Source organism: Pleurodeles waltl, chromosome 3_1 (genome assembly GCF_031143425.1).
Source record: "Pleurodeles waltl isolate 20211129_DDA chromosome 3_1, aPleWal1.hap1.20221129, whole genome shotgun sequence".
Taxonomy (NCBI): domain Eukaryota; kingdom Metazoa; phylum Chordata; class Amphibia; order Caudata; family Salamandridae; genus Pleurodeles; species Pleurodeles waltl.
The window spans coordinates 920,313,278-920,385,366 of NC_090440.1; positions in this window are offsets into that span (position 1 = coordinate 920,313,278).

The window sequence follows — 72,089 nt, forward strand, 5'->3', positions numbered from 1 at the left end:
AATCAACATCCCAACCCCCACCCCGACCCTCACCCACTACAACACACACACCAATGCATATCCATACATTACAGTAACACCCCCCAACCCCCCGGAAGAATGCAAAGACAAAAGGAAATGAGTGGAACCATTGTAATATATCAAAATACAGTAAGCAAATATATATATATATATATATATATATATATATATATATATATATATATATATATACAATAAACAAAATATACACCACGATTAGTAGTGGAGGTATTGCACCAATCATAGTCCGTGGACCACTGGGCCCAAAACGCATGAGCGAGACCCACACAAGATACCCGATCCAAACAGAGAGAACACTGCAGGGGCATCAGATAGAAATACAACAGGTACATCAGGTGGAAGGGAAGGGGGTGCACCTCCGCCGGATGAGTGCAGCACGCCAGATCCACGAGGGGGCTCCATGCCCATTGATGTATCCTGGGGAGTGCAAAGCCACAGTCTCTCAAGTCTCTACAGTGGGTGGGTTGCCCACTGTTCAATCCTGGGGAGTGCAAAGCCACAGTCTCTCAAGTCTCTACAGTGGGTGGGTTGCCCACTGTTCAATCATGGGGAGTGCAAAGCCACAGTCTCTCAAGTCTATACAGTGGGTGGGTTGCCCACAGTAACATCCTGGGGAGTGCAAAGCCACAGTCTCTCAAGTCTCTACAGTGGGTGGGTTGCCCACTGTTCAATCCTGGGGAGTGCAAAGCCACAGTCTCTCAAGTCTCTACAGTGGGTGGCTTCCCCACTGCCATATCCTGGGGAGTGCAAAGCCACAGTCTCTCAAGTCTATACAGTGGGTGGGTTGCCCACAGTAACTTCCTGGGGAGTGCAAAGCCACAGTCTCTCAAGTCTCTACAGTGGGTGGGTTGCCCACTGTAACATCCTGGGGAGTGCAAGGCCACAGTCTCTCAAGTGGATGCAGTTCTCCACTGCTTCTGGAGGGGGACTGGTGCCCACAGTGCTTCATCCTGCCAAGGACAGACGGAGTGGATGCTAGCGGTGCTTTCCATGGCGGTCTTTGCCCTGTTCAGCGGTCCTTGGCCTGTTCAGCGGTGCTTGAGTTGCCAGTGTCAGACCTGTTCAGCGGTGCTTTCCATGGCGGTCTTTGCCCTGTTCAGCGGTCCTTGGCCTGTTCAGCGGTGCTTGAGTTGCCAGTGTCAGACCTGTTCAGCGGTGCTTTCCATGGCGGTCTTCGCCCTGTTCAGCGGTTCTTGGCCTGTTCAGCGGAGCTTGAGTTGCCAGTGTCAGACCTGTTCAGCAGTGCTTTCCATGGCCGTCTTTGCCCTGTTCAGCGGTCCTTGGCCTGTTCAGCGTTCCTTGCCAAGACGGTCCTTCATTGCCCAGCAGGGCTGCGGCTGGCGGTCCTTCATGGGTCAGCTGGGCTGTGGCTGGCGGTGGCCTCCTGGGCAGTGACTCTGGCGGTGGCCTCCTGGGCAGCGACTCTGGCAGTGGCCTCCTGGCCAGTGACTCTGGGACTGGCTGTGGCCTCCTGGCCAGTGACGATGGGGCTGGCTGTGGCCTCCTGGCCAGTGACGATGGGGCTGGAGGAGCCCTCCTGGGCAGTGATGATGGGGCTGGTGGTGGCCTCCTGGCTAGTGACTCCGGGGCTGGCGTAGCCTCCTGGGCAGTAACGATGAGGCTGGCGGTGGCCTCCAGGCCAGTGACTCTGGGGCTGGGGGTGGCCTCCTGGCCAGTGACGATGAGGCTGACGGTGGCCTCCTGGGCAGTGACGATGGCGGTGGCCCCCTGGCCAGTGACTCTGGGGCTGGCGGTGGCCTCCTGGGCAGTGACGACGGGACTGGCGGTGGCCTCCTGGGCAGTAACAATGAGGCTGGTGGTGGCCTCCTGGGCAGTGACAATGGGGCTGGCGGTGGCCTCCTGGGCAGCGAGGATGATGGCGGTCTTCTCCGCCGTGCTGCTCCTCCCAGACTTTGGAGATTTCTTCTGCCCCTTCCCCACCTTGGGAGGAGTCACAGCTGAGTCGACACTCCCCCCGGAACCCTGTGAGTGGCTTTGCTGGCTGGAGTATTCCCCCTCTCCCGCCGGGCACTGTCCAACTTCTGGTGCTTCACAGGGGGGGGGACTGGCTGTGCTGTGGCTCCGTGCCACGCTGGCTGGCCTGGTGGCCGGTGCACTCCACATACCTGTAACAACAGGCACCACAGGTCCTGGAGATTTTTTGGCTGAGGTGCTAGTACGGGACCTATGAGTTGGACGGGGAGGGTGGGGGGAAATAGGTTAAGGGTGGACAGAAAAGGTTTTTGGGATACACTGGGACGGGTAGCTGGAGGGGGCTTGGGAGTGGAGGAAGATGTTGTGGTTGTAGGAGGTGTAACTTTTGTGGATTTGGGTGCAGGTGCATGGGCTGGAGGCTGTCGGGAGGTGGATGGCTGTTGGGTGGGTGTGTGCCTGCGTTTGTGTATCTTCAGAGGGGGCATCACAGACACACTGGGAGAGGACACAGGGGATGTGGAAATGGTAGTGGGGGTGGTGACTGCACGTGAGCGGGGTGTGGTGGTGGGTGTACTGGTGCGGGACGTAGTGGCTGTAGTGGTGGTGCATGCAGGTGTCAGTATAGACGAGACTGGGAGGGAGGAGTGAGACAACGAGGAGGGGGACACAGTAGAGGCAGTGGATGTTGCTGTGTCTGTATGTGTGTGATGCTTGCGTGAGTGCCTGTGGGATGTGTGGTGCTTATGTTTGCCTGAGCTTCCCTTGTGTGGTGAGGAGTGTGCAGGCTGGTCTGATGGTGTGCTTGGGATAGGCTGGGGTACAGGGGATTGGGTCTGGGTGGAGGAAGTTGGAGGGGGGAGGCAGGGCACAGGGACAATGGCTGCCATCAGTGCTGAGGCCAGAGTTTGCAGGGTTCGATGAAGGGCAGCCTGACCAGAATGAATGCCCTCCAGGAATGCATTTGTGTGTTGCAACTCCCTTTCTACACCCTGGATGGCATTCAAAATTGTAGACTGCTCAACAGTGAGTGACCTGAGGAGGTCAATGGCCTCCTCACTGATGGCAGCAGAGGTGACAGGGGCAGGGGCTAAGGTGCCTGGGGCGAAGGTGATGCCCACCATCCTGGGTGAGCGGGCACTGGGCGATGGCTGAGGGGCTGCTGGGTGCTGGGAGGGCAGTGCTGGTAGGGGGTGGTGGCGGCTATACCTGTAGAAGTGGGGGGCACAGATGTTGCCGCCACCACAAGGGAGCTCCCATCGGAGGACAAGTCTGTGTCGCTGGTTGCAGATCCTGTGACCGCCGTGGTGCTCCCCTCGCCCTCCGACCCACTGGTGTATTCTGAGTCCGTGGTGTGGCCCTCCATGGCCATGTGGGATGCAGCTCCCTCGTGCTCCGGTGCCACTGTACCTCTGCTTGATGATGCTAATGCACACAAGAACAGGGAGACCACAAAAAGGGGGTGGACAACAAAAGAAAGACAGGTTGAGTGCATGGCTTACCGCTACCGTTGGCGGACAATACAGACACATCAGCCCCCTGCACTACGCCCCGCTGTTGGGCTCTACAGATGCAATTCCTGGGAAATGGCCTACATGGCTATGGCCGACATCTGCACACATTGATGACACAGGGGCATGAATACCTGTATTTGGCACTCTACAGAGGTGGGGTGGGGTGCCACATGGCCTGCCTTACGGAGGGGCCTAGCCTACGGAACTCACCCTGGCCTAGTGAAACCCACAGCCCTCCTCCCCCACCCAGACCCCTCCACTGCACGTAAAGTCCGCTGAATGATAGTGTACTCACCCCCTTGTGTCTGCTGTGATGCCCTCAAGCGCCCATCCAACTCAGGGTAGGCCACCGCCAGGATCCGGAACATCAGGGGGGTCATGGTTCGACAGGCACCCCTCCCACGTTGAGAGGCCATCTCCAGCTGAGCCTCCGCCGTCTTCTTGCTCCAGCGGCGAATGTCCTCCCATCTTTTCCGGCAGTGGGTGCTCCGTCTGTGGTGGACCCCCAGGGTCCAGACGTCCTTGGCGATGGCACGCCAAATATCCTTCTTCTGGTGGGCGCTGACCTACATGACATGTACAGGGGAAGAAGAGAAGTCATTACCAACTGCACCGTCAAAGTGAGTGACCCCCATCCCTACCCTTGCCATGTGGCACATGCATTCACAGTCCTTCATGCACGCAGAACTCTGCCCCCTTCCTTCTTACAACCAGCCCTCTCAACACAGGCATAGCCCATACAACATTCTCCCTGTGTACTTACCTGTTGGTCTGGAGGACCGTAGAGTAGTGTATACTGGGGGAGGACCCCGTTCACGAGCTTCTCCAAGTCCTCTGCAGTGAAGGCAGGGGCCCTTTCTCCAGACGCACAAGCCATTGTCTCTTCCAGACCGAGGTCACCCAGCACTTGCAGTGTAGGTCCTCCCCTGTCGAAGATCAGGTATCGAGTGATTCAACAGATAGAAAATGGCGGTGACGTCCGCAGCGGTGACGTCCGCGGCGGTGCGTACCATCACCGCCGGCGTACATCGTCATTGCCTCCTGGGTGCCTTTGCCGTGCCATGGGGTGGTGTAGGTGATGTGTGGGGTGGTGTGTGGGGTGATAAGTCTGCTGATATGTAGTGGTGTGTAGTGATATGTAGTGGTGTGTAGTGTGAGGTGCGTGGAAGTTATGTGGGTGATGGTGTTGTGTGCCTGTGGATGCTAGTATTATTGATGGTAGTGTCTCTCTCTGGCCTTCTCTCAGTAATTGTGGTCGTAGGGGTTTGTGGGTGATGTGGGTGCGTGTTATATATTGTATTGGGTGTGTGGGAGTGGTATGTGTATCAGATGTGTATTTCAAATTGTCCAATGTGGCTGTGTTTTGTAAATTTGTGTGTATTTTGAGCGCGGCGGTGTGTACCACCGAAGGAATACCACGGTTGAAAGACCGCCACGTGGATTCGTGGGTCATGATAGTGTGGGCGTATTTCTGTTGGCGTGACGGTGGAGGTTTTGGTATTGCCAGTTTATCACTGACCTTTGGTGTGGTGGACTTGTGTGGGTGTCCGAATTTTGGCGGATTCCGTGCTGTGGGTCATAATAGCTGTGGCGGTTTTCCACGGCCGCATGTTGGCGGTCTTCTGCACGGCGGTAAGTGGCTTTTACTGCCAATGTTGTAATGACCGCCTTAGTCTTTAAAAATTAACAATTGTCTCTTGTGTGCACAAAGTACCTTGTATGCATCAAGATTACACGCACAGAGACTGCAGAGGAGGAGATGTGAGGAAAAAGGAAAGTGTGCATTGGATTTACGGACATGCACAGCTGATGCGTTCTTTCCATGCGGCAAGGGCTTTTCATCGATTTCCGGCTCGCATTGTTGCATCCTCCCTCCGATGAGGGGTCTTTTGACACCCAGGGACCATGTGTGGAAATCCTGGACATGTAGGACAAAGTTACAGGTGCTACGTCAATCTGGTGGGTGATGCACCAGATTTTCTGTTGCACAGCAGGTGCTGCGTTGATTCCTCGTACAAGAAGTTGAACTGCATTGTTGCGGCTCGGCGATGCGTCAATCCGGTGGGCTTTGCGTCGAAGTTCCGGTTGCAACACTGGTGCTGTGTTTGTCTCCACTGGGGGAGCAGGGCTGCGTCATTTCGGGTTGGCGATGCAATGATTCTTTCACCGCTAGACAGGCTTCAAGTCGATTCCAGCAGGCTGTATGTCAATTTTCACCGCACAAGGAGTTGAAGAGATGAAGTCTTTTTGGCCCTGAGACTTTAGGAACAGGAGGCAAGCTCAATCCACGCCCTTGGAGAGCACTTCTCAGCAGCACCAGAGGTGAGCAAGGCATCAGGACAACAGCAAGGCAGCAGTCCTTTACAGCAAAGCAGTCCAGGTGAGTCCTTTGGGCAGCCAGGCAGGTCCTCTTGGCAGGTTGCAGGATGTGGTTCAGAGTGTCTGTCACAGGAAGTGTCTGACTTTGTAGGGTCAGGAACTCAGTTTATATACCCAAACGTGCCTTTGAAGTTGGGAAGACTTCAAAGAGTGGGTTTGAAGTGCACAAGGTTCCCTTTCAGTACAGGTCCGTCTGCCAGGGTCCTACTATGGGGTGTGGCAGTCCTTTGTGTGAGGGCAGGCCACTAGCCTTTGAAATGTAAGTGTCAAGCACCTTCACCCTTCCAGCCCAGGAAGACCCATTAAGTATGCGAATGTGTGCAAGTGTGACTGACCATCCTGTATTTGTGGTTGTCTGTGTGAAATGCACAAGGAAGCTGTCAACCAGCCCAGCCCAGACGTGGTTTGGAGACAGGCTGTAAGGCAACAATGGATTTTAAGTGCAGCGAAATGCTCACTTTCTAAAAGAGGTATTTCTAAAATAGTAATATAAAATCCAACCTCACCAATCAGCAGGATTTTGTATTCCCATTCTGACCATACTAAATATGGCCTGCCTACCCCTTTCTGATCAGAATCTACCACTCAAACAGTATATGAGGGTAGCTCTAATGCTAGCCTATGAAAGGAGCAGGACTCACAGCAGTGGAAAATGAATTTAAGATTTGTCCACTACCAGGACATATAAAACACATAGGTGTATGTCCTGCCTTTTATCTACATGGCACCATGCCCTATGGGTTCCTAGGGCCTACCTTGGGGGGTGACTTATATGTAGCAAAAGGGGAGTTTAAGGCTTGGCAAGGACTTTTAAATGCCAAGTCACAGTGGCAGTGAAACTGCACACGCAGGCCTTGCAACGGCAGGCCTGGGACATGGTTAAGGGGCTACTTATGTGGGTGGCACAACCAGTGCTGCAGGCCCACTAGAAGCATTCAATCTAAAGGCCCTGGGCACATGTACTACATTTTACTTGGGACTTACCAGTAGATCAAATATGACAGTTGGGTATGAACCAATGTTACCATGTTTTAAGAGAGAGAGCATATGAATTGGTTAGCAGTGGTAAAGTGTGCAGAGTCCTAAAAGCAGCAAAAACAGTGTCACACAATGGGGAGGGAGGCAGGCAAAAATTGAGGGTGACCACCCTAGGCTGTCAGGTCTAACATATATATATATATATATATATATATATATATATATATATATATATATATATATATCCATCCAATGTTAGCCTGAACACCACAAGATATTTACCCCGCGATGAAAAGCAACAAGCCAGGACTCAGTGCAGCATAACGTGCTTTACTAAACAAAAGAAAAGAGAAATCTAACGTGTTTCAGAGAACTAGCTCCTTGTTCACAGATCAAAATCACCTCTGTTTTTACATGTATTTAAATAACCAAACGCAGGTAACAAAGAATTAACATAAAAAAGGTACTTAAACCCAAATATTCTAAAAGGTGTCGGCCATTTTAAAACAGGCAAATATCTACTTATAATCAAACAAACAGATTAAACTTATGCATGATGATACACAATCAAACTTAATATCAAGTATAGTATATATATATATATATATATATATATATATATATATATATATATATATATATGTACTATTCTTCAAACTCATTAGTTTTCTAATAAGCACAATGCACTGTTATAGCACACCCCACTAATATTTTTCTGATATACCTATTTAGAGAAGAGGGAAAAAGAAGAACAAACACATATAAGTGTTCACACATAGGATACAAAAAAGCAGGGGAAATACAATACATGGTTAGTTTTTCTACCACATTAATTCCAAACAGAAATCCTTCCAACAATGATTGTTTCCAATTTTCTATCTACGGATTTTTCACAGTTTTTCACAGATTTTTCTACAATTTTCTCACACTAATTTGATCAAATTTGTATTTGTTATCAGATTTTTTATCAGATCTATTATCAGATTTCTAACACCAATTCTTAAACAGTATTAAGATGGACTAAAAGTTCTTCATCCCGGTTAAAACCATATGGGGAGATAGTCGAATACTTAAAAATAAACCTCAACTCCAACTGCCTTAGTTCCAACTCTCTATTTCCACCCCTTATCTTTGCTGGAATATTGTCTAATACACAGAATTTCAATATAATACAGGTTGTCTTCTCTTCTTGGCCCCCTTCCTCATCCTTCGCCCTATGTTGCACATATTCATTTGAGCGCCCTGATATATTTCCAATAACGTCTCAATACCACACCTTTTCAGAATCCAAAATCCAGGTCTGGTTTTAGAAGAACAGGCAGCACAACCAAACTCCATACCAATTGCATCTTTTTATATTATCTAATTCTGCAGTGCAGGAAAACACAAGTGGTGACACCTTACTATCAATACAGAGTTTTTTTAAAGGAGAAAAATCCCCTCCTCCCAACACCAATGCGTGACTTGCACAAAACACAAGGAATCACTCATACAATACATTTGCTTAACAGTTCCTCCATATTGGAGAGAACCCAACAACATATAAACAAATAGATGTAATTTAACAGTATTCTTCAGAGTGTTTCCTCTATGTTGTTTTACTAATGCACTTCTCTTTCAACAACCCTCCTCTTGTTATTTAACATTTATTTCCCTTGTTTCCTTATATAATATTTTCATTTATGGTACATGCTCACATCTCTATTGTAAACCCTCTTTGTCTGTTCTACAGTGAATATGTGATCATGTTTTCAATCATGTCTCCTCCTGTTCCTCTCTAGTGATCTGCAATGATCACCCTTTTACAATGTCCCATTCAATATATTCTTCTTTAAGGGGAAGAAGGGGGAGGAAAAGGTGCAGAAATGAGAAGATTCCTCTTGAAAACCCTCAAAGTGTTATATGCAATAAAGTGCAAAACACAGAATAGTGCTACCTGCAACATTAAAATGCAATATGCAGTTACGTGCAAATTGCAATAAAGTACAATGTGCAAATAAGTGCAACTACAATATTAAAGTGCAGTAGTGCAAGGCCTACTCAAGCCCTGGGCTATTTAAATGTGTCTACCTACTTAGTCTTCACTGATCTGATACACGTACCTAATCCACGATTTAATTATAAAACAGCACCACTTGAACAATCTCATAAAATGTCAATTACAACGTGTAACACAAGAAGTCTTATTTGATCATATTGTACTAAAAGCTTCCCTATTAATTGAGTACGTCTCAAGATTACATTTCATAAGATTTCCCAAAGGTGGAATGCCTACTGTTGAAGTCTATACTCTGTTCCTGTCCTGATATCTTCAAGTGAAGGGCACATGGAGTTCAGCATCTACATTCAGACCCCAAGGGAGCTCTGTGCCTATCTTGATGGTCCATCTTGACTCTGCTTTCCTTAAAGCTAACTCCTGATCGCCTCCTCTGAGTGATTTCCAAATCTTCTGTATTCCATCATAAGGAAACTCAGAGATGTTGCCATCATGACATTCCCAGATATGTTTGGCCAAGGCATAAGTGAGGTCCCTGTTGGTAACCGCTCCCAAATGTTGTAAAATACATAATTTTAGTTTATTGACAGCACTCCCTATATATTGTTTTCACGACTCCGCCATGCACAGCTTTTCTTTAAAAATGTGACTGCTAATCTTTCATTTATAGTTTTAAAGACGCTATAGAAGTTTTCATGATCGCAGAAGTATTTGTGGTAATTAGCTGTGCATAGCGAAGGCGCGAGTTATAGTTACCTTAGGGCATGAGTTATAGTTCTTGAAAGAACTCTAACTATAACTTCTGAATTTCTGTGGATTTATACAAATAAATTTGGAACCTTTGTTTTTTTCAGTGAATTTCTAAGGTTTTTTAATTCTATTTCCTAACTACAATGCTTCTGTAACCTTTGTTTTTTTCAGTGAATTTCTATGTTTGTTAACGTAAAGTCATTTTAATTAAAATACATTATTCCCACAACTGCGGCACATGGCCTTTGGCCTTGTGCAGCTGCGGTTGGCCACAGAGCTTGGCCTGCAGCTTGCAGCCAGGCCCTGCAACCAACCACTATAAGAACACAACCCTGGGCTGCAGGGCCTGCTGCCAACCCCTATCACAACCCCAACCTACATTGGACACGGCCTTTGGCCGTGCGCAGTGCGTGTTGGCCACAGGCCCTTTGTCCAACCCCCATAACCATCCAAACCTGTGTTGGGCTATGTTAATTCTATTTCCTAACTATAATGCTCCTGTAACCTTTGGCTTTTTTCAGTGAATTTCTATGTTTTTTTGACGTAAAGTCATTTTATTTAAAATACATTAATCCCACAACCGCTGCACATGGCCTTTGGCCTTGTGCAGCTGCGGTTGGCCGCAGAGCTTGACCTGCAGCCAGGCCCTGCAACCAACCATTTTAACAAATTAACCCTGTGCTGCGGGGCCTGCTGCCAACCCCCTTCACACCCCCAACCTGCATTGGGCATGGCCTTTTGCCGTGTGCAGTGCGTGTTGGTCCTTTGTCCAACCCCCATAACCACCCAAACCTTTGTTGGGCATGGCATTCGGCCCTGTGGAGCAGGGGTTGGCTCTAGGTCCTAGCATGTGGTCAGTCCCTGTGGCTCACCCCCAAACAACCCAAACCATCATGACCACCCTCCCCAGCCAGATCTTGGCTCTGGGGAGCCCATCCCCTGGTGCCCAGCCTAAACACAAAATATTTCTTTGGGGAGGGGGGCCGCGTGTCCCTCCCCCACACCAATCTCAGCCCTATGGATCATATCCCCTGAGGCCCAGCATAAACATTTAATATTTTTTTAGGAGGGGGTTCTTGCCGCACTATGTGGCTCCCCTCTTCAAGCTAATCTCGGCCCCAGGGACTACCTTGCCAAGGCCTGGCCTAAATATTTTTTTAGGGAATGGGCCTTGTGATCCCTCCCCAGGCTGATCTTGGCCCTGAGGACCCGACCCCATCCTGCAGGGTGCGGTATAACTTGTTTTTTTGTGGGGAGGGGAGCCGCACAACCCCCTTCTCCAGGCCAATCTCAGCCCTGGTGTTCTCAGAATCCAGGGCACAGCCTAATTATTTATTATTGTTATATATTATCCCTCTGCACTCAATTTTGATAGTGCCCCGGGGAGGTGGTGGTCCCCGGGGCTGCGGGTGGGGGCAGGCAGCCCCACGCATATATAAATCAATATCCCCGGGAACTGGCCCACCCTGGGCTCTGTAGAAAACAACCTCGGAAGCCTGAGCTTGTTTTTTATTTTTTTTTATTTTCTCTGCATCCACAGATCTACTGCAAATTGATGCCAACACCTCCTGGGTTGAAGTGTTAGCAGCCAATCAGAGCTGTGCATTTGCCGTGCACAACCTCTTAACGATACCGAAGTTGTCGCGGACAGACATATATACATTTGTTTTCTCTTTTTTATCTGAAAAAACTATTGAATGGATTTACACCAAATAACTGAAAGCGCAATCTGCCAGATTTGGTGTAATCCTGTCCAGTGGTTTGGGCTGTAGCCTTGTTCAAAGGTCCTATAGCAATTCATATGGGAAATGCAAGTTTTTTTACCCCTTTTTCTTGGCCCCAGCTTGACGCACCCCAAAACTTCCTGTGCACAACAAGAATCACCTGGGCACGTTTTTGGGAACATTTTGTGAAGATTCATCAAACGGTGCAAGTCAAAAATGCTTTTCCTATGTAAACATGGTCCTAACTATAACTACCTAGTGGGGACCACCACTATATTATATATTTATATATATATATACATATATATATATATATACATACATACATATATCTATTTGTCATTCAAGTCAACACTCATTATGATCCTGCACCAAGAGGGGTAGAGTGCGAGACCAGACGAGTAAACTGGTCATACTATATAAAGTCCAAAAAAGTTCATTGAAGGCACTAACTCAGGTAAGAACTTTTAATCACCCTTCATGACGTGTTTCGGCTGAACCAATGGCCTTGCTCACATATCCACTGTGCTGTGCAAAATCGCATATAAAACATTACATACACAAGCAGTGAAGACAGACTTATGTACTTACGTACAAAACAGTGAAAACAGACTTGTATATAAACATCTACACCAAGTATAAACTACAACTAGTGCCATTTTATCATGTATTAATGTACCGTAAGTTATGTGTTATTTCCTTCATTTCTACAATATTTCTTTTAAGGTTATTCCTGATCACAATTTCATAATCACAATTGATCGTCATCATTGACATACATTCATACAGAAACACATATGGACTTCAGTCGGGAAATGCAATCAAACGTCTTGCACTAAGAGAATCTGGTACAATTCCCTATAAATAGTACACCTAATCAATAAGTTACCATTATTCTAATTCACAATGCCCTGTTTTATCTCAATCTGCATCCGCCATACAGAGTTTGAAAAAATGTGGGCTCGAACTTGGAGCCCATAACCTCTAGATTCCAGTTGAAGTTACAAGATGATTTTCAAAGATGCTTATATGAGTGCGAAAGTAAAAATATTTGAAGTCAAAATTACCAAACGACATCAGACGGCTATCCACTTTCATACAAGTGACACCAATTACACACATAACCAACACCTGTGAATTGCAGGATATCGTATAAAGAAAGCCAGAAGGGCTCCTCAACCGACGTGAAGAGACAAATCAACAGCATTTTTCTCCTTTCTGTAAAATAAAATAAAACCCAACAGACATACAATTAGCAGGATAAAAACCTCTACATACATAGACACACTACTGCACTAGCAATCATTAGCATTAATCAATTACGCTTGTAAATGCACATTAAGTTCCTCATCAAGGTTCAGCCCATCAGGCGTCAGATTCTGGAGATCAATAATTCATTCAGATTCTTTTTTTCTCAATTAGGATACCCGATTACCACTTCTGTGATTATTCCTGATTTGTTGAATTCCATAAAACACCAATTTGATACGATCTTTTTAATGGTATTTCTCAAAATGCCTTGCTACTGGGTATCTCTGATCCCCATGGTCAATGGCTCGCATGTGCTCTAAAACATGCTTTTTAGTGCACATACTGTACTCCCCACATAGCGTAAGGAGCAGGGGCATTCTAGCACATAAATTATAAATTTTGTACTACAAGTCAAAAATTGGTTTATAGAGCAAGTATATATGCTAATAGTTGTATAATTCTCCTTCATATAACTAAATTTACAGGGTTTACAGCACCCACAGGGATAAAATCCCTGTAGTTCAAATTATGCATCAACCGATTTAGTGGTAAGATCACTAAATACCCATGCATCACATAATGATTGCGCTTTTCGGTACATGATGCTGGGTTTAACTGCAACTCTATTACCAAGAACTTTATCGTTCTTCAGAATACCACAATGTTTGGACATGCCACAGTGCATTAAGATCATTCTCAGGGTGGAATTATTTTTAGATGTCATAGAGTTGGAAAACAAGATCTCATCTCTGGTGATGCCATCTACATTCCTACAGGCCTCCTGAAAAACCCAGTTGGGATACCTTCTGTCTCTAAATCTCTGTTTCATAGTCTCTTTTCCAGCGCTGAATGCATTTTCAGTGCTACAATTTCTGTTCACTCTAAGAAGTTCACCATAAGGTATACTCCATTTAAACTTTCTGGGATCTCCACTCACAGCATGTAATAAACATGGAGTACGTTATCTGAATAGCCAAGTTTCCACTTTGACTTGATGAATTTCAACTACACCATCAAGAAATTCTATATCTCTCTTGCAGGTGGTAAGAGTGAGATTAAGATTGTTATCATTATCATTCAAAATTCCAACAAACTTTTTCAACTCATCTTCAGAACTCCTCCAAATGACAAACAAATCATCAAAAAATCATAGCCATAAGTCAAGTTTGTCACAGTATTTCTGCATCTCATTGTCACTGAACACCTGCTCCTCACACTAGCCCAGGAAAAGATTTGCAAAGCTGGGAGCGAAGCAAGTGCCCATCGCACTCCCAAGAATCTGTCAATATAGTTTGCGATCATAAAGAAAGATATTATTCTCAAGGCATAGTCTCAACAACCATGTTAGTATGCTCTAATAACTTAACCGGTCTAGCTCGTAGGAAATGAGAACATGTCTGTATCCTCTGCTGATAATCTATGACAGTAATGTTAGCTAGAAGAAAATCTTCTTCCCAGTTTATCCCTGTGAACTTGCCCAGGAAGTTCTTTGTATCTTTCACAAAAGGTGGAAGAGTTTCAACAAAATCTCGTAGAATTTGATCCACATATCTGTATACATTTTCAAACGCGCTGTCCCTAGATGACACTATAGGTCTCCCTGGAGGGTTGGTGCTATTTTTATGTTTTTTCAGCAAGAGCTATAGAACCAGCAAATTAGGTTATTCCTTCTTTAAGTAACTGTACTCCTCCCACTCAAGGATACCTTTGTTGCACCATTCCAAAAGGTTATCTCATTGGGATGTAATGCTCCTTGTATATGTTTCTCTATTTCTTATTACATATGATATCATTGGTGGTTAGCTTCATCTATATATTGTTCCTTGCTCAGAATCACAATGTTTCCCTCCTTATCAGCAGGGCGGATAACAATATTGGTATCCTTAGCTAGTGATTCTAGTGCCTGTTGTTGTTCTATAGAGATGTTGTAGTTAGCCCTAATCCTTTTGATCATCCTGAGCTGCTTCAAATCCTTTCCTTGATGACCTATCGGGGAATGTATCTATATTATTATGAGGTATGCATGGTAAAAAGGCAGAGAAGGTTTACACCCACTAGCGAAAGGATCTATATATATATATATATATATATATATATATATATATGTGTGTATATCACTCATACCACAAGTAGCTCATAAGAACAATAAACCCATGTTGGATACTACTCATGATAGGGAAAATCACCCTGTGTAACATTGTGATAGCAGTCACCAATAGCTATATCATACCTTTACTAACACCCATGTGCCTCAAAGTGACCATATATAAACCATATATATAGACCCACCACCTATGATAACGATAAAACCGGGTCTCGCATTTGTTCGAGTTAGAGCTATTAGCGTTGTAAAAAAAAAAAAAGCAGCGCGATCGCGCTATGTAAAATGCAGTGCGATCGCTCTGCTTGGAAAATAAACAGATAAAGTAGTCCGGACTCCAGGCTGAAAACATCAAGCCTCCTATGTTTTTGGTACTTTATAGGTGCTGTGTAGGTGGGCTAAACACCGGAAAAGGCATGACGTATCCATGCCTTTCACAAATGAAAGCAAGCAGATTTTTAAAGGCAAGCCCACGAACTAATGTAATTGACTGACGTGGCATGGGCGTGGTTTCAAGCCCAAAGCGAGATTACAGAAAGGACGGAGCACTTAGTGCTCGCCCATAAAATGTGACATACCCATTCACATACTTCTGAAGGATAAGACTGAACAAAAATTCATGCAAAAGGAAGTTGCTCCTTAGAATAAGGTGTCAGGCCTCAATCACCGTTGACATTTATCCCTAGTCTGCAGAGGGACTTGAGGTCATAATCTATTTAGAAACTGTGTTATCTAAAATACAAAGAGTGATGAAATATGTGTCAAGGCCCACATACAATCTTACATTGAGGAGAATCAAGCTTTGAAAAACCTTCAAGACAATGAAAATATAATTGTTAAACGATGTGGCAAGGGAGAAAGATTTGCTCTCCTAAACACCGAAGAATGCAAACATAAGATGAAAAGTATGCTGGACATTACTGAGCATTACCAAAAGGTAAGAGGTGATCCTGAAATACGAGTCATTAACAAAATCAGGACCATTAGTGAGGAAGCAGTTCAAAGAGGTATTGTCTGTAAGAAGGAATTTGACTTCCTTAACCAAATCCTTACTTGATTACCAGTCACTTATGGAATTTCTAAAATCCACAAAAATGCTCTTGATCCCCCGATTCGCCCCATGGTTATGACTATTGGAGCAGTCACGGAACCACTGTCCAAGTATGTGGAAACATTTTTTAAACCGTTAATTATCAGATTTCTATCCTATGCAAAAGACACACGAAAGGCACACGATCTCCAAACTCTAAAAGGCCCAATTTGATTGTGAAAGGCAAGTGCTAGTTACAATGGACATTGAGGCCCTTTACACCAATGTGCCCCAGAAGAAGGCCCTTCAAGCAGTCAGTATCATATTAACACAGTCAGGCAATAAATAAATGTTGTTTATCTTATCCTTTGCCTTCTGACCTAGAGTACATAGGTGAGATGGGGCTTGAATTTTGAGTTTAGTGATCACAAATCAGCTGGGCGTAATATCAGAAACTCCGCTCTCTTAGTACAACACTGGATTGAATTGGAGCATACTGAAAAAATCTCTCATGGACTATTCTTGAAAGAATACAATCATCCAAAGGCAGAGATGACAATAGGTACCGCAAGAAAAGAGAAGTATTCTGGATATCTATCTTGGGTTCCCTCAGGAAAAGCCTCAATTAAGTGATTCTGTGTGAGAATGCCTTTCATTAACCTGCTCACATTGGTCGGTATTCTCTTAGATTGCATGTTCTCTCCATATGTAGATATTTTTCTGTTACATTTTATGGTGTTCTCCATTGTTGAGCTTCCCATCCACAGTATTGAACCTTTCTGCAACAGACTGGACAGTGGATGGATTTTTTCTTTTTCTATTTTATGGTTGGTTTGTTTCAATCAGGTCCTTCCATGAATCCTGTTCAGGGAGGACCTGGCTTGGCAGTTTGGGCTTTACTGTTCCTATTGGGAAAAGACTGATTTGAGTATAGCTGGGTACGAACTGGGGTGACGTGGAAAGCAAAATAACGATGGATTAAACCCAGATCTGTGACTGGGGTGAGTGTTTGAAAACACTCCGTCTATCATCTTATTTTGTGATATTGCATTCCACTAAGGCAGCCATAAACACAAAATACTTAGTCACATCTGCTTTCATCTGCATACTGAATGGGTCTCCCTGGGCAGGAAGGGTGGAGGGGATCCCTTTTACATTTTAAAGGCCAATGTCCTGCCCACACACAAAGGACTGATAACCCCACACAGGGATCCTGGCAGATAGGACTGGGCTGAAAGGGGAACTTGTGCACTTTAAAGTCACTCTTTGAAGTTTCCCCCACTTCAAAGGCATTTTTGGGTATATAAACTGGGTCTCTGACCCCACCAAATCAGACACTGGATCTACACTTGAAGTCTGTCAGAGGAACTGCCTGGCTGCCCAAAGGACTCATCTAGACTGCTTTGCTTAGAAGGACTGCTCCCCTGCTTGTTGCCTGGCTGCCTGCTGGCTTCCGACTGTGTTGGAAGGACTCTGCCTTCCCCCAAAAGTGCTCTCCAAGGACTTGGATTGAGCTTGCCTCCTGTACCGAAGCTTCAGGGCCAGCAAAGAATTACTGTACTACCTTTTAGCTAGGTTTCTGACTTCAGCGATGCCAGGAATTACTTCAATGACGCCAGCACTGAAGCCGCAGCCTGCTCCCGCCCCATGGACCTCGCTGCCCGCAACAACCGCGGCCTGCAACGCAAGTCCAATGTTGCAGAAACTCCACTGACATCCCGCAAGGTTTTCGTGACTCTGGCAGTCAACGCCTCACTTGTTGACAGACTGGATCCATCGACCCTGACAGGTCACAAGGAACTAATGCCTCGCCACCGACGCTGCACCAGCTCCCACCACAACCGGACAGAACAGACACCTCGCCTCCCCTGCCTCACAGTAGGGAACCAATGCTTCACCTTCCCAGGCGCCCTAAGGGACTGCTGCTGCATCGGCCCCAGCGACACCTCACCTCCATGACTCTGTGCAAAATCTTTGTTTCCTTGCTATCAAAAATACTCGACCTGGGGGTCTGTGCAACCCCAGGACCAGCACGTGTGACGTCGGACTATTGGGAACAATGCTGTGGTAGCCCAAGTTGGAGCTATTGTGTTTCTAAGTACCTTAGTGGGTTTTAATCTTTAAAAAATCATAACTTTGCTAGTGTAAATTGGATTTTCATTGCTCCAACCTTATTTGATTCAGATACATACTCTCTAGTTTTTTAAACCTGTGTGGTGTATTTTTGTATTGTTTTCACTGTGCTATTGTTCTAGTAATTGCACAGATACTTTACACATTGCCTTCTAAGCTAAGTCTGACTGCTCAGTGCTAAGCTACCAGAGGATGGGCATAGGATAATTTGGAATTGTGTTGTGACTTACCCTGACTAGGATTGTGGTCCCTAGTTGGACAAGGGTGTATAACTCTGCCAAATAGAAACCCAGTTGCTAACAAGCAGCCTGTCTCCATTTCATGGCTGGAGTGCCTGGTGTTTGTAGGAAAGGAGGGGCTGCACAATGTTGCTACTAGATGCCATGCCAGAGTATAAGTGAAGTGCAAAAATACAAAATTCAGTATTCTGAAATAGTGTAACAATATTTTTCCCAAAGCTATTTAAAGGTATCATTGGTGTCAGAAACACCAAAGTGTCACACTAGATGCCAAATACCTTAGGCAAATGACGGAGCCATCAAACTGCTGGGCCCAAGTTACTTCAGAAATTACCCTAAAAAATAAACAATAAATCAATATATTTCAAAGAACAAGTACATCACAGGCACAAGTGTGTTTCTTGAATTAAATGAACATCTGTTTCTTCCCAAAGCAGTATGGCTGCTGACAACAACAATGACCATAGTTTAACAAAGCACAGTTCTTTTTTCGGGCATGAAATCCAAAATGGCCACCGGGCAGCATCACACGTCACACATCCATTACCTCAGCATATGTCTCCATCCTTGTGATACAGACATGCATTGACGCACTGACTCACCAGTGGGCATTCCAGAGTTACCATTAATGGGTATGACGTTGGCTAGCTAACCGGCACCTGGACTCAAAAGCACTCAAGGAGTTGAAGTTTAAAAGAAACCCAAAAGTAACAGCTTTACCTTTATGCAGTGGAGCTGTGTAAGAACACAGCAAAATTCATCTCGTACACTTTTAACAGACTGTGGGGGTCATTATGACCCCAGTGGTCAGCGTTAATATGACGGAAAGTACTGCCAACATGCTGGCTGTACTTTTCTCCATATTATTAGCCAAACCACCAATGTACAACACCGACTGCCACTGCGGTAACGACCGCCATGCTGTATACTTCATTCTCCAGCCCGGCAGCCATCACTTGCTCGCCATCGGGATTATGACCCCGCCTACGCCATGGTTTTCATGGCATCCTTACTGCCACGAAAACCATGGCTGTAGATACTAACAGTGAAAGGGAATCCCTTCCCTGTCACTGATAGAGGTCTTCCCTGCCCCCCCTCCCTCCTCCTCCACAGGTTTCCCCCCACAGACCCCTCTCCATACATGCCCCTCCCTTCACACACACACACACTCATACACACACCCATTCCAACATTCATTCATGCATGCATACATCCATTCACATACACATCCCCGCACACTTACATACATACACGCAGACACGCATTCACACAACTCAACATACACGCACTCACATCCAAACATGAACACACACACAACACGCAACGTACAACCGCATACATGCACGCACAGACACACACACACACAAATACCCCCCAACCCCCTCTCCTGTTGGAGCACCCGACTTACCTGTAGTCAGGGGGTCCTCCGGCAGGTGACAGGACGAGTCGCTTCTGCCAGCAGCAGCATCCGCCAGCAGAACACGGCCAGGCCATATTATTCTCATAATATGGCTGGTGACAGTCTACTGGCGAGGCGCTGCGGGCAGCAGCGCCACCTTACCTCCATCCTCCGGCATAGCCACAGCAGGATTTCCGCCATCCCTCTGGCGGAAATCTGGCTGTGGTCATAATCCGGTGGATTGCTGTAGCCGTGGCGATGGTCTTTTGGAGGCCATCACAGCAGCAGTAGGCGGTTTGTACCGAAGGGATCTTAATGACCCCCCTGTAGCTCCCTAACAGCTAGCATCCACTCAAAGCTTTCCACTCTAACTCTTCCATCACAGCAAAGAGCTGATCCAGCAAAATATCTGTGGTTTGATGATATGGCGGATGTATATTTTTGCTAACCAGTCCCAGGCCCTGTGCTCTGTGTAAAATGAGTATGGAAATTAGGCTAATTATAATTGGCCATGTCAACCTACCTATAAGTCCCTAGTATTGGTAGGGCATGTAGGTTTAGGGACCCTAGCATAGGTAGTGCACCCATAGGTGTCATTTCAAAGGCAGGCCTGCCTTTCTGGCTGCTTTTAAACTTAAATTATATGCAAATTCGACTTAGGAATTAAAAGTACTTCCAAAGTCTTAAACAACCATATTTTTACATGTAAGTCACCCCTAAGGTGTTCCCTATGTGCCCCTAGGGGTGGGTGGCATGTAACTATCAGCAAGGACCTTATAAACATAGTTTTATAAGCCCAGGTGAGGTAAAATAGCCAAATTTGTTTTTACTTCAAAGTAGTGAATGGCCTCCATAGGCTAAAATTGGGAGAGTTTATTTTAGTTAAGAAAGTCCCCTTTAGGTCAGATACCTTGTGTTTGGTATCAAATAAATCCTACAACTTAAAATTGTTGGATTTCATATAAATAGTTCAAGTAAAGAGTTTTGAAACTCTACCTGAAAGTTGCGAACTTCAGCTCTGCAGTGCCCTTCTCTGATTGGCCAGCCTCTGGCAGCCTGGCCAGGCTGCCTTGATGAGGTATGAATTGGCCTGGGCTGAACACAAAGGGTGTGCCTGGTCGAAGATATGTGCCTCAGCAGATCGGGAAGCAGGAAGGGGGCGAGGGCGGCCAAACTGGTCTTCAAAGGCAGGAAAGGACATTTGGAGCAGCCCACCACCTCCCTCTAATCCTGAAAGCGCAGACAATTATGTGCCCTCTTGATTAGATTAGGAGAGGGCAGGAGAGGGGTGTGTTTATGATGTTTAGCCACACCAGTGGGTGGGCTCAGCCAGATCTAACCTCCAAAGATCACTTTTAGCCATGTTGGATTTTTGAGGAATGTTGCTTCCTAGGATAGATTTTTTCCATACTTCCCAGGAAGTAGTCATCAAAGGAGGAAGGAGTCTACCTGTGATTGGATACACAGACCCCCCCCCTGTTTTTCACCCAGTAGCAAGGATAAATATGGCAGAGCTGCACCCATAACCTCAGATCTCTACAAAGAACAAGACAAAGAAGAAGAAGGACTGCCATGCTGGAACCCTGACCTGCACCTGGACACTGCACTCTGAAGGACTGCAACAGCTGCACACTTGGGCTTCACCACTAAAGGGACTTTGACTGTCTTCTACTGCTTCACGAAGGGACTCCCTCTTTGCTACAGGTACAAAGGAGCTGCCTAGAGTGCCCTGCTTCAAGTCCTGCAAGCAGAGCCTAGCTGAACGGCATCCAGTGGCCATTTGTGGATTCTGACAAAGTGCATTCTGGGAATTGTCTCAACTCCCAAGGAGCACCTCAGAGCTTCTGGAACCTTGGTTCAAGTAGTGGACACTTCAAGGACCCGAAAAGGACTTTGGGAGAAGATGCAGAAGTCTGGAGATGTTTGGAGCAACTCCATGAGTTGAAGAGGAGCATTGTGGGAGTTGTAGTCGCAGACTCCAAGAGGCAAACCAGAGCCTCTGAACCCTTGGCTGGTGCATTGGACCACTTTCCTGAATCAAATGATACTTCTGAAAAAAAGTGTAACTGTGTTCCCTTGTGAGTGGTCTGAACTCTGGACTTTTTCCCTTTCCAGTGTGACCTTTTTTAACCCTTTGAGCGCTAGTTGCTTCTATGCGCTAGAAAACCTTAATTCTTTAAAAATTCATATCTCCGGTTCCTCCTATCCGATTCTAATTGTTTTGGTGTCATTCTAAAGATAAAAATATATTCTGTTTTTATGAATTGGTGTTGGATTTGCGTTGTGTTTTACCTTTTTGCTGTTTTGTGATTTGTAAATGTTTTACACACTTGTCTCCTAACTTAAGCCTTGTTGCTCGTTGCCAAGCTACCAAGGGTTGAGCCAGGTTTATCTTCTTGAGATCTAACTGGACCTAAGTGGGGGTTAGTGGCCTATTGCTAGTTGTAGGTACTTACCTGTCCTTACCAACAATCCACTTTCCAACACAGTATAAACATAAATAGCATAAACTACAAAGTAGAAGCAGCAAACACTACCATCCATATGCCCCATACTACAACCTCCTCATGGCTGGGGTGCAGGTAAAGTGATCATGAATATATATAACATTAAAAAAGAGGTTTGTATCAGTAGACATACAGCAGCCAGACTCTGTTTCCTGCACTTCACATAATTGTGACTGGGCCTGTGAACGTGGGCCTAAATTCCTGTCTTGGTGTCTATACACTAGGAAAGTGCTGCTTAATGTGACATTCTCCACAGAATCCATACCGCTCCATACAGAATTAAGACATTTGTGGCAGACTATAACCCTAGATGTCTCATCTATACATAAGACACACATAATGGACAGGGACTTCTGGAACAGTGAGGTATGACATCAGGGAGATCCTCGTGAAACATACAGAACAGCAAAGTCTTGTCAACCCACTGGTGGTAATGTTGGGATAGATACTGAAACTGTCCCCACAACATACAATTTCTTGCAATAATGATACACAGTTTGTAGTTGAGATAGTTCTTCAGTTTGGGAAAAGCTTAGGGAGCTGGCACTTGCTAGGATATACTTTATTATGGAACAAAACCCCTTGCCTGAACACTGGTTTTGGAGAAGGATGTAAAGCAGGTACATGACAGGCAAACTCAGGTCTCCATTTCCATCCCAGAAGGGCAAACCAGGAGTCTAAAGTCCTACGCTGACTCCATACTAGCCCCCTTTCAGTGCTTTTGCCATCATCCCTCTATCTGGCAATTCGATTGCCTTGGGGAGGTTTGGCTCAGCTCTCCCTGACTTGTGTTTACTAAGGATAGGAAAGGTTGAGGTCGGGATGGAAGGTGCTCAGTAAAACTCTTGAGATGCTTGTTGTGGAAAATGCCACTTTAATGAGTCAGTCAACTATACTGTGACAACCTTGGCAACTAGCCTCACATGCTAAACAAAACTAGCCTCACAAATACAATGTATAACCTGTCCATCTACCTCCACTAATAAATCATGTTACAAATGGGGTCTTTGGTTGGCAGTCAGGTTACCCCCTGTCCAACCAAGGACAATCACTCTAGTCAGAGTAAAGGAGAATCACCCTAGGTTAACCCCCGCTCACCCCCTTGGTAGCTTAGCACAAGCAGGCAGGCTTAACTTTAGAGTCTAAGTGTAAAGTATTTGTACCAACACACACAGTAACTTAGTGAAAACACTACAAAATGACACAACAAGGGTTTAGAAAAATAGGAAATATTTATCTAAACAAAACAAGACCAAAACGACAAAATTCCACCATACGCAAGTCAAGTTATTCATTTTAAAAGCAAAAGAGTCTTAATTTTAAATCCTTGAGAAAACAGTAAAAACACTGTAAGCATTCAAAAGTACCTGGGTTGCATCAAAATAACATGCACGGGCGAGTGTGTGTCCGAAAAGGCTAGCGATGTGCCGATTTCTCACCCGCAAGCGAGAACGTGCGTCGTTTCTCCTCCTCCGGTCGGGTCGGCATGCAGTGTTTTTCCTCTCTGCAGGAGAGAGATCCGTCATCCGGGCAAACAGTTGAGTCCGGGCAGGCTTCGAATTTTTTTTCCACACCCAGCATGGCTTGCGTCGAAAATCCTGCCGCAAGATATCAGCAAAACCGCGCTATGTCGGTTGTGACATTATCAGCCTCCGTCAGCCGGCGTTGCGCATCTTTTCTCCAGCTGCTTGCAACGATCTTCCAGCCATGATGCCGGTGGAGCGTCGATTTCTGTTGTGAAGCGGGAGCGTAATTTTTCAGCCGCATCTTGAAAGGTGCATCAATATTTTCCCCGCACAGCAGTCTGTGTGTGGATTTTCAGTCTTGGTCTGCCAGCTCCACCTTCCAAGGCCCCAGGAACTGGACAGGGTACCACTTGGCAGGGCAGGAGTCTCAGCAGAGAGTCCAGGTGCTTGCAGGAGAGGTCCCCTCACAGGGTGGCCATAGACCAGCTCAAAGGGACTAAACCCAAGTCCCTTTTGAGGCACCTCCCTGTAAGCGAACAGAAGGCATGGAAAGAAGACGTCTAACTTCTGCCTAAAGGGCTCTAGCAGGCCCATAATCATGCCTTTCAAGGTGTGGTTGAATCTCTCAACCAGACCATTGCTTTGGGGGTGGTAAGGGGTGGTGAACTTGTAGGTTACCCCACACTCCTTCCACAGAGACTTCATATATGTAGATATGAAGTTGGTACCCCTAACAGATACCACTTCCTTGGGGAACCCATGTGGGTAAAACCCCGCATCAATGTACGACCCATCACAGAGGAAGTGATTGACCTCAGAGTAATGGCTTCTGGGTACCGGGTGGCATGGTCCACCAAGACCAGGATGATCCTGTTGCCCATGGCTGTCTTGGGATCCAGAGGCCCCGCAATGTCAATACCAACCCATCAAAGGGGGTACTAATAACAGGAAATGGTTGGAGGGGAGCCTTAAATTTCCCCCCACTCTTGCCACTGACAAAGTTTGGCAAGACCTACAATGAGTTTCTGAGTGCCTGCGCATTAGGGGCCAGTAGAAGTGGGTGACAAGCCTCTCAAAGGTCTGGTCCTGCCTCAAATGTCCTGCTAACGGCTCATCATGAGCCAACCCCAGTAGGAAGGCCCTGAAGCACTGGGGTACCACCAGCACATGGGCTGACCCAGGCTCAGGAACCTTAGGCTCACTATACAGGAGGTCATCCTCCTTATAGATCAGATGAGATCCTGGCTCCTTGCCAGCCACCTTGTCTGCAGGCTGCTGCCGCAAACCCTCCAGAGTAGGGCATGTCTTCTGTGCTGCACAGAATGATTCCCTGGTGGGCCCCCTTTCCTGCTGCGACTGTGACAGCTCAGGGTCCTCCCCCAGTTTAGCCACCTGTTCCCCTGTAGGCTCAGGGGCGTCACCCTCAGGCTCCGCCGCATCCTGGACTGTGGGAACTTCTGGGGTCGGTTTCTCACGCCCCTTGCCCTTCCTCTTTTTGGCCGTCCCCTGAGCCACTGTTTCAGGCAATAGGGGCTCCTGCCCACCCTCACAGGCTGCCATTGACCTGGTAGATATGCATACCCACCCATGCAAACCCAACATCTCCAAGTGTGACCTGTGTTCCACCTCCTTCCAAGGGGAATCCTCTAGGTCATTGCCGAGCAAACAATCTAGAGGCATGGTTAGACTCACAGCTACCTTCAAGGAACCTGACATCTTCTCTCATTCAAAGGGAACCAGTGCCACTCTACAGAGATGCTCTTAGTTGTCCACTGCAACTACTTGGTGAAGTACACGGGGATCAATCTGCTCTTCACACACCAGGTGACTCCTCACTGTAGTCACACTGGCTCCTGTGTCTCTCAGAGCCTCCACTCTCTGTCTATTGATGGTCACCCACTGCCAGTACTTCAGTGTTCTCAGGCACTAGGATTCTCTGTACCATCTCACTGTCCCCTAGTGAGACAAGGGTCATCTCTAATGGCTCCCACCCACCTGGAACCAACTCCTCCCCAAGCGCTACTCTAGCCAAACCCTGGGACAGCACACCAGTGGGTGCCAGTGTATTCTTGGGGCATTTGGCCCCCCCTCACATGACCTACTTAGGCACATGCATAACACTTACGTGGAGGACCCCCTGCCACTAGTTTCCCTTTGGAGAACCAGGGCTTTTTCTCATTGGAGGACTGGGAATCTTTACCCTGGGAATCAGATTGGGGCCATTTAGAGAACTCTCCCTGGTTACCTTTACCCCCCCTTTCTTCTGAGAGGGACCCTGCCCACCCTTGGCGTGATCTCCCCCACACCTCTTTTGGACCCTGGTGCTCTCCCAGCAGTCCGCTTCCTGCGCAAGCTTCCTGGGATCAGTCAGCTTGCTGTCAATTAGGTGTTCGCGCAGTTCTGGAAAACATAAACTGTACAAGTGCTCCCAAGCAATCAAATTGTAAAGCCCCTCATATGTTGTTACCTTACTTCTCTTCACCCAACCATCCAGTGACCTACAGAATTAATCAACACACTCCAACCATGTTTGGGATTCCTTGAACTTTTCCTTATACTGCTCAGGGGTGAGACCATATCTGGTGAGTAGGACATCCTTCATGACAGAGTAGGTGAGCCCCTGAGAATCTCCCAAGGATGTCAGAGAATCCCTCTCCTCTACCTCAAAGTGCTTCCACAGATCCGCCACCAATGAGCTTCAGGGACCAGATTCATGTGGAGAGCAGTCTCATACCCCTTGAACCACAAGTATATGTCATCCGCCCTCTAGTAATCCTTCACTAGGTCTTTTGGCATGTGTATCCTTCTCTCAGGCTTCACTGTACTGTTGATGCCACCATCTCTACTGGACTGGCTCCTCTGATCCATTTCTCAAGATAAGCTCATGAGCCAGCAGTACCTTATTTTCCTCAATGGCCATCCTTCTCTCTTTCATCTCCCTTTTCATCCTACACTTTTCTAGCTCCAACTGGTGAGCCCTCTCTGCCTGTAAGTCCTGTAACTCTTCAGGTGTCAGTCCCCTGGGGGACACACTGCTACCTGCCCTGGAGACTCTCTTCCTGGAAATAACAGCCCCCCCACTATACCATTGTGGATGGATTGCACCTCCTCTTCCTTCTCCTCCTCCTCCTCCTCTGTGTGCCCCTTAGCTTCTTTGGCTTTTACCCAGGCCCTTAGCGCCTTTTGCAGCTCCTCCTTCTTTGCTGAGCCCTTAATGGGGCAGGCAACATCTTTACAGAACTGCTTCAATTGGGCCACAGTGAAGCTCTCTAGTTTCAAGCAGCTCCAGCTGATGTATCTCCAGATTGGGACATGATGAAAAGTCAACAAAGTGCAAAGTTCCAAAGGCAGAAACAAGTTCCCAATGACGTTTAAGAAAAGTAAATCAAGGGATCAGCAAAAAATATGGAAGTAGATTAAAAAAAAGAGTCCCACAGAGAAAAAGCAAAAATCACAAGACAAGTAGTATGTGGCCACGTAGTGGTCTCCACTGAAAAAAGTAGTGTACACTTAATTACTGTATGTCAAGTGCAAATACAAGTCCAATCCCAACTGCTGATCACCAATGTTAGAAATGGGGTCTTTGGTTGCAGTCAGGTTACCCCCTGTCCAAGCAAGGACCCTCACTCCATTCAGGGTAAAGGAGAATCACCCTCAGCTAACCCCCGCTCACCTCTTTGGTTGCTTGGCAATAGCAGGCAGGCTTAACTTCAGAGCTCTAGGTTTAAAGTATTTGTACCAACACACACAGTAACTTAATGAAAAATAGGAAATATTTATCTAAACAAAACAAGAACATAACGACAAAAAATCAACATATACAAGTCAAGTTATTAATTTTAAAAGCAAAAGAGTCTTAAATCCTTTTGTAGACAAGTAAAACACTGTTAGTGTTGAAAAGTACCTGGGTAGCGTTAACATAACATGCACGGGCGAGTGTGTGTCTTAAAAAAGTATGTAGTGTGTCGATTTCTCACCCGCAAACAAGATCTTGCGTAGTTTCTCCTTTTCCGGTCGGATCGATGTGCGTCTGTTCTCCTCTCCGCAGGAGAGCAATGCGTCGATCTAGGCAACACTTGAGTCTGGGCAGGCATTGCGTAATTTTTCCATACCCAGCAATATTTGCGTAGAAAATCCTGCTGCACAGTGTTAGCAAAACCGCGCTGTGTGGGTTGCATTGTTACCAGCCTCCGTTAGCGATGCAGCGCGTCGTTTCTCCAGCCGCAAGCATCGATCTTCCAGCTGGGCTGGAGGCAGGTGGCGTGTCATTTCTTCAGCCATGTCTTGGAGGTTGCGTTAGAAATTTTTCTGCACGGCGGTCTGTGCATGGATTTTCACTCTTGGTCTGCCAGGTTCACCTGTCAAGGCCCCAAGAACTGGATAGGGCACCACTTGGCAGGGCAGGAGTCTCAGCAGAGAGTCCTGGTGCTGGCAGGGGAAGTCTTTGATGGCCCTGAGACTTCAACAACAGGAGGCAAACTCAGGACAAGCCGTTGGAGATTTCTTCACAACCAGTAATGCACAACAAAGTCCAGTATTTGTCCCCTTTCACCAGGCAAAAGCAGCAACTGCAGGATAGCTCCACAAAGCACAGTCACAGGCAGGGCAGTACTTCTCCTCAGCTCTTCAGTTCTTCTCCAGGCGGAGGTCCCTCTTGATGTCCAGAAGTGAACTTAAGTCTGTGGTTTAGGGAGCCCTTATTATACCCATTTTGACTTTGAAATAGGCTTACTTCAAAGGAAAGTATCTCTTGTCGTGAAATCCTGCTGTTAGAAATGGAGTATTTGGTTGGCAGTCAGGTTACCCCCTGTCCAAGCAAGGACCCTCGCTCTAGTCAGGGTAAAGGAGAATCACCCTCAGCTAACCCCCGCTCACCCCCATGGTAGCTTGGCATGTGCAGTCAGGCAAGCTTAACTTCAGAGTGCTAGGTGTAAAGTATTTGTACTGACACACACAGTAACTTAATGAAAACACTACAAAATGACACAGCACAGGTTTAGACAAATAGAAAATATTTATCTAAACAAAACAAGACCAAAAGCATAAAAAAAGGTAAGCTGTGCATCGATTTCTCACCTGCAAGTTGGGGTAGACCACGCCAAGGATGCCAAGTCCAACAAATCATTTTGACCTTCCCTTGTCACTAACCCTTCACCATTCAGTGTTCACACCAAAACTACACCAATGAAACTATACCATGTGAATTAACACTTGGCTTGCTATATCCTTCAAATTGACTCCCCTATTGATCTCTGTAATGTGTTAACCTTTCCACTTTTCACACCATAAACAGTTCAAACTGTACCAACTAGCCGCCTTACCAGCTATACCAGTACCCGCCTGCTCACCAGCGACAACATGGTTACACAAATATAAACGTAGCAACCTGCCTCTAAAAGAAAACCCCAACAAGAAGCATTAATTCTGACACATGTCCCACCAGCAAATTATCCAAACCAACCGTTTGAAATCTGGGGTGGGAGGGCAGGGAAAACGTACCTTGCTCCTGCTGGTGTTTTGCATAAAGTACCTCACCCTAACTACATACAACCTACTCTGACCTAAGGCCCTCATTATGAACATGGCGGTAAACACCGCACCACCGGCGGCGGCGGTAAAAACCACCAACAGAGGAGCGGTCCAGACTGCCAAAAAATGCACCAACTAAAACACAGGCATCCTGAAAACCACCCACCGCCAGCAGAGGAGTGCCGACAACGGCAGCAGAGCCCGCCCACAGGCTGACGGAAAGGCCCACCCCACCCATCAAATAATGAACCACTAGACTGCCAACAGTTCCGTGGTCGGAACCACCGCCACGCAAAGCCAGGCAGAAACAAACCAAATATAAGGAAACACTCACAGGAGGCTCACACAACACGCCGAAGCAGACATGGACAGAGAGCTGCAGCTCATGCCAGCCCTTCTCCTTCCCATATACCTCCACGACCGAGACCGCAGACGAAGACGACGACGGTAAGTACAGCAACCTACGAAACAAGGCAAGAAAGGGCACAGTTACATACCCACCCACTCCATCCACCCCGCAACGCACCCAGAACCCTTCACAGCAGCACAAGCTATACACCCCACAGTAAGAGGTACTTACCCGACACAAGGCAAATCCAAACTGTACAAAGTACATACATGTGCCCCTCACCCATAAACAATGAAACGAGAGACCAGGGATCCAGAGTGTGCAGCCAAAACACAGGGCACACATTAAGCTTTTCTTATGCTCACTGAGCAAATGATTTGTAAGTAAGGCCAATGGCCAGTCCGTAGTGTCATGAGTCCCATGGGCTATGATTGCCTAAACCTGGCTCCCACAAGTGCTACGGTACTCCACCTCGTAGGGGTAACAATGGGGCATCCAGGCACCTCAGGGAACAGGGGCAGAGGGTGGTGGGGGTAGGGATTTATGACGGGGTGGGCCTTGGATTAGGGGTCGGAAGGTGGGGGGGGCATTTGGGTTTGGCCTTGGAAGGTGGGGGAGTGTGCTTGGATCGGGTAGAGGAAGATGGAATTGCCTCAGCACTGGGCTTCTTTCTCTCTGGGGGAGGGGCACAGGATTGTGAAGGGCGAACAGGGGCGGGCTGTGAAGTGGAAGGAGTGGACAGGACAAGGAGGTGTACACGTCTAGGGACGAGACGGGGAGGGCCAGTGGGTTGGAATAGGTCAGCACGGGAAAGGAAACATTTTTTTGGTGCAATTGGGTTGGGCCTGGAGGAAGGCATGGGAGTGGAGGTAGAGGGTGTAGTCGTAAGTGGTGTAGGTGTGCGTGTTGTGGGTGCTGGACAGTATGCTGACGTGTGGTAGATGTGTGATGAGTGTGTGTTTTGGTGCGTTTGTGTGTTTTTGGAGGAGGGGGTGGACACAGTGGGACAAGACAGGCTGAGAGTATGTATGTATGTTGTTTGGGTGTCTGCAAGTCTGGTGACTGTGCTGCATGTGTCAACTAAAGTAGTTGTGGTGAGTGCAGGTGTGGTGTCTGGGGTGCATGTATGGATGTGTGCTATTGTGGTGACATCAGGAATAGTGTCAGCAATAGTGAATGAAGGTGCAGTGCCTGGGGGTGTGTATTTATAGGGGACAGACAGGGAGGGGGAAGAGATGAGCACAGTGGGGGAAGTGGATGTTGCTGTGTGTGCACCTGTCTGTTGGCTGTGTGAATGCTTGTGGTGGGAGGTGTGTTGCTTGTGTTTGAAAGTGTGCTTCTTGTGTGTTGAGGTGTGTGCCAATCAATCAATCAATTAACTTGTAAAGCGCGCTACATACCCGTGAGGGTTTCAAGGCGCTGGGGGGGTGCTGCTACTGCTCGAAGAGACAAGTCTTGAGTAGTTTTCTGAAGGAAAGAAGGTCCTGGGTTTGTCGTAGATCCGGCGGGAGGATGTTCCAGGTCTTGGCGGCGAGGTAAGAGAATGATCTGCTGCCGGAAGATTTGCATCGGATAGGGGGGACGGAGGCGAGGGCGAGGTTAGCGGAGTGGAGATGCTGGGTAGGGGTGTAGAAGATGAGTCTGTTGTTCAGGTATGATGGTCCGGTGTTGTGGAGTGCCTTGTGTGCATGGGTGAGGAGTTTGAAGGTGATGCTCTTGTTGACGGGGAGCCAGTAAAGGTCTCTTAGGTGGTGGGTGATGTGGCAGTGGCGAGGGATGTTGAGGATGAGTCGGGCGGAGGCGTTTTGGATGCGTTGGAGGCGTTGGAGGAGTTTGGATGAGATACCAGTGTAGAGGGCGTTGCCGTAGTCGAGTCTGTTGCTGACGAGGGCCTGGGTTACTGTTTTTATTGTTTCTGTTGGGATCCATTTGTAAATTCTGCGAAGCATGCGGAGGGTGTTGTAGCTAGAGGAGGAGACGGCGCTGACCTGCTTTGACATGGAGAGTGAGGAGTCGAGGTTGAAGCCGAGGTTTTGTGCGCTGTCGGTGGGCGTCGGTGGGGGACCCAGCGTGGACGGCCACCATGAGTTGTCCCAGACGGAGGGGGTGCGCCCAAGGATGAGGACCTCTGTTTTGTCTGAGTTCAGTTTTAGCCGGCTGTCTCTCATCCAGTCGGTGATGGCTTTTAGTCCGTGTCAGAATGTGTGCTTTGGATGGGTGAAGGGAGTGGGGTGCTGGAAGGGATAGAGGAGGTTGGAGGGGGGACGGAATGACCAGGGACACTAGCTACCATCCAAGAGGAGGCCAGAGCCTGAAAAGATCTCTGTAGGCCAGACTCGTCACCATGAATGCCATCCAGATAGGCATTGGTCTGATGCATCTCTGATGCTAGCCCCTGTATGGCATTAACGATGGTTGTCTGCCCTACAGAGATGGTTCTCAGGAGGTCAATAGCCTCTTCCATGAGGGCAGCAGGGCTGACTGGAGCAGGGGAAGAGGTGCCTGGGGCGAAGGAGACACCCACCCTTATGGGTGAGCAGGCATGGGCAACTCGCTGGGGAGCAAATAGGAGGGCGGGGATGGAATGGGGGTGGCATAAGATATCACAGTAGTGACACTGGGGTCCACCACCGCCAGGGAGCCCCCATCGGAGAAGGTATTGGAGTCACTACCTCCAGTGGTAGTTGCCTCCCCCGTGGTACTCCCCTCGCCCTCCAACCCACTGGTGCCCTTGGCGTCGGATGACTCTGCCTCTGAGGATCTGTGGGCCGCTGCATCCCCACTCGCCGATGCCTCAGCTCCCTCGCCAGATGATGCTGATGTACACAGACAACACAAGAGAACAAGGATGGGGAGACAAAAAAGCAGAGACATTTGTAAATAGCTGAATGGAGTGAACATAGTGGTTCATACATACACCAACCCAGAAGACCCACAAACAGGCAGCACCTACCGCTATACCCATGGTGATGCCCCTGACTGTTGCCCAGAACACTGCTCTACAGCCATTCCCCAAACAACTTAAGGAACCGACGTATATGAGACCTGACCAAAACATCCCCTACTCCCTACGGGGGCCCTAATGTAGATGGACATCAGTCAGAGTCCCTGCAACTAAGAAGGCAGAAACCCGAATGCACACACAGCCATCAGCGGTCAAATATATGGTATATGTACTCACCCCCTTGTGACAGCTGAGCAGCCTTCGAGCGCCCATCCAGATCTGGGTACGCCACCGCCAGGATGCGTAGCATAAGGGGGGGTCAATGCCCGACGGGCACCCCTTCCCCGTTGGGAGGATTTCCTCAGCTGGGCCTCGCAAATTTTTTGCGCCCAGCACCGCAGGTTCTCACACCTCTTCCTGCAGTGGATGCTCTGCCAGTTGTAGACCCCCAGGGTCCGCACGTCCTTCGCAATGGCATGCCAAAGTGCCCTCTTCTGGTGGGCGCTTACCTAAAAGGGACACACAGAAAGGTAACACAGGGGTCAGGCATTGGCCAAACTTATACAGCTGGCTATACGTCCACTATGGGACGGACAGTACAAATGGACTAACAGCACATACACACGCAGCATGTCAGGAACCCTGGCCCATTCACGGTCAGAGGTGCACACATGTTTGCTGCCAACACCAACCATTACACACATCCATGGCCCCCAATCCTCCTACTCACCTGTACCTCTGGCTGTCTGTAGAGCTTGGCGTACAGGGGCAGGACCCCGTCCACGGGCCTCTCCAATTCCTCTTGGGTGAAGGCCGGGGCCCTTTCCCCCGCAACATGTGCCAGTTCCATGACCAGAGGCAGGACACAGCAGTACACACAGTGACGTACCTGCTTGCTCGAGATCAGGGAGTCAAGTGAAGTTGGGATGACGAGTTCGCGTATGCACCACGGCGGTGTGCACCGTCATCGCCGGCAGAGATCATGATAGGCTAAGATTCCCCATTGACATCCATGTTAACCAATGCACCGCCATACGCTGTTATGTCAACCGCTAGCGGTGTGAGGTCACTTCCACAACAACAGTTTAGGATTACAAGGGGTAGACATTTTGCCAAAACTACACAGTTATAAAAGTCCCATCCTCACCATGCAGACCCTACTGTTCTCCAAACACACATAGGCATGTGACAATTAACATTGCCCCACCTGACAACTCTTGATCTATCATTGTGGCCAAGTCGATGTTATGTAATACACATTATGCATTTGTGTTGCAACAATCAAGGCAGCAGTGCTCAGTGACTGACAATGTGTGCCCATGTATGTGTGTTCCTCACACATGTTTACAAATCCTCCTAGGTAGAGATCCCTGTGACAAGGAAGGGCCCCATCAGTGTACTGACCACTTGTGGATTTGTGGACCATGGTGGAGCATAACATCATTATCAATTACAGACTCATCCGTGCAACTATTCTTGAACTTTGTGCAATACTGGATCCTGCACTGACTCGGCAAATCATAATCAACATGCCATGCCTACTGAAGTGCAGGTGCTTTGTGCACTCCATTTCCTGGCCACGGGCTCATTTCAAGTGACAGTGGGCATGGGTGCTGGTTTTTCAAGCCTATGTTTAGCATTATACTGACAAGATTCCAGAGTGCATGTCTACGACATCTGCAGTTTTATAGGAGGTTTCCCTAAAGAACTGACCTTCCTGGCATCAAGTCGGACTTCTATGCCTTTGCCAACATACTCCATTTGATAGGTGCCATCAATGGCACCCACATACCTATAACCCCTCCAAGAGTGAGTGAACAGGTGTACAGAAACAGGAAGAACTTTCACACCATGAACATTCAATTGGTGTGTACTGCAGACCAGAACATCACACATGTGAATGCCATATTCCTTGGTTCAGTCCATGTTTCATTTGTGCTGAGGAACAGTAGTGTGCCACAGAAGATGGAACAACTACAAGAAGACAGAGGGTGGATCATAAGTAGGTGTTTCTGTGACTTATTGCCACCTTGCAGACAGACAGCCTGGCTGCCTCTGAGGATTGTCATTTTAAGTTGTGTTGTTAACCTTTTTCTACGTGCTTCTGGCTATGCCAACTTGCGTTGGCTCCTGACACCTGTGAGGAATCCTGGGACAGATGCAGAGAGGAATTACAATGAGGCCCATGGATGTACTAGGAGGGTGATAGAGCGCACAATAGGTCTCCTGAAGGCTAGATTGTGTTGTCTAAATATCTCTGGTGGTTCCCTGGCATATGGGCCTGATAAGGTGTGTAGAATTGTGGTGGCCTTCTGCATGCTGCACAACATGGCTGTGAGAAATTCTATCCCCCCCCCGGAGGAGAAGGGTGCTGTATATCCAGACCAGCTTCCTCAGAGAGGGGACGAGAGTGATGGTGAGGATGAGGAAGGGGAAGATGTAAATTCCAGGACCCAACTGATACAACTCTACTTCCAGTAACTATGTGGGACAATTGGATGTGATTGATGTCTGTGCATCATACTGAAAGTGTGCCTTGTCATCTAGGGGAGTTTTGAATATAAAATTTGTCACTGTGTCCAGGTCTGCATAGGACAGAATGCAATTTTCTGAATTTGTTTCAAAACAGATTTAGGCAGGACAACATGTAAGGCGAGTGGTGCAATCATTGCTACTCAGGTACAAATAAAGGCGTTGTCAAGCAGTTGCATACATACTTCACTTTGTTCACACATAATGACAAGGGACATTGTAATATGTGTGATATGTGTTTTATTTGGTGCAGGGATAACATTGTACAAATTACAGTGAGTGCAGTGGGTCAATGGTGGTTATCAGACATGGCAACATGGTGACAGCATTGTTGTCAGTATTGGTAGGTCCATCCATGCTTACATGTGTTTTTCATTCTTGGTAGCACTGTCTGGTGGTTGATTGTGTGGGATAGTTGGAGGACAATTGTTTGCAAAGTCACTTCTTAGAGGGGGCCTTGTTCTTGGCAGGTGTTCCTGTCCCATATTTTGGCCTGAGTGTCCGTTTGGGCACCTATTGTTGGCCTGTAGGGGATAAGATGGATGCCCCCTGTCTTTCCTCAGAAGGTAGGACATGTGTGATTGCTGCTGATGCTCTTATTGTCCAGTCTGTCTCCTGTGCTGTAGTGGGGGCTTCCTGTTCTGTGTGGGCCTCAGGCTGTGTTTGGTCAAGCTGCTGCAGGGCACCTGCTATGCTGGCCATTGTGGCATTTTGCAGTTTCCACTGCTCCATGGCCTCTTGGTGGTGTGCTTGCTGCCTCCTCTGACTCTGCTCCAGGGTGGACACTATTTGGGGCAATCTGTCTTGGGTATGGTGGTAGGCTCCCAGGACCTCAGAAATCATGCCCTGGGCTGCTGCATCCATCCTGTGGAATCCCCCCTGGGCCAGTGATGCTCTCCCACTGGACCTAGCTCCCTGTGCCTGTGTCCCCTGCAGCACAGGTCTGGCAGTGCCACTTGTACTGGGGCCATCATCTTCCTGCCTGTTGGTAGGGGGTGATGTGGCCTCTGTACTTGTGTTCCACCAGTCTGTGGCCTGGATAGGCAGGTGTGTGGACGGTTGCCCTGGCCTGATGTTATTGGCTGGGTGGTAGGGGTGTCATTGGTATCCTGGGTGGGGCTGCTGGATGGTGACAGTCCAGGACTGTGTGAGGGGCCAGCCTGCTAATCAGTGTCCAGGGTTCCATCCCCAGTGTCCTGTGAGGGGCCTCTGTCTTCCTGTGGGGCACTGCCACTCCTTGTCCTGTCCGTCAGAGTGTCTGTTACATTTGCATGGTCAGATGGGAGGCAGGCGCCTGGGCGGGTTTGTACAGCTTACACACCTTGGGTCCATGCAGGATGCTTTGGTGGGGTTAGCATTGCTTTTACCTTGGATTCTGGAGGTGCATTTTGGGTGTTATAGGCCATTTTGTTTCCTCACAGGGGTGGGTGGCTGTGCACAGGGGAGGGATGTGGGTCTGTTAGTGGGTTTGTGGGCATGCAGGGTAACAGGATGTTATGATTGTGGCCTGGGTGGTGTTGTGGTTCTGGTGGGTGTTGGAGGGGTGGGGTGGTGCATGCATTCTGGGTGTGATGGATATGGGGTAAATGTAGACGACTTACCCGAGTCCATTCCTCCAGTGAGTCCAGTGAGTCCCTCAGGGTGCAGGATGGCCAGTACCTTTTCCTCCCAGCAGTGTATTCAGGTGGTGTTGGTCCTCCCCCAGTCTACTGGACTGCAATGTGGTGCCTGGATGCCATGGCCCTGACCTTCCCCCGCAGGTCATTTAATTTCTTGCGGATGTCATCCCTGGTGTGTGGATGGTGTCCCACTGCATTGACCCTCTTGACAATGGTCTGCCATAGTTCCATCTTCCTGGTGATGGGTGTGTGCTGCACCTGAGCCCCAAATAGTTGTGGCTCGACCTTCAGGATCTCGTCCACCATGGTCCTTAGCTCCCTTTCTGTGAAGCGTGGGTGTTTGGGGGTGCCATGGTGAGTGTCGTGACTGGTGTCTGTTATGGTTCTTCGGTGAGGGTGCTCTTGTGTGGTTGGTTGTGAGTATCGTGGATTGTGGCGTCCGGTGTCTGCTTCTGGTGCTCTCTGTCTTCGCTGGCCTACTTTAGTTGCAAAGGATTGTGGGGTGTGTCTGTGAGTGGTTTATGGTGTTGTGGATGTGTGTGGGTTTCTAACTTATCCAATGTGTGCACTTCTTACTGTTGGGTCCACTTGCTGCCCGTGGCGGGCTGCACCGCCAATGGTTGTTCGGCCTCCACTGACTGGCATGTTGATTTGTGCATCATTATTTGGAGGGAGGGGTGTGGGCGTGCTCGGTGGTGGTGGGATGGGAGGTACACAATTTCTGCCATCAAGGTCCTGGCGGAGACTGGTGGACTGGTGATTTTTGTCAGATTCAGAATTTTGGTTCATTATATGGCGGGTTTCTGTTCACCCTCCAAAGGCTTTCTTCTGTTCACCATCGCCACAGCGGTCAGCGGTGTTTACCGCTGTGTTCATAATGACCGCCTAAGTCTCCACCCTCTCGCTAAACTCTCCAATCCTCTCTCCTGCTAATCGATGGGTCGCACCATCCACCCGAAATCCCCAGGGGTGTCGGCTTTAGCCTAACACCCCAGAGACCCTAAAGGTATTTCTTCATTCAAGGGAGATGCTGCAGCCATGCCCTTTTCAGTTGCCAGAGACGGCAAACCTCTCTCCTTCTCTTTGCTGTTCCCACAGCTACTCTTATTTTTGGCCCTATAACATAGGTGAAGAAGAGGGGATGTACTTGGCCACTATTTCTGCCACCTTTTTGCCCTGATTTACTCCCACAGTTCGTGGCAACAGCCCTAAGTAGTCCTGCCGGCACCCAGTATCGAATGTGCCCTATTGTTATTGGATCCAGATGTTTATTACCGTGTTCCATAGGTCTTAAGCCAAATGCCAATGAAGGCCCATGTCCTAACTATCTCAGACAACATCGAACTTAATAAGTGCCTTGTCAGCATGATGGAAGTGTACAATTCTGTAAGTTTTCATATGTCATGAATGTCATTACTTCCAATGATAATTGTCAAATTACCGGCGTTTAATATTTTTTAAAATGTGCTTTTGAAATGTTACAAGTCATTTTTTAACTGGACACAGTCCCAATCTCATAGGCTTTGTTGTTCTACCAACCGTCTCCTCTGCCGACGATGCATTAGCTGCCTGTTTTCACACCCTCACCAAGAACGCCTGTTCAGTTTAAGTAACAGGCAGCAGAAAAAGAAAAGGTAATTGTTCAATCTTCTCTTATGCTATGCTGCCTTCCGGGTCAAAAATGTCATTGTTATGATGTGAATAACAAAGTTCAAGGGAATGTGAAAAACGCCTCTAGCACTATGTGCTGCCTCGCCTTTTTAGTAGAATTTTCAGAATGCCAGTGAGAAGTCACTTGAGAAAGAACTGTTGAAAAATCACCCTTTCAAAATGAAATTCGCACAGCAGCTTCAGAGATGGTAAATGTTGCGAGGAGGGCTATCAGCTGCTGGGAACAGACCCCGAGGCGGCCTGTGCAGGCAGGTTATGGAGAGTGGTTACATGTCCATATATATTTTATAAACACCCAGAAAACTCCAATAAACGTAATGTATTGGATTTACTAAATGTTAACCACAGCCTCTGACGAACCAAAAGTGATTTCTGGGTGATCAAGTAAATACTCCGCTTGTTATGCAGTTTCTTCTGTGTTTTTTAGAATGGTCTAAGTGGGAAGAATTTTGGAGTCATGTGTAAGACGGAGGAATGGTCTATGAGCTTGTGGTAATGAAATATATAGCTGTGCTGAAGCATGGTGTTTAGGGGAAAGATGTGTGAGGGATCGCCACATTGCACGTCTGCCATAATTAGTTTACATATTCTGATGACTGCGTATGCGGATATGAGCAAGAACACTGTCTCTATTCAGGATCAACAGCAGGGCACCCCAAGCACCACCACAAGCACCACAATAGTGGGTGAAAAGATCTGCCCAAAAGCAGAATTGTCACGGGTGATGTATAACCAAAGCTTCCCCAATAGAGGGTCTATGAGGCCACCAGAGATGGGAGTCATCACCGAAGAATCAAAGTGTGGACCCCGCATGTGAGTCTCTGTGTCCAATCCATATGGAGTAATAGTTAAACTGATACATCTCTGCAAACATGGTGTTGGAGGGAGTGTAGTTCCACCCTAGAACGGAGATGATTCACAGTGAGGACCACATACCCGACAGTATTGGAACCAGGGCATGGGACAGTAAACTCTTAGCTGAGTCATTCTTAGCAGTTTTTTTGCCTGTGACCTTGGGGTTCAAGAACATTTTAGCAGGTGTTGCCTAGATGACTTCAGTTTCAATTCCATCCTAGATTACTGTGCGGAAATCCATTCCCAACTTGTGTGTATCCCTGTCACTATTAGAAAGCAGGAAATATCTTCCAGCACTTTGGCCTATATTTATACTTCTTTAGCGCCGCATTTGCGTTATTTTTTTACGCAAAAGCGGCGCGAACTTACAAAGTACAATTGTAAGTCTGCGCCGCTTTTGCGTTAAAAAGCGGCGCAAATGCGGCGCTAAAAAGGTATAAATATGGGCCTTTGTGTCCAAGTACTGGAAACACATACATGCCATATGTGCTGCACTCGCTCCCTTCACATGTGACATTTCCCTTTTGTTGTAGTGCCCGACAGTTCTTCCTTTATGTATTACTGCATTTTATTTATCTATCTTGAAACTAGCCTAAAGGCAGAAGACCACTATGTAGGGTCAAGGACAAGCATAAAGTCAATGAGTGAAAGTAAAGGTCGTTGAAGTGTAACGACGAATGCATTATGGTTTAGTGTTCTTTAAAGAGGTGAACCTACTACTCTTACATAAAAATGGAGAACTGTTGTGGCAATCCTGAGTGATACAGGGATGTTTTTCCAGCTCATGGGTCCATTCATTGTCACCAGGACATCCCTTTATTTCTGTACTTCAGACTGCATTCATGTCTTCTTTGTTGTTGCTCATTATTCTGATGCTCAGTTTGCATTGTTCCCAGTACACACCTTCAATTTCGATTTTCGTATTCAACGTATCTTCTCTGTTGTTATTCATTATTCTGGAGGTCAGTTCGCAGTGTCACCAGTACATCCCCTGATTTCTGGTTTTCCTATTATACTTGTCTTCTCTGTTATTCAATATTCTGATGCTCACTTTGACCTTTGTTTCCTCCAGATCTGAACGTGGTAGCTGGTCTTTCAATAAGGTATTTTAACCTTTGGCAGAATTACTGAAATCTCTCCCATAGCGCCAGTCTGGATGGCCCCGAGATCGGAGGATAGTCTCTGAGGGGGAGGCCTGCTCACCTCGTGAGTGTGATGGTGCTTGGTGCCATGCACTGTTCTCAGCTCGTGACTGTTTCCTGGTGATGAGATTCACTGTCTGTTAAGAGATTGGTGCACCTAACCCTGAAAGCAAGCCCGATTGTTCGTACCCAAAGTAGCAAACAGAGCGCAGGTGAACACCCGATATTGTTACTCAAGCATAAGGAGGAGAGGTTATGTAGCTATTGCTGTAGATGACCCACAGAAGGAAATAACTTATCACATCTGAATTTAAAAGATCAAGAGCAACAACAGGAAGAAATAGACCTAAAGTGTTTAGATTATTGAGGCTAGCCGTGCGTAGTACCATCGCTTAACATGTGAAAAGCACGTTGTGATTCACACTGCCTGGCAGAAAAAAGGAAATCAGCATATGTGAAGGGAGGGGGCGCGCCACGGATGACATGCATGCACTTGCAGAACTGGGATGCAAAGTTCTGTTTTTGATCCATCTATGGGAGATATTTCCTGTTCCCCCAATAAGTGACAGTTATACCCACAGTTTGGAAATGGGAATCAACTAAGCCCAGGCGAAATGTATATTTCTGGGATGAATCTTGTGAAATTTGCTATTCATAATTTCATAGTTGCATCATTTTGTGTATTTTTTCCACGTGGAAGTTTTTAGCAGATAATGCCTTTGCAGGAAAATTGAAAGTGCAGACATTTTCTCCTCGAACCACTATCTAGTTGGTATGATGTTTCACTTTTGTAAATGGTCCAAGTTCTCATGTTCAGCTTTCACAAGACACAATAAGCAACTACATTTTGTGCATAGCACACACATCTGCATAATTTCTGAGAAAATCACACATATTTCTCAAAGAGATTTCAAAATGTGTCATTCTTACAGATAGGGAGGACATAAAATTAGTAGTCAATTCCAATGCACGCAGTAATACAGAGAATCTGTAAGTTATCCTTAGCCAAAGACAAATGTGACGAAATGCGAAGGAAAGTGAGGAGAGATAAACAATCAGGACTGCAGGAGCATCTTGAATGATGTAGTCACCAATATGCCATTACTAATTATATAATACTTAACAGACAAAGGGCCTCATTAGGAGTTTGGCGGACAGAAAACTCCGTCAGCCAAACTTCCTACAGGTTGGCCGCCGCCTAAGTGGTGACCTCCATGCCGGAGTCATTAAGAGTTTACTGCTAGGTCTGCGGGCGGAAACCTAGGTTAGCGGCCTAGTGGGAAACAGGCTACAGCATTGTCTCTGGCTCATAAACGATCCGACTGTAATGCTGTAGCCAGCAGGGTGCACCAGCACCCTCGCCAAGTTCACTGTCTGCAATGCAGACAGTGAACATTGCGTCGCTGCTGGGTAGGGGGGCCCCTGCACTGCTCATGCCAAGAGCATGGGCAGTGCAGGGGCCTCACCGTGGCCCCCTGCGCCTGTTCACCGCCAGTCTTTTCATGGCGGTGTTACCGCCATGAAAAGACTGGCAGAGGATGAGGTTGTAATTTGCAGGTCTGCGCTGCTTGCAGCGTTGCCCTGGCGGATTAGGGTCTCCACCAGACCACCAGGATCCAAGATTCTGATGGAGCTGGTGGTTCCCTGGTGGTCGGACAGCCAGGGTTGTTATGTGCAGGTTGGACCGCCACATCTGCAGCGGTGCAGACCACCACCACAAGTGTGGCGTTCGTAAGACCGCCACACTCATAGTGAGGGCCTAAGTGCAGAGGAGGTGGTGGGGTGCAAAGTTGAGATATGAGTTGAATGCTCATGCAAGCGACCCTGAAATGAAAGAATATGTGCAGGTAGGGAGACCAGATGGCTCCATGTCAACAGGACACCACTTTTCCACTCTGGGACTTTGTTTTCACATATCATTACATTCTGGGAGTTGTAGTCTTGGTTCACTGTAATTGAGCCACTTGGACCAATATGCCTCAAACAATGGTACACAAAAACACAACTCAGGAATGGAAAAGTGGAGTCCCAGTTACATGAAGGCATCTGTCCATTCTACGTGTGGACAGATTCTCCCCACAAGAACATTTTTTTTAAAAGGGGGTAAAATAGTGCATTTTAATCCTCAAATTTAAGGAAACCTTATTAGAAACAAACAAGTTTGCTAGTCAAAATACCTATAGGTCTGTTTTAAAAACAAACCCTAGTACTCCAACCAAGCACTCGTCCATTAATACATGATGCGCTACCTCTTCAATTCACTCACTAAAGGAGCGAGAGAGAAAAGGTAGGTGGACCGTAGTCAAGTATGAGAAGGAAGAGAAGAGGACTGAAGAGGGAAAGGAAGGAAGAGAGCAGACAAAGCATGGGGACAGAAAACAAAGTAGACAGCGGACCTGAGACAGGAGAGTGGAGACAAGGAAGGGTAAAGGAAGAGAAGAGGCATGGCAGGAAGTGGAATAAATAGAGTGGAGGCATGTTTTGGAGAGATTACAAGGATGAGAAATGGAAAACAAGGAAGGGAAGCAAAGACAAATCAAAGAGGTTTGGGCTTAATGTGCTAATGTAGCTAATGTAGTCAATGATAGCTTATTAAAGTAAGGCACATAGGATGAAGTAGCAGCAGTAGACATAGAGATATAGTTGTAAAGTAGCCTCTTAAGTAGGTCAATACAAGCACTTGTGTAGATGTAGAAGGATACATCTAAAAACAGCATTAGACAAGAGATAATATTCAACTAGGCTGGGACAAGACATGCTTGACACAGTCTCAGCCAATGGGTAAAAGAGCCTGATCAAAGAAAGCCTATGGTTAAAATAAGTGAAGACCTACTCATGTAGATTGCTAGCATCAGGTCATGGTCAAACAGAGATATCTTCAGCAGAAGTATTACTCCACTAAGCTATTTAAAGGAGATTGTTAACTGTGAGATGTAGGCATTACACATTGCTTCAGAGCACAGGAGTAACCTCCCCACTTGAATTAAAACTTTGGTAATAACAAACTACTGTCACAGTTTTCTTTCCTCGGGATCTGCACACTGCTGAACAAAAGGCCCACCTCCCGGCGTCACCAACTCAGAAAGCTATTATAGCACAGAGTTATGATTAAGCCAGGCAGGGGGAAGCGAACTGCAGGGAGAGAGATCTGAAAAGAAAAGGTTAGAACACATATGTATATACTCATTCATAGCAATATAACTCATCAATAGACTCTTGAAATAAAGACGTCTCCGTGATATCAGATTGAGACCCTTTTTGTGAAATGAGGGCAAAGCCCCTTCTTTGAATCATGGAACAAGAACAAACTATAACCTCTGAACCAAGAGATGGCAAGAGCTTTGGACTATGGTCATACTCTGAATATCAATCCTGTTACAACAATGCATTCATAACATAAACGTTTGATCACAGCCTAGAAATTCTCAAAGACTTAAATATGTATCTCACATATTATGCTTTCCAAAAAAGAACAATGAAACTACAATTTGCTTATCTCTGAAATGCTTTCACATTAACAACTATAGACCTGAACGTTTTACTCATTGAATTTGAAGCGCTTTATTCGTTGGGCAGAAGTGCCTTGTTTATTGTTCACGAAGTGCTTTGATTATTATACCAGAAATCGATTTTACTTGTCTTGTCTGAAGCGCTACGTTCGTTATGCTAAGGGGCGCTTTACTCATGTGGCCTGAAACACTTTGATTCTTGTGCCAAGGGTGCTTTACTCATGTGAACTGAAGCGCTTTGATTGCCGTGCCAAGGACGCTTTATTTGTGTGGACTGAAGCGCTTTGATTGCTGTGCCAGGGGCACTTTACTCATGTGGACTGAAGCGCTTTGATTGGCGTGCCAAGGATGCTTTACTCATGTGGACTGAAGCGCTTTGATTGCCGTGGCAAGGGCCCTTTACATGTGTGGCCTGAAGTGCTTTGCTCGTTGTGCCAAGGGGCGCTTTACTTCTGTACTCCAAAGCGCTTTGATCGTCGCGCCAATGCTGCTTTACTCTTTAAACTGAAAACGCTTTGCTCGTTGTGCTAAAGGGCGCTTTACCTTTGGAAGTAACAACTCCCTTCAAGATTGGGCTCATCAAGACCTTACCGCTACGAGTACGACCTACTCGTATCTGAGTTCACCATGGAAACAAGGATACTCCGATTTGCTGTCAATCTACCATGCAGGAAATCTGCTCTTTTTCAGAGGAACCCCCACGAGGTCTGACTGCATCGAAGTCTTCAAAATAGTGAGCAAAGTGCTTGGGTGTGGCTGGGCTTTATAGGCCTGCCACACCCCAAGATGTCTGCTGCCTCTAAAAATATAGGAATTGTAGTCCCTTCATAGAATAGCACTGATAAGTGCATCTTGTCCACCAATGTCCTGAATGTGCAGCTACATGAGCTTTACCACAAGGCAGACGACGCTGACGCCACTTTTAGAACAAGAGGGGATAACAAGTGGTGCGCATGAAGCGCTGCAAATCCGCGCAGCGGAGTTTTGGGCGGGACCTGGACCACGCACAGCCTTATTCCTGACAACTACTGACTCAAGTGTATTCAACCCTCCCAAGAAAAGCCCCAATGCCTCCTACATCAAGGCATCTATCCATTCATCATTTCACCCTTCCATTTACTATTTCACCTTTACTGTTTGCCATCAATCAATCAGTGTATTTGTAAAGTGTGGCTATTCACCCATTAGGGTCTCAAGGGGTGGGGGGAAGTAAGTGAAGGTCAGAGGGGATCAGGTGAAGAGCCAAGTTTTGAGGTCCTTTCTGAATTGTGATGGAGTGGGAGATCCTCTGAGGTGGATGGGAAGGGAGTTCCAGGTCTTGGCATCATGGTGGGAGAAGGACCATCCTCCAGCTGTGCCCTTGCGGACACATGGGTTGGCGGCGAGGTCGGCGTAGCAGAGTTGTCTGGTGGGCATGTAGAAGTGGAGTCTTTGGTTGATGTATTCCGGTCCGGCTTTGTGGAGGGCAGAGGGGAGTGCGTTTACTTGACGGTTCATCGAGAGTGCTGAGTCAATGATGAATCCGAGGTTACGGGCATGGTCGGTGGGGGCCGGAGCACTTCTGTAGGCAGTGGGCCACAAGGAGATGTCCCAGGGCTGAGGGGTTGTCAACGATGATGAGGACTTCTGTTTTTTTGGCATTTAGCTTGAGGCAGCCCTCCTTCATCCAGGCTGCGACTGTCCACATTCCGTTGTGGAAGTTGGCTTTGGCTGTGAGCGGGTCGTTGGTGAGGGAGATGATTAGCTGAGTGTCGTCGGCATCTGAGATGATGTTGAGTGCGTGGTGTCTGCCGATGGTGGCTAGGGGGGCCATGTAGAGGTTGAAGAGAGTGGGCCTCAGAGAGAAGCCTTGCGGGACACCGCAGATGATCTTGGTGGCTTCTGTGTAGAAGGGGAGAGACAAACTTTTTGGGTTCTGTCGGAGAGGAAGGAGGTGATCCATTTTAGTGCCTTGTCTCGGATGCTGGAGTCGTGGAGACGAGTCCGTATAGTGCGGAGGGAGATGGTATCCGAGGCGGCGGACAGGTCGAGGAGGATGAGAGCCGCAGTCTCACCCCTGTCTAGGAGGATGCAAATGTCATCTGTGGTGGCGAGGAGGGCGGTCTCAGTGCTGTGGTTGCTCCGGAAGCCATACTGAGAGGGGTCAAGGATGTTGTAGAGTTCGATGTGTTTGGTGAGTTGTCTGTTGACAGCCTTTTCAATGACTTTGGCTGGGAAAGGGAGTAGAGAGATGGGCCGGAAGATCTTGCGGTCGTCTAGGTCTGCGGTTGGTTTCTTCAGTAAGGGCTTGATTTCAGTGTGTTTCCAGATTTCTGGGAAGGTGGTGGTTTCGAAGGAGCAGTTGATGATGTGCCGGAGCTTGGGTGCAATACTGCTTCTTGCTTTGTTGCAGATGTGGTGGGGGCAGGGATCGGAGGGAGAGTCGGAGTGAAGGGAGTTCATGATGTTGAGGGTTTCCTCGTCGGAGATGTTGGCCCAGCAGAGTAGGTGGTGGGGGTTTGGAGGAGCTTGCGTGGAGGCTATTATGGTGTTGGGTGTGGGATGGTCCTGGGTCGGAAAACTGTTGTAGATGTCTGCTATCATGCGGTGGAAGTAGGTGGAGAGGTTGTTGCAGAGTTCTTGTGAGGGGAAGATATCCGTGGAGTTTGCTCTGGGGTTGGTAAGATCGCTGATGATCGTGAAGAGTTCTTTACTGTTGTGTGTATTGTAGTTGATGCGTTCCTGGAAGGCGTTTTTCTTGGTGGCCCTGATGAGTTGGTGGTGTGTGGTTAAGGCTTTTTTGAAGGCTTCATGGTTGATGGTGGTCTTGTAGGTGCACAATTTCCTTTCTAAGCATGTGCAGTTTTGTTTGGACTCCTTGAGGGCTGGGGTGAACCAGTTGGGTTTCATGGATGAGCGTCTGTTGGAGGGTTCATTGATGGGGTCTAAGGTGTTGGCGCAGTTGATGAGGTCCTGGGCAGCTCTGTTAGTGTCAAGGTTGTCTGGGGGGGGTGAATTTTTGAGGCTGGTGAGTAGCTGGTCCTTGGTGATCTTGCTCCAGCTCCTGCGGGGTGGTAGGTGAGCGAGGTGTCAGTCGGGGGATTTGCTTAAGGTAAAGTGAATACAGTGGTGGTTGGTCTATTGGAGTTTGGTGATGTGGCTAATGGAGATGTGGTTGCTGGCGGTGAAGATGGGGTAGAGTTTGTGTCCGGCAGAGTGGGTGGGCGAGGTGATGAGTTGCTTGAGTCCGAGGTTGGCGAGGTTTTCGAGCAGCGTTGCAGAGTTGTCATTGGCGTTTTCCAGGTGGAAGTTGAGGTCCCCCAGGAGTATGTAGTCCTTGGAAGCAAGTGTCTGGGTGGTGGTGGTGTCAGCGATGGTGTCGTTGAATGGGGGGCAGGGGCCCTCTGGCCTGTAAATGAGGGTGCCTCGCAGAGTGGTGTTAGGGTTGGTTTCAATCTGGAAGTGGAGGAGTTCCATGTTGGTTGTGGAGTCTTTGGTGCTGGTGGAGAGGCTTAGGGAGTCTTTGTGGATGATGGCGATGCCTCTCCCGGGGTGGTTTGTGCGGTCTTTGCAGATGATTTTGTAGCCATCTGCGATGGTGATGTCTGGAGCTGAGTGGTGTTAGGGTTGGTTTCAATCTGGAAGTGGTGGAGTTCCATGTTGGTTGTGGAGTCTTTGGTGCTGGTGGAGAGGCTTAGGGAGTCTTTGTGGATGATGGCGATGCCTCTCCCGGGGTGGTTTGTGCGGTCTTTGCAGATGATTTTGTAGCCATCTGCGATGGTGATGTCTGGAGCTGAAGAGGCGTTAAGCCAGGTTTCTGTGAGGAAGGTGACGTCTGGGGATGTGGGCTCGATGAGGTTCAAGAGTTCAATGGCGTGCCTGTGGATGGAGCGAGTATTGATCAGAATACATCTCAGGTTGTATTCTGTTTTGTGGGTCTTCAGAGGAGGGCTTGAGTGACGGAGGCTGGTGACTTTGCAGTGGCGACAGGTGATGGGTCCCTTGGTGTTACCTGGTGATGCCTGCTTACAGTTGTAGTGTCCTGGGTTGAGTGCGGTGGGTGCTGCTGACGAGTAGCAGTGGTGGGTGAGAGGTCCAGGGCTCCTGGCTCTGGTCGCAGTCAGGTCGCGGATGCACGCAGACGGGCTTGCCTTAATCGTGCTTTTGGTGTGCCAGCAGCGTGGTCATGCAGTGGCCGGCATTCAGTAGGGAGGAGGAAAGAAGAGAACAGCTGGGAGGCGGGAGCAGGAAATGTCACAATAAAGGGGAGTGGGGCCGCAGGGGCAGCAGTGGCGGGGAGAGAGAATGAGAGAGAGAGGAGGGGGCAGGGCCAGCAGGGCAGGGAGAGAGAATGAGAAGACAGGGAGAAGCAAGTGACAAGAGAAACAAGGAAAAGATAGAGGGTAGCAGAAAGCGAAAGGCACAAAAACAGAACACAAAGGAAAAACAAGGAAGAAAGAAAACAGAGGCAGACGGCAGCCCAGCAGAGCTCTCCCATTAGACACGAGGGATGAGGCACAGGCAGAAGCCTGCAGGTGGAGGAGGACCTCAAACTACTGACAGTGGTCAGAGTTCAGGGACAGAAGGGCTCCACTTACCGGTGGAGCTATGCGGTGCAGGGCAGTTCACTGACCAGATCAGAAAGGTTGCTCTTCCTCCAGCGCAGCGGCCAGCTTTAAGTAGGGAGGAGGGGAGGAGAGGACTTCTGGGAGGCGGGAGCGGAAAATGGCATGAAAAAGGGGGGCGGGCTGTGGGGGTTGCAGCAGTGGGGAGAGAATGTGAAAGAGGAGGGGGATGGGGCCAGCAGCAGTGGGGAGAGAGAATGAGAGAAGAGAAAGAGAGAAGCGAGTGACAAGAGAAATGAAAAGATAGGGGGAAGCAGAAAGCGAAAGGCTCCAAAACAGAACACAAAGGAAAAACAAGGGAAAAAGAAAAAAGAGTCAGACAGTAGCTCAGCAGAAGAGCAAAGCTCTCCCACTAGACACCAGGGATGAGGCGCAGGCAGAAGCCTGCTGGTGGAGGAGGGCCTCGAACTACTGACAGTGGTCAGAGTTCAGGGACAGAAGGGCTTTACTTACCGGTGGAGCTACGCAGTGGCAGAACAGTTCACTGACCAGGTCTTTCATTTCATTTCATCCATCATTCAGACTTTCCCCACTCCATCTATCCACTCTGCCACCCATCGATCCATCTAACTACTCCGCAGCCATCTATCCACTCTGTCATCCACCCATCCATTCTGCCATTGATTCACCAATTCACTCTTTACTCATTCATTATTTTACCCACTCATCGTCTATCTACATGCATCTTTTCACTTGTCCACCCACCTATTCATCCATTCACTGTGCCATCCTTTCACCTGCCCGTCCACCTATCCATTCATCTCTTTACACTGCCATCCTTTTACCCGTCCATCTTCCATCCATCTATCGATTCTCTCACCCATCCATCCATCCATTTACTCTGACATTCTTTCACCTGTTCATGCACCCATTCACCCATGTACTCTATCATCGTTTTATCTGTCTATCCAACAATTAATTTACTGACCCTTTCACCCACTCATCCAGCTACCCACTTATTTATCCACTCATTCATGGTTGCATTCATCCTTACACCTTTCCTTCATTCAATATTCCTTCCTTCTTCCCCTTTTCTATTTGTGCATGTATGGTTCATCCTCGCTTTTGCCTCCTCTTCTATTGATGCTGTAGTCCTTTCTAGCAACAGTTCTAAGCTCTTGTCTGCCAGGTTGTAGAGAGAAGAGGCCCTTAAAAAAAAACACCACCCCGCTGTAGCTGCTAAAATGGGAGGTTCATGAAACCACTGCTTCAGCAGTAGTATTAGCCTGCTGGGCTACATTACTGTGATTCTAACATGCCAAAGTTGGATCCCACAGTGATCTACATCCATCACCTAAATGACCCTCATTAGGAAAGAATTTTAATAATATATTTTTCTATCTGGTCCTCCTAGCAGTTTGTTTCCAAAGCTTCCAGATAAGGAAGCATCTTGTCATGCAGGCAAAAGCACCCTCATAGCATAAGTTCAGTTTTAAACAATGCTTAAAGTGGGTGGGGGAGGGAATGCCAGCAGTGTGTTGCATCTAGCCCTCTCCAAACCCACTTCCTCTCTGCTAATTGAAGACTAGAGAGAACCTGAGATCCTATACAGAGGAGGAGGAGGTCTTTAGCTGTAGCCCATCACCCTCTCCCCCTTGTTCACCGCAGGAGTAATGAACTTTTATGTGGTGGTGCTTACTGGCAGAGCTACAGTCTTCTGGAAGGACCTGGTCACTAGGCACCAAAGCCTGGGCATGGACTGAGTCAGTGGGCAGTGGTGTGGTCCAGGGGACTTTCTTCCTCAGATGGGGCTCACTTAGGGGGTGTTGCCACAAAGCCAAATGCTTCCTTGCCCCGCCCTATTCTCTTAACTGAAGAAAGATATCCTGACTCAGCCTTGGGCCACCTAATTCACCGCTAGTGCAGAAGATTACTGCAGCACAGAAATATAACCACACCCCTCTGATGATGCAAGTGTCCTAGCTTGAAACTCAAGGGTGAATATTATATCACCTAGCCCAGCACTTGCACACATCTCTTTACTCATCTCCCCAAAAAGGCATGATTTTCAATATCATGCTGAGGCACGTAGCAGTGTTAAACTGCTCCTGCCATTCTCCTTCTCCTTTCTCCTCTCATAACTGGCAGGACACTGCCCCTTGCCCCCATGAATATCAGCTGCCCCTGTGGTGGGGCCCAAAGTGTTTGCTCAGAAGCCCTCAGCCACTGCTATATAATGCCAGCATGCCAAATACCTAGACTTGAAGTCTTGATTCCAACCCTTGCCTCTTTACTCCACGACTAGACACTCCCTGCATATAACTTCTTCAGGTTCCTGCTTTCTTTCTTTGTCAGGGTGTTTCCAGCTTTCTCTTCTTTCTTTTTCACCCTTGTGTGTTTTACCTGTCTTGCTCTCGATCAAAGTCTGGTCTGGGAAAATTAGTACCTGCCCCCAAAAATGAGTGCTGGCGGGCCCAACTTGCAATATTCAACTCAAATTAAACATTGCAATTAATGGATTATCATCAGAGACAAAGGAATATCATCAATGGTAAGACTTGAGAGAATTGTGCAACAGGTCTGATTCAGTTAGGATTTAATTCATAGAGCAATCGAAGAGGTACGAAACACTTTAAATAGTTGAACTCTGTAGAATTTGAGTCAAACCATGCAAGACGCAACTTACAGGAAAATATAGCAAAGTGAAATGAGACAACCAAAAAAAAACTTGAGGGACCAAAAGCTCACAATGCAAAAATCCACGTAATGTTGTCATGCGTGAATTTTTTTTCATGCAAAACCATATGCTATACAATACACCTAAACTAATAGACGCATAGCCTGTGTGTGTCTATCTCACGTCCACAGGCCTTTTCATGCTTATGGTGTGAAAATCCGACACATAACCATCATGCATCAAAAAAAATTACGGCTGACTGAAAAACATGATGCACACACCCAGGAAGTGGTGCACCAGGACATCCTGCCTGCAAACATGCTACAGTGAGTGTAGTTTCACTTTGACTTCACAGTCTGTTTTCTGTGACTGTGTGATATTGTGTGGTTTAGGTGCTGGTGAATTCATGGAGTGTTTACTGTGTTTGTAGTGTACATTGTGCTGTGTCCTGTGTTATTTTGTATATTAATTGTCTCTTAACTCGTATTTTGTATAGTGAGTGTGCTGTTTTTGTCTCTGTATTGTCGGGTGTTTGTCTGGGGTAGCTTAGTTGTTGGGGTAGTTTAGGTAGTTGCGGTAGGTGTAAGGGTTACGTTTTAGTTCTTTTTTTTGGATGAACTCCTTTCACCACTGGGAATGTCTGGGGAAGGGAGGATGAGCCGTATGTCTGCAGATGAGCTGGGGGAGTTTATCTGGCTTGTGGCACACTGCCTCCCCATGATGCTGCAACTGGGTGGCCGGGTGATACTTGGCTACTCCATGGAGGCAAGGCGGCTGCGGTGGGGCAAGGTGCTCCACCACCTTACCCGTATATTTTCAACAGGAAGGAACGACCACAAAATTAAGCATCGCTGAGCAGATCTGGTGTTAAGGGAGCAGTATCTGCTGGACTATTTAAGAATTGAGATTGGTTGAACAGTTGGTAAGTCTCCCATTGCCATACAATTCCATTTTTTGCACGTGCATGACAGTTGCTGATAAGTTCGAGTGCTGCATGCAATGGATGTAGACATGTCGTATGCGACCTGTATGAAGAGTCCATGCCCCACTTTAGGGCTGCATTTCAAACGTACAACAAAGAAGCAAATGCAGGACAAATGTATCATCAACATTGCACATCCATCACAAAGTGTTGTGATGCATGCATAGTGTAACTAGGTAATGAGCAGCTCCACATGAGGCCTGTGTCATGCAATATGCATGAAAGGGGGTTCCAAAACATTGTTGGGATCCCAAAGTATTTTATCCTAGGAGTCAGGAGATAATTCCCTATGTATCATTTTCAAGCACTCAGAAGGGCTGCCGAGAGAAGGTATGTAATGTGGGCATGTAATGTATGAGAAGGGCCCCTGTGTACTCAGCAGTAGTTGTGATGATCTGTTGTATCCCCTGCTGAGTGCATCATTGTCCTTCACATGAAAAGGTGATGTTGGACAAGACCTGCATCATTCTGTGACTTATTTCTGACTACACACACACTCACACACATGGCGGTGAGGAAAGGGTTCACTGATGGCCACAAGGACAGTACAGATGCAAATTTGCTGAGTCAGTTACTCAGGCCTGCCGCTTCTCACTGACAGTATGGGGCTACCCTGCGTCAGCTCCATCACTGGCACATCACTCACTAACCTGCACCACCAGATGCATCCTTTGACCACTGAGCAAGTGTGTCCATGTTGAGCCGCATTTCTATGCCAATGTTCTTATCCCTCATTAGTCTAATGGTATACCATGGCAACAATGGCAGGCCATACATTATTGGTACTACATCCATGATTTCATCCTATATGATCCATGTACCTACCTGCACTGTGAAGGTAGGTACATCAACTTCACACTCCCATAGCAATTTTGAAAGTATGTGTGCCTCCAGATGGCACACACAAATGACTTACTTCACTCAAGGATGTATGATGCCATTCCTCAACACCTTGGAATACCCACACAACCACAGGGTAGTAGTTTGTCAGTTTGATGTGACAATGATGTAGATGTATACAACATCTGATGCAGGCTGAAATGCTATGGGTGTTACAACAGGTCAGGCACTGCAACAACCATTGCATGCCCCTCAGATGGAATATACATTATCAAGCAGCCCCATATGGTAATGGAGGTGTTGTGCTAATGCTGCAAGACAGCTGCGTGACAATGCTATGTATATATGGTGCAGTGAGAAGCACCACAGGAGTATTAGGGACAGTGATGGTTTGTAGGTACTTGGGTCTTCCTAATCTGAGACTATATTTGATTGAGTGATCATAGATATTTGTCAGTTACTATGACCTACCACTAGGATGACTTCCTCACTCAGCCCAACAAGTTTACACAGAACAATGTTGTCCATTTACTGAAACTTGGCTTTCACACTAAGCAATGTTTTCCATTCATGTCTTGCATGTGGACCAGTGCCCTGCACCTTAGGAGAGGTGGCACGTTTTCAAGACCCCAAAGCATCCAATAAGGGTCATGTTGTGCGTCCTATGAGCAAATCCAGGGAATGGTGTGAGTCAGTCAGAAGTGTGGAATGCAATGCCGGAGTTTTTGCCTGACCAATGATCTGATAACATAGGAGGATGGAAGGTGACATCATGTATGTTGGAATGTTGTGCAATGAGAATGGCTTGCATGTAGTTAAAGGGCGAACGTGTGCTGGCATGGAATTGTGTGTAATAGAAATAGTAATCGCTGACCACATATTCATTGCTGTCTACCATTAAAGGTCACAGGGCAGCTGCATATGTACATAGCATGCCTGTTGACAACCACTTTGTCACAGCACCATCGTCAGCACTGTGAGTCACACAGAGCATACACTTATTGACATGCTGGTACAGATGTGGGTTCTATCTGCAGAAGTCACTAGAGGGATCATGTAGGAAACACACACACCACAGGTGCCTCAGTAACGTTCAGATATAATGAGTTTGTAGGACTGCAAGGAGTCATAAGGTGCTGCACAATAGTCAGCACTGTACACAATTTGTGGTCAACTCCTCTACACATGGTTGTGGGAAAAGTCTATGATTCTCCAACACCAGATGTCTGCAGTTTTCACAACATGGTCTTGCCACCATGATAATTGTGACTGATGTAGATCACATCACATATGCATATGATGTGAATTGTGTGTGTGTAGCTGGTACTTTGATGATGTCTGACATGCATGTGCTAATGATGTAACAAGTTTCAGGATACAGTTGCAGCATCCAATACATTGCCTAAATCACTGTGGGCTCAAGGGCATCCATACAGTCACATTGTGTGTGTTGTTTAACACATGTAGGACTACACAGCACCGGGTAGGGGCTTCAGTTCTGTAATGTGTTGACAACTGTGATGTGCAGCTCAGGCTTTGCCCAAATGTTCTTCTGCCAACATTGCATCAGTTGAACATGTGGACACATCATGGGAAATGGTGTGGCCCCTTGTAACATATGCTCAGGCCAGGTCTTACACCAGGCCACATGAATGTAGATTTACCAAACCTCAGAATAGCAGGTTGGTAGTTAGCCGCCCCACTATCATATGGGCCACATTTTGACTCCATAATGTGTGGTCGGGCCTTGATTTATCACCAGGGGTGTTGAGGAGATAGATTGCATGCCCAGCCCCTCTTATGCCCAGGGAGACAGTAAACCCAGACCTGTAGAGACACGTGATCCTCAAAAGTTAGATGACACAAATGTTGATTAGGGTTGTATTTTTTCCTAGGAGCTCTGAGCCCTTTTGATTTACAATGGATTGCCATCACCTCACTGACATGTACATGATACTGGTGATGTCTGGTTGGAAATGGAGATAGAAGAGGAGGAAGTCATTGTTAAGGAATGTGTGTTGGACTGTATGTGTTAGTTGCTGTTGCAGTGTAATTTACATTTCTGTGTAAACTCCACCCATTGCTGATACTAATGCTTGCTTGTCCTCACCTTTCAGCAGCCAACATGACTCATGAGCAGAGGCAGAATTTTATGAAGAGGGCAAAACATTACCGGCACATCCTTGAGGTGGAAGCAGGATATCCCAAGATGGCCAGGGGATTCCGTCATGAGAAATCTTTGGGGGAATGACGTGCCTTTGAACATGGTGGTCCGACAGAGCAGGCACCAAAGGACACAGGAGCAAGCTCCTCAGGGATGCAGGTGGTCACAGCTGGACCAACGCTCTCCACATCAACTCTACCTGTCACCACATAGCCACAGCTACTGCCACCAGCAGCTGGTATACCAACTCAATATGAGCTAGACCTCAGATGGAACCTGAATGAAATCCTCAAGAGACTAGACAAATTGGAGGAGGAATCAGCAGACAAAAGGAGGATGTTGAAGTTCATTAAAAAAAAAATCAAAAAGGGAAAGAAATGAACATTTGGACTTGTGGACTACCTCCCAGTCCCTTCCCTTTCCTATTAAATATTTGATAAGTTTTAGTTTGGGTTTTAGATAGTTAGTATTAGGTTAGTGTAGGGTAGGCATAAGTTAGGTTAAGTATAATGGGGGGATTTCCTTTTATGTTTTTATTAGTGGGGGGTCATGTTTCGGATATATGCGTTTATAAAAAAAAAATATGTATAAAAAAACTATGTAAAAATATACATATTTGTTTAGGCCATAGGATAAGTTAGTATATGTGTAGTTATAGTAATTGTTGCCCTACTTGTATCTTGTTTCTTAAGCGGTGTGAGGGCCAATGTTTAGTGTACAGTGTTCCATGTGTAAGTTAGGTTAGATTATGTTAGATAGGTGTTTTTGTTTGATTAGTATAATTAGTATAGGTTAGTTTAGGATAGGGTAGGTTTTAGTTAATATATAGGTTAATGGTTTTATAATAAATCCTCTTTATAACAGCATACATTTTGTGCACTTTGCCTGAGTATCTGGGTCTTCTCAGGAGTGCACTGGGCAAATTTGGGGGAATGGCCAATGAAATCCTTACTGTCTTGCTATTCCTGATTTACCATGTGCTTCCCCTATTGAAGGAGCTGTCGCATTGGCTGCAACATAACGTCTACTGGTCCATGCATTTGCCATCCAGTGTACCTGCCACTCACATTATCTATGTATATTTTGTCTTGGACAGGTAAGTCTGGTACTTCAGCTGTCATTGTTGGGGTCCTGTAGTTATAATTTTGGGAACTGTGACACATCCGACAACAGGCACAATTTGAACTGTATCCTGCAACACTGACAGGTGCCCATCACCGATGAGGTTAGCTACCTCTGTACCACGAAAATGAGTTGTTCTTCGACTTCCATTGACTTGGTTCTTAGCCATACCTGCCGTATATCGAAAGTAAATGATATATGCATACATTTTTCTTTTTAGACCAGTGAATTAGTTGTATCAGACAACACCATCATACACCTTTCTCATGTTAGGATCCTTGTGTGTAGCTTTGTGTTCCACCGTCCTGCACTAATTTACTGCTATTATGTATTCATTGACATGGATTCACACAATTCAATCATTTACCTGAGTAGATGGATCACAGAAAACATAGACATGCTAAATGTGTACAAGGTGTTTATTTACAGGTGGAAATATGAAGGTGAATTATTTACAATGTCCAGGTCTGAGATCCCATTAGTGAAAGTCATAAGTATGTGACGCAATCAGAGTCCAGGGTTGAGGGATATGTCAGGAGACATGCCTAAATGTAGTGCCCATTAGTAAGGAGGAAAAAAATTGCCAATTGGTATGTCAGAGAGGATTACAGTACATAGCAGACAAGTCTGCAATGGGTGGGTGAAGAGAGCACATTTCCTACTGTCACAGCACTGGCATGATCCTAAGGCCAGAAATACGGAGAATTGTCCATGTGGCACAGATTGGTGCTACCGGGTACTTTTCCTACTAAAAGGGATTGCTTCCACATCTTCATCCCCTGATGTGTGTGGTTCTTCTTGTGCCATTGGTGGTGCTGTTGTAGAGGTAGAAGGGGCCACACACACTTCAGGGGATAAAGATGTGGAGTCCAAGTTCCCAGCAGCTGCCATTTGTGGTAAGACATAAGGCATCACTGCAGCAAGGAGGAACTACCTGTTTTTTCAATATAGCTGCAATTTGAAGTAGTAGACAGCCATGTCTTCCCTGAGGGAGGCCACTTCCTGCTGAATGGACTCTAACCGGTTGTCTGCTATGCTTCTGCCAGTTTAGGAGGGCAATTATTGTGACCTCTTCTCATGGCAGCAGCAATGTCTGCCAGGGGCTGCTGGCGTCCACGCAGTGGGGAGTGTGTGCCTGGGGTGGCAGCTGTGTTTTAATTAGGTGTTATGAGGCACATCCACACTCCCTCTAGGCTGCCTGTCATGGTCCCCATCCCCACCCGAACCTGCTTGGCCAGCTCCCGCTGGACTCCTACCACTGTCCACTGTAAGCTGGTCTCTGGGTCCTCAGTACTGACAGGTGGTAGTATATTTTGGTTGTTGGGTGGTTCATAAGAGACCCCCAATGCTATGTGTCCTCTTTGCAACTGGAGGTGGTGTCTGGAGGGATCCTAGGACATCTTGGAGAGTCAGTTCATTGATGGTTGTCAGCTGGTCATCCAGGTCATCATTGAAATCCAGGACAGGCAGCTCGGCAGAAGGAAAACCATAATCCTCCGCAATGAGACATTGTAAAATCAGTCTTAGACTGCTGTGGCAGTTGACATTGCACATCATTTATTTGGTAGTGAAGGCTCAGTGACTAGTTGTAGGAGGCTGGTCTGGTTTGTAGTGGGTACCTTGGGTACTAACACCAGGTCCAGTTATCCCTTCGTAGAGAATGTAGTAGTGTTCTAGCAGCTTAGTCTGATAGAGGTAGCTATAGCAGAGCAGCTTAGGCTGAAATAGGAGGCATGCAAAGCTCACGCAATACCACTTATAGTTACACAGTAGTTATGCACAAGTAAAGTCAATACTCAGTGTTACCAAAAATCAGGGTATTTATTTGGGTGACACAGTACCAAAAATATCTTAGAGACAATACTCCTTCTGGAGGTAAGTATTATATACAATATATACACTATACATCAAAATAAGATGAGTAAATAGTCATATAACAATGCAAACAGTAGGAAATCCCATAGAATGCAATGGGAGAAAATAGGTCTGGGGCAACACAAACCACTTACTAAAAAAAATGAAATGTGAATCGCAAATTCCCCCCTAGACAAGTGTAGTGTGTGCAGAATCACTGGGAGAGTAAGAATACAGTAAAGGTAAGTAAATTACCCCAACCCAGAGCCCAGAAAAGCAGGAGTTTCCTTAGGACACACTACACCTCGTTTTGGGGATTTTGCAGTAACCAACCATGTCTGCAAAGAACAACTGCTGGATTATTGGATCTGAATACCTGCAAAGGAAGGGGACCAAGTCCAGAAGGTGAAAGAAGTTCTGAGAAGGACAGGAGCCCCTGCCAACCCAGAAGAGGGTGCAAAAGAAGAGTTCCCAGTTAGTAGAAGACTGCAGAAATGCACCCTAGGAAGATGCCAGCGGGTTCCTGCATAATGCAAAAGATGTACCACAGTGTGAAGGTTGTTGCAGATGAGATTTCGTGTTGGAAGGCGCCAACAAGCCTTGGCTACAACAAAAGTGCATTTCTCATCATAAATGGTGCTGGATGGACCCAGGAGGGACCTGGGGGCCTCAACTCTATGTGAGGAGGAAGAGGGGGCTCTCAGCACTTTAGAGAGCCCTCAGGATGCCATCCAGCACCCCTGGAAGCTGCAGAATCTGGGTTCAAAGGAGGTGCAAAATGCAGTTGATGCAGCACAACAAAAGAAGGTCCCACGCCGCCGGAGAACAACTCAGTGAGTTGAGTGTTGCAGGGTGGAGTGCTGGGGACCTGGGCCAGGGTGTGCGTGAAGAAATTTTGCAAAGAGTGCACAGAGGCCTCAGGAGGCGAAGAAGACACAATACACAGAAGTACCATCGTTCTGGGGGAAGGCAAGGTCTTACCTCCTCCAAATTGCATCAGCAGGACCTCAGGACAGTCTATGTCAATGGTGTCTACCCTCTGTGTCCTTAGGTGCGCGCTCGTCACCGTGAGAGGAGTCCGAGGGTAATGGTTGTTGCCTTGGAAGGTGCCTGCTTGGAGCAGGGGAGTGATTCCATCACTCCACAGGAGATTTCGTCAGTTCTTCAACAGGGAGTCCCCAGAGCATGCACACCATCGAAACTGTTGCAGTTGCTGACTTGGAGCTGAGGTTGCTGAAGAAAAATGTCTCTTGTAGACACTTTGTTGCAGTTACAGCAATTCTTGGAGCAGGCTGCGGTTGATCCGAGGTCAGAAGAGTTTGAAGTTGTTGCAGAGGATTCCTGAAGGAAACTTCTAAGCAGAATCTGAAGAGAACCCAAAGGAGAGACCCTAAATAGCCCTGAGAGGGGTATTGGCTACCATATCAGGTATGGACCTATCAGGTGGGGTCTCTGACATCACCAGCTGGCACTGGCCACTCAGAGCCCTCCAGAGTGCCCCTACACCTTGCAAAGCAAGATTGCTGAAGTCTTGGGCACACTGGTGGAGCTCTGGGCACCACCCCCGGGGTGGTGATGGACAGGGGAGTGGTCACTCCCCTTTCCTTTGTCCAATTTCCCGCCAGAGCAGGGGAGAAGGGGGTCCCTGAACCGGTGTAGACTGGTTTATGCAAGGAGGGCACCATCTGTGCCCTTCAAAGCATTTCCAGACGTTGGGAGAGGCTACCCCTCCCCAGCCTGTAACACCTATTTCCAAAGGGAGAGGGTGTAACACCCTGCTCTCAGAGGAAATGCTTTGTTCTGCCTTCCTGGGACTGGGCTGCCCAGACCCCAGGAGGGCAGAACCTTGTCTGTGAGGAGGCAGCAGCTGTAGCTGCAGTGCAAGCCTATGAGAGCTGGTTTGGCAGTACTGGGGGTCCATGGTGGAGCCCCAAGGATGCATGGAATTGACTCCCCAATACCAAATTTGTAATGGGAAAACAATTCTGTGATCTTAGACATGTTACATGGCCATATTCGGAGTTACCATTGTGAAGCTACATATAGGTCTTGACCTATATGTAGTGCATGCGTGTAATGGTGTCCCCGCACTCACAGGGAAATGGACCTGAACTATGTGGGGGCACCTTTGCTAGTGCAAAGGTGCCCTCATACTTAGTAACTTTGCACCTAACCTTCAGCAAGTGAAGGTTAGACATATAGGTGACTTGTAAGTTACTAAAGTTCAGTGAAAATGGCTGTGAAATAATGTGTGCGTTATTTCACGCAGGCTGCAATGGCAGGCCTGTTCAAGGGTTTGTCTGAACGCCCTATGGGTGGCAAAAGAAATGCTGCTTACCCATATGGATCTCCTGGAACCCCAATGCCCTGGCCCCCAGGTACCATATACTAGGGACTTATAAGGGGGGTCCAGTGTGCCAATTGAAATTGGTAAATGGAGTCACTGGCCTACAGTGACAAATTTAAAAGCAGAGAGAGCATAAGCACTGAGGTTCTGATTAGCAGAGCCTCAGTGACACAGTTAGGCACTACACAGGCATACACATTAGGCCATAAACTGTGAGCACTGGGGTCCTGGCTAGCAGGATCCCAGTGAGACAGGCAAAACACACTGACATATAGGTTTTTATATATGAGCACTGGGGTCCTGGCTAGCAGGATCCCAGTGACACAGTAAAAACACACTGACACACACTCACAAACAGGACAAAATTGGGGGTAACCATGCTAGAAAGAGGCTACTTTCTCACACTAGTTCAAGGCCCAAGGTTGCTATTGTACATTATGTGGCATATATTTTTAGCCCCTAGTGCCACTGGAGTGTTATGTAAAGGGATGCTCCGGTGGCGCTACGGGCTGCGTCATATTTACTAGGTGGCATTAAGCCATTTATTGTGGTTTGACGCCACCTTGTAAATACAGCCCCTTCCCATGCAGCACTTTGCGTGGAAGGGGCGTGCAATGGCTGTTGCTGTGGAAGGGCCACACCATACGCATTGCATTTTGACGCTGCCCCAGATTTACGTGTTTTTGTGGACCTGAGGCAGCAGCAATATCTAACTCCACCCCAGGGGTGGCTTTAGCAGGGCACAATGTTGACGTTTACTTTAATTCCTCCTCCAGTTTTCTTTTGTCTATGTGTGCTGCATCCCACAGCACACATGGACTAAGCAGATTGCCATTTCAGTTTCTTGTTGTGATGGAAGGTACTCCATCCTACACAACAATATTCTCCCCCTCAATGCACTATGGTGCAAGGGATGCGGCATTAGGACTGGACAGCTAATTTACCACTGGCACAGGGTTGGACACTGGGATGGCCTGTATGCTTATGATTTTTGGTCAAGACTGCGTTTTCTAAATGTCAGTGTGTGATCCAGCCTAACTTAGTACAGAGGCACCGTCCTTCATTTACATTTGATCGGGGCCTCTATCTTGTTTGTGAGATTGCAGCTACTTGTACTACTGCACACATGGGCCCTCATAACGAGTCTGGCGGTCCTATGACCAGCAGACTTGCAGGGGCCAACAGCAGCCGTCCAACCAGCACATTAGGACCATGGTGTAAGCACCACAGTCTGATGGCCTGGCATTGCCAGGTTGACGCCAGCCTATAGGTGCCTCCGGTCTTAATCCTCCAGGCCAGCACTGCAATCAGCGCTGCCCTCCAGATTATGATCCCACTTTCCCACCAGCCTTTGCATGGTGGTCTATCCATTGTGGTTGCAATTGCACTCTTTCCTGCTTGTGAGTTTAAATTTGGCACTAATGCGGGCTAAAAATGGCAGTAACACTTTTGCGACATGTTTACGTGCTGCAAAAACGGCTTTGCACCACTTTTGCAGCATTAAAGTAATTTTTCAGTGTAACAGGGCGCAATGGTTACCGTCATTTTTTTTCCACTCACTATTCTTAGTGCAGTCGTATGTCATACCTTAAATATGGCGCACGGCTGGCACTATGGAATGGCGCTAGCTTGTAGTAAATAAAATGACGTAAAACTGTGTTAGCGCAGTTTTGCATCATTTTGTATAATATGGGCCATCATATGTTGTATAGTGATGTGCCATGCCTAGTGGCCCAGGGACTTATGACACACAGTGTACAATCCACAAACAAAACATGGCTGGGTGAATTGATCAATCAAGTACTGTTTGTTGTTGTAGTGGATGCAAATTCTAAGCAACAGAGCACTACTCCTCAGTGTTACAGGTCAAAGGTAAGGAAGTGATGGATTACTGTCCTCATCCATGTGTCTGGTGAAATGAGTATTTTGGCATCAGACACCCAGGCTAGGCTAGTTGTCTTCATCATATGATGGGTGCTGCTGCCACACTACTGTCTGTAATGTGAAGATGGCTTATGGAATGGGGTCTCTAGATGGCAGTCAGTTTACACCCTGGCCATGTAGGGACACTCAATGCAGTCAAGGGAAGGGAGATATATAGCTCAGATAACCCCTGCTCACCCCCTTGGTAGCTTGGCAGAAGCAGTCAGGCTTATCTCAGAGGCAATGTGTAAAGTATTCGTACAAAAACACACAGTAACACAGTGAAAAAACACAAGAAAAGGACTCCACACTAGTTTAAAAAATAGCCAATATTTATCTAAATCAAACAAGACCAAAACAAACATCCAACATACATAAGCAAAGATATGAATTTTTAAAGTAAAAGAATCGTAATCTATAGAGATCAATGGATGTGTTGTTTTAGCACAAAGTACCTGGTATGCGTCAATAAAGCATGCTTAGGAAAAACAAGTGATGCGTTGATTTCTTACTCACAAATAAGGCACTGCATCGATTCTTTCTCCGCCGGGTGAGCAATGTGTTATTTTCCATCTGTGTGGTAATGCCACGCAGGGATGATTTGTGGAAAATCCGGATGCACAGCAGCGATAAATCTGCACTGAGCTGGCAGTGCATCAATTTTGCTGGTGCTGCATCAATTTTTCAGCTGTGAGTCAGGGGATGCATCAATTTTTCTGCTGCTCGTCCCCGGTGCGTGGATATTCACCTTGGGTTCACCAGTTTTTCCATTCAAGGGCCCAGGGACTAGATGTGGCACCACTTGACAGGGTAGAAGTCTCAGCAATAGAGCCCAGATGCTGGCAGATTAAGTCGTTGATGGCCCTGATACTTCAGCACAGGGGGCAAGCTCAGGCCAAGCCGTTGGAGAAACTTCACAATCAGGATACACCGCAAAGTCCAATCTTTGTCCTCCTTGAGGCAGAAGCAGCAACTGCAGGAAAACCAGCAAAGCACACACAGCCAAGGGGGCAGTACTCCTCCCTCCTCCAGCTCTTCAGCCCTTCTCCTTGGCAGTGGCTCCTTTTGATCCAGAAGTGTTCTAAATATATGGGGTTTTGAGTCCACTACTTATACTCACTTCTGCCTTTGACGTAGGCAAACTTCAAAGGAAAGTCTCTGTTCTTTACAAGATTCTGCCTTGCCCAGACCTGGCCCCAGACACACACTAGAGGGTCGGGCACTGCATTTTTGTGAGGACAGGCTCAGCCCTTTCAGGTGCAGGTGTCAGCTCCTCCCTCCCCACTCTAGCCCAGGAGACTCATCAGGATATGGAGGACACTCCTCAGCTCCTTTTGTGTCACTGTCTAGAAGGAATTCACAAACAGCTCAACTGTCAGTCTGACCCAGACATGAATTCCACAGGTAGGCAAAGGCACAGATTGGTTAAGCAAGAAAATGCCCCTTACTAAAAGTGGCATTTTCAAACTGACAATCTAAAAAACAACTTTACCAAAAGAGGTATTTTTAAATTGTGAGTTCAGAGACCCCAAACTCCATATCCATATCTACTTCGCATGGGAAAGTTTACTTAAAAGATATATGAAGGCAGTCCCATTGCTAACCTATGGGAGTGATGGGCCTTGCAATAGTGGAAACCGAATTTGGCAGTATTTCACAATCAGGACATGTAAAACGCATCAGTACATGACCTACCTTTTAACTACACTGCACCCTGCACTTGGGGTTACCTAGGACCTACCTTAGGGGTGAGTTGTATGTAGTATAAGTAAAGGTTTGGGCCTGGCAAGCGGGTACAGTGACAGGTCTGAAACATGTTTACAGGGCTACTCATGTGGGTGGCACAGGCCCACTAGTAGCATTTGATTTACAGTCCTGGGGCACCTCTAGTTCATTTTACTTAGGGACTTACCAGTAAGTCAAATATGCCAATCATGGATAAACCAATCACCAATACAATTTAGACAAGGAGCATATGCACTTTAGCACTGGTTAGCAGTGGTACAATGCCCAGAGTTCTAAAGCCAACAAAAGCTGGTCAGAAAAATAGGCCATCAGACATGTGACAGTGCATACATTGTTCTTTGGGTGCAGCTACAGATTAGTATTTTCCCTTGGTAAGTGGGGAATGTCAGTTGACATGATGTATGTGCCATCACTGTTGCCAATATTCCTTGTGCCTACATGTTAGCATGGATGCCTTACTCTTTGGCAAAACATTTGTAGGCTGCTGTTTGATACATGGTCTACCTGTGATGAGGGGATGATTTCTGTATTTCCTCACATATATTTGCATGCCAACCTGTGTGTGGACTAAGACCTTTACAGTGGGGGTAAATTTCATGTTGTGCCACAGACAGCAGTATGTCACCATTGATTACTGGTTGACACATCCCCTCACCCATCATAGCATGTTACTTAGCATGTACAACTAGAGTGGCAGTGAAGGACATGACACCTAGGCCTAGAGCTTTTAGACACAAAGTTAATTTCCATGCCAATGATGTAAAATCCTGTAGCAAAGTGCTTTGCACCTGTGAAATGGGGAAGGTTTGTAACCTGACTGTTGGCGTGCATCATGGAGTGACTTTCAGGTATGTTTAAATCACATGCGTTTGGGTACAAGCATTCTTCCACAGACATCTGGTTTGCATGACCAAAATGGAGACAATGGTGTAGCTTCCAATTGAGCAACATGTTGTGGGCCTTCAACAAGTACTTGCAACTCTCTGGGCCTCTCCAACGTCCAAGGAACTAATAGCATCTACTGCTGAACTCTGAGTATGTCATTGTAAGGGGTGCCATACATTAGTGATGATTTCCCTGGGGCTTGCTGATTCATTGTGTTGTGGAGTTTTGAGAGATATCTCCCTGTCAATTTGCACATATTGTCTACAGGGTCCATTTCCTTGCAAAATTTGTGGCCTATCTGAGAAACATTAGTACTACTTCCATGACTCCATTGGGACAAATATCACTTGGTCAAGTGTGCATTGTGGAACTTCTTCCAGTGTGACATGAGTATTTCCATGACACCTTCTCCAGCTTATTATATTGTTGTCAGCAATATAACATGTTCTGGGAGCATCATTTATCATTGTTGGGTCATAATGTATGTGACAAATGGATGTGTACATGACCTTGTGTAGGATTTGTAGGGAAGGATTTGGCATTGCCCTACTGTTGTATGACAACAGGTGACTGAGGTATGCTCCATGGGGCAAAGGATTGAAGTTGATGTGGTCTCCTTCTTGTTCAATGGGTACTGTGATTGCACAACTTCAGCAGTGCATTGTAGTTGTCTGATATCCTGATTTTCCTGTGGGCAACTGTTGACAGTTCAGATGGCATGCATGTATATGTTATGGTGCATGAATGGGCCACTTAGGTGGATTTTGTTGCTAGGGTCTACTTGAAATCATGGTAATGTTTGCTATTGACAGCTGTTGCTCAAGTGTGGTCAAGGACATGTAATGACTGTATTTCTTTTGTATTTGCAGTATCAGCCCATAGAAGTGAAGAAGACAGGACACAGCCAAGTGGGGAAGCATCTGGCCACGGAAACCCGGGTCATGACACCACTGACACAAAGGGTGTCAGTGGCCGGGAGGTGATGGGCGTGCAAGGGGAGAGACCTGGGGCCAGATGTAGCAAAAATAAAAATTGCGACTCGCATTTTGCGAGTTGATGTGACTCGCAAGATGCGAGTCGCAAATTGGAATGTCAGAAAAAAAAGCGATCCGATTTTGCGACTCGCAGCCGGACTCGCAACGCTGTGTGCGAGTCCGCAGTTTGCGAGGTCGCTGTTTGCGAGTGTGCAAAAAACGAACTCGCAATTAGCGAGTGGGTGTCGCAAATTGCGATTACCTTCAAAATTGCTTGCAGGTGCAGCAGAACACTCCAGAAAGCATACCAGAACACTCTGGAAACACTTCTTGGCACATGATGATGACATCACAGCCAGGAAGTTAACAAATACATCTGGGAGGAGGCAGCACCACACCCTTTTATAACTGCCAGTCTTCACACTGAACAAGCAGCAGCAGCCATGGAGGGAACCCCACGAAAAAGAAAAATCAAATTTTCTGAGAGGGAGCTGGAGGTGCTGACTGAGGAATGCTGTCAGCACCATGATGAGCTCTTTGGGAGAGCAGCCCTCACTGTTCCTGAGGCAACCAAAAAGAAACTCTGGCAGGACATGCAAGAAAAAATTAATTCCCTGGGTGTGAGCCACAGGACAATTGAGGACATAAAGAAGAGGTGGTATGACCTCCGCTCCCGGACCAAGGAGAGGGTGGCAGAAAGGCTCCGGGAGATGAGAGGCACTGGAGGGGGACCATCATCTGTGCCACCACCCACACCCCTGGAAGAAAGGGTTGAGGAAACATTTGAGCAGGAGGCAGTGTGTGGATTTGGGGACCTGGACACCTCAGAGCCCAGCACATCAACCGGTGAGTACCATGTGATAAGCCTGTACCCCTATCAATGTCATACCCCACCCACCATGTACACAGGTGCATGCACAACCAAATTAGCTCAATTTCAGGGTAGAAAAAGCCAGAATGATGCATTATGGGAAATGTAGTCAAAGAGGCAGTTCAAAGGCAAATGTTTATTAGGAATTGTGCAATAGATACTAGACACTGACAGTGTGTTCCCCATGTCCCACAGGTCTCCAGCAAGACACCCCCAACACCCCAACCACCCAGGCCCAGGAGGACACCCCAGGACCCGCCAGCACCCCCACCTGCACAGTCAGCAGCATTCCTGCAGTGGTAACGCCTGCTGCAACAATCACGCCAGGAGCTGCCCCAGCAACAGGCAGGGAGGATACAGGTGTGAGCACAGGGCAGCCACCGCTGCGCAGGCGGCGCAGGGCAAGACCATCTGGATCCGGGATACTTCCTCCAACCAGCAGTGAGACACATCTGCAGCGGGGTCAGCGCCTGCAGAACAGAACATTGGGCAGGATAAGTGGTGTGCTGCACAGCTTTGTTAGACTCAACCATGCAAGCATGCAGCACCTCACCAGACGCATGGACCAGATGTGCCAGAACACTGGGGACATTGCCCTTGCCATCAGGGAACTGGCGGCCGGACTGCTGGGCCAGGCAGAGGCTGGGCGGCGCAGAGATCGCCAGATAATGCTAAGACTGGACAGGATGGCCACATCGATCGGCAGGCTAGCCATCAATACAACAGGCCTGTCGAGGAGGACAGTTGGCCTGCAAATAGAGATGGGCCATTTTGCTGGGGATGTTGCCAGGGGCCTGGGACGTCTCACCCACATAGTTGAACTCATGGAGACACGGGAGATGTCGAGGGCCACCGGGGAAACACCCCAAGACAGTGAGGAGGGCTCAACAGTGAGCAGTGTCTCTGCCACTGACAGTAGGGTGCTGAGGAGTGGTAGGCACAGCACCATGGACGCAGCAGGGACCAGCCAGGCTGGCTGGAGGGGCAGGAGATCATAGACAACAGCCAGGACAGATTAATGTGGCACATGGCGTTAATGTGCCACATGACTGGTTGGCATTTTCCTGCCCATGGACAATTTCAACTTGTATATAGTTTCTTCATGACATTAATAAAACAGTTATTTTTGTTCCACTTAACAAATGGAGTTTTTGGTTAATAGGTGAGTATGGTGGGAGTTGACACGTACCGTCCAAAATATTGCGTTGCAATGTGGTCCCGTCTCAGTCTGCCTTGATTAGCTAGACTCCTATCCCCATGATGGCGATGTGGTTGTTCTTGCTCTTCATCATCAGGATCTGGGTCTGCAGGGGTGAGAGGTAGCCCACGTCGGGTGGCTATGTTGTGGAGGATGGCGCATGCGACCACAATTTTGAAAGCGGTAATGGGGGTGTATTGGAGGGCGCCTCCACTGCGGTGGAGGCATCTGAATCTTGCCTTCAGCAGTCCGAAGGTGCGCTCGATCAGGTTCCTGGTCCTCTTATGCGCACTGTTGTATTGCCTCTCTGATTCAGTTCTGGGTGTTAAAAACGGAGTCATGATCCATGGCCTGAGAGCATATGCACTGTCACCTGTTGGGCACAAAAGTACACTGTTAGGAAGTCCAGATAGTCGTGCACAGTGACCTGTGTGTATGTCTGCAAGTGTCTGTGGCTCTACCTAGGAGGTAACCGTCTCCAAATTCCCCACGTTCCAGGAGTTGATGTATCCCACTATGCCTAAAAATGTATGAGTCATGGGTACTGCCAGGAAACTTAGCTACGATGTCCGTGATGACATAATGGGCATCACAAACAACCTGTATGTTGAGTGAGTGGGTACACTTCCTGTTGCGGAAAATGTGTTCCAGATTAGCAGGGGGGCATATTTGAATGTGTGTCCCATCTACACACCCTATGACATGAGGAAAGTGGGCAATGCGGTAAAAGTCCAGCTTGGTGCTGTTAATTTCTGCCTCATTCCTTGGTAAGTATATGAAGTGAGACTTGTGTTCTAGCTGTGGTTTCAGTAAATCTATTAATTCTAGAATGGCTGCGCTGCTAAGGCGGTATTTGTCATAGATCTCCTCTTCAGTTTGCTGAAAAAGAGTCTGCCTGGTTCTATATATCTTCTCCTGTCTGTGGCCCCTCCTCCTCCTCTGCTGGGCTGCGTAGACTCTCCTCCTCACTGCTATCAGGTATATCTCCGCCATCTTGAGTAAGCCAGATGCCTTCTGGGTCCCCTTTTATACTTTGGTAATGGTTACCACCTGCTTTGAGTTAGTGGTAAATGGGACATGCAAACTGGGCTTTTTGCGACTAGTCGCAATTTGCGAGTTGCAATTGCATATGGTTTGCGACTCGCAAATTGCGACTTGCAATTTGCGGGTCGCAAAATGGGGTCGCACCGGATGCGACTCGCAAACGGGTCCCATCGCTTTTTGCGAGTCGGAAATGGGCTTTTTGCATCCCATTTTCGATTTTGCACTGTCGCAAATTGCGATTCGGCCCGTTTGCGAGTCGCAATCGTTTGCTACATCTGGCCCCTGATCTACAACCTCGTCATCGTTGGATTCTTACTCCACTCCCTAGTTGTGCCAGCCCATAGATCTTTCATGCCAATGATCCCACAAATCCGACACCGTCTTCAGCTGTACTATCTCACTGGCTTACATTATCCAGTATCTACAATTAAAATTTTCCCCCGTTCAAGAAATGCCATTATGAATAACAAAAGAAGTTCAATCTTAATATCATGTCAAGAAAATTGTCAGTCATTACTATGGGGGTCATTATGAACATGGCAGTCTGTGCCACCACGCCGGCAGTGGCGGTAATTTCCGCCACTCACATGACGGCCCAGACCGCCATATAATGGACGTGGAAAAACTGCCACTGGCATAACTCCACCACCGCCAGGCTTCCCCCGCCAGGCAGCCTGGCGATGGTGGAGTTACATACCCGACAGGGCAGCACTGCATGCAGCGCTGCCTGCCTGCTAATGTAGCTGATTCCACCAGCATTTCCCTGGTGATTCATCCCGTGGGGGAAAGGCTGGCGGAATGGGTGCCTCGGGGCCTCCCTGGGGGCCCCTGCAGTGCCCATGCACTTGGCATGGTCGGTGCAGGGCCCCTTATGCACAGCCCCGTTGCGCAGGTCACTGCCAAATATACGGGCAGTGATGTGCGCGACGGGTGCTGCTGCACCCGCCGCACTGCTACATTGCCACTAGCTCCATGTGGAGCCGGCATCAATGTACAGGCCCTGCATTCTGCTGGGCCGGCTGTCAGAAACACTGTTTCCACCCGCCGGCCCAGCGGAATGATCCTTATGTGACCGGCAGGCTCTTCAATGTGCTGGTGGTCTTTTGTAGACCGCCAGAGCCAAACTCTGTGGGTTTTCCCACCGATATCGTAATGAGGGCCTATGTTACTGTAATATTGTAATGTCATTTATATTGTGGGAAATGGTGTAGCAGGGAGGAATATATTTTCCTGACTTTTCAATATGGTATTTAATATAAAGTTTTTAATTATCATTGTATACATTGTGATTTCTTATATGTCATTTTTTGAGTCTTTTATTGATTTTATTTTTGCATTTTAATTTAGCATATTATTTTGATTTTACATTTTTTAGGAGCCACATATAGGGGTAGCAGGAGAAATGGATAAAAGGTGTTTTTTAAAGGTATTTTACATTTATCTATTCAATTTTTTTGTCTTTGTTAATAGTTTTTTATTAATTTTACTAGTTTTAATTTGAATTTTTGGTAGTTTGATTTTTTATTTTTGTCAATTACATATTGAATATTTTTTTTAAAAAGAGCAACAACTTGTTTCAAATCTGAGTATTGTTTAGATTTTGGAATCATGCTTTTCAATATGTTTATTATTTTTAATTTAAAAATATTTAAATTGCTGCTTTTGTGACCTTCTCAACTGTATTTCGGTTTTGAGGGAGAATACATCTAGTGCTTCTATATTCAAACACTTTCACTAATTTTGTAAAGTTTGGAGCTTGAATAGTACATTTTACTCTCTTCAAAGTCCATCACTTTCCCCAATGTGGTTAAGTTTGGAGTGGCACTAGTAAACCTAACCTTTATTTATCCCCATATCACCGCAGCTGCCTCAATTACAGATGACGTACCCTGATGTGATAGAATTGGTGCCAGCCACCCCGAGCTGGGTTAACCAAGCCATACATCTTGGATACTCTGGTAAAATCACAGTACTGTTAGTGATCCTACTCCAACACACCACTCCATTTTGGGTAGTCTGTCCAGATTCCCCCTGCCCCAGTGAGGGAACTCCCCATGTCCATCCTGCTTATCCCATGCAGGGCCTTAAGCAAGTCCTCAGGAGCGGGGCCCAGCAAATCTAACCAGTGTATGCAGATCTCCCTTCTGGCCAGCAGCACCAGATAAAACAGCAGGGACCTTTTCAACCTCCCTAGGAGGTGATGAGTATCAGTGTCCACACCCAGTAACACCAATACCAGGCTCAACTTAATTTGATGTCCCAAAATCTCAGTTATGATTTTCCAACCCACTAATCAAAGGGCAAGAGACAAACACATGTTCATCATTGGCTTCCAACAGACCACATGATTTGCATCTTGTAGTCGGAGGCTGAGCAAACTGGTCTATCCTCTGCAGGGTCCAATATAGTCGATTGATTGTGAAAAATGTTTTTTCTTTAAGTTAGCCCTTTTAACCATGGAATATAGCTCACCATGAGGTTGAAATTGCTGGTTCCTGCAAGATACCTTTCCCTAATGTGCCTGGTGCTGCCAGAGCTTTATCCTTTGCATCACGACGTTTCTTGTACCATATTGATACCTCCTAGTATAAAGTCTGTGTGCCCTGCATGAGTGCCTCCACTACCCAATCTCTGCCGAACTCCTGCCTGACACTTGCAAACCAAGAGGAATGCTGCAGATATTTGAACCTGGACAGGGATTCACCAGTTTTCCCCTTCAGTTCTTTCCAGGGTACCAACCCTTGCATTGTAGTTAGACCCCCTCAGCTTATTATCCCAGCCCTCGACCCATCTAGTAGGTTCTCTGGGGTACCCGGGGAATCCCACACAGGAAATAAGTCTGAATAATTACTCAATCCCAAGGTCTCCATTATTCTATATCAAAGGCTAAAAGCCGCTCTCATGACTTTCAGGCGGAATGTTTTGAAAACGTTTGGGGTCCTGAATGTATACAGGAAGCCCATAGATCCCACCCCACAGTTATTTCCGAGAGAATATCCCCCCAAGTCGAACCGTCCAGTGCCCCCGGCAAGACTCTGGTGCCCCCAGCAGTACCCTGCAATTCTTAAACTGAAAGACCATCCGTTAAGATCCAAGAGAATCAACCCACCCCGTTAAACCTTACTCTCAGCTTTTTGAAGGAGGGCCTGACACCTCCACTACCCCATATAAAACTTACATATTTTCCCTTGTATTTTAGCAATATCATATTTAGGGAATTCAAGTGTGATGCAGTCAAAAAGGTAGGTCAACTTAGGGAGAATTTAAATTTTAATGGTTTACTCTACCATAAATTGCCAGTAGCAGACTTCTCCATCTAAGAAGGAC